Source organism: Sciurus carolinensis, chromosome 1 (genome assembly GCF_902686445.1).
Source record: "Sciurus carolinensis chromosome 1, mSciCar1.2, whole genome shotgun sequence".
Taxonomy (NCBI): domain Eukaryota; kingdom Metazoa; phylum Chordata; class Mammalia; order Rodentia; family Sciuridae; genus Sciurus; species Sciurus carolinensis.
The window spans coordinates 111375539-111446955 of record NC_062213.1 but is presented as its reverse complement, the minus strand read 5'-3'; the positions used below and the strand labels follow the sequence as shown (position 1 = coordinate 111446955).

The window sequence follows — 71417 nt, the reverse complement described above, 5'->3', positions numbered from 1 at the left end:
GAGCGCGGAGTGGGGCGGGGCAGGCGCACAGACAGCCTCTGTTGGCCCGGGAGGCAGGAGAACAGTGTCCAAGGCAAACACTGTTGTTTGCAAATAAACAACCTCAAGCTGAGGAAAAACAGCACATCTTTGTTTGTTCTGGTTGGTGCTGATGTGGCTTCTGCAGCCCCTCACCCTCTCACCCAGCTAGGGTCCTTTTTCTTTGTCCACTGCAGCCTTAAAGCTGGGAAAGAGGAAGTAAGATGGAGCTGAAACCCAGGCCTGAGGCACCTGGTCTATAAACAAGATGCAGTTCTGGCTTCAAGGCTTCCCAGGGAAGCCTCCCTCCCACCCAGAGGTCATGGGAAGCTGCACTTAGGATCACAGTCACCATGCCCATCCCTGCTGGCCTGGGCCTCTGCCACTGCCCAGCATATGCACAAAGGCTCCAGCAACTAACTGCAGTTTTGTGCCACACAGAATCCTAGAGGGAAACTTGATGTGTGGATAAAGATCTGAGTCCAGAGAGGTTAAGTGACTTGCCCAATGTTACACAGCTCACGGCTGGCTGAACTGGCTCCCTGTGCTCTTGGAATAATCCTCCTTCTATTCTTTCTGGGTTGCTCCCAGACCCCAGCCCACCCAGGCATACTCTGGGCTGAGCTCTGTCTCCACACATGTGGTGCTTATCACGCAAGCTTTGACTTACAGGGTTTCGCAATGAGCCTAGTGTTGTGGTCACCCCAATGGACTTGGAGCTACAGGAGAGCAGGGGTCTCCCTTGCTTTTCTCAAACTGCTGCCCAGGGAACCACCTCACTCCCAGAGTCAGAACCCAGCAAATCCCAGCTCAATGAGAGAGGAGAGGCGTGAAGAGGACTCGAGGAGAAAAAAATTCAGGACAAAAAACTGAGGACAGAAAGGCGGGGAGATGTTTGTAGTTTCCAGCTTAGAAATGGGACTTATAAAACAGGGAGGTGGCCAAAGCCATTCAGATTGGTCTTGGAGCAGGCCCTGCTAACAGAGCCAACTGAAGTACTCAGAACTTAAGGCCAGAGACATCTCTCCAGAGGCTGCAGGAGGAAGGCCCAGCCTAGAGCTGGCAGTGACAGGACCAGGCAAAGGACATCTTGGGCTGCTAGAGGGTGTCCTGGAAAGGTTTGCAGGTCCCAGGGGAGCAGGTGGCTGGGACTTTTCTGGGAGGCCCTCCTTCTAGGATTAATTCACCATTTTTCTTCTCCATTCAGCTGGTTAATCAGTCCAGACTTTCCGTGTGCCCAGGGTGACTTGAGGAACCTGAAGGGGAGGCAGACACCAGACGCATGAGCCAGTCTACCTCCAAAGGGCCTGCAAAATAATAGGAGAGAGAAAACAAGCCCACACAAGGCAGACGATGGCTAAGAATGGTTAAGTAGCAAGCCATGGGTGACAGGCCAAGGGCGTGGGGGGCTTTTTATTTCCTGTCTCTTCTGCAGCCATCCCCCTACTCCACAGAGTCCCATGCAGAACAAGGATCACAGCCAGCAGTAGTGGCAAAGGAATAACTCCTAGTAAATCAGGGACTCCGTGAAGCCTTGGCAGCATCTCAACTCCATTCCTGGATTTATAGCTCTCAGGGCGCTCACACTGCAGGTCACCAACCCCAAGACACCAACAACATCCTATTTGAATTGATTGACAGACCCATTGTCAGTGTGAGGGGCTGCCAGCACACAACATTTTGGGAAAGGTGGCACACAGCAGGAAAAAACTGAGAACAACTTGGAAAGAGTGAAGAGCTTCTCACAGAAGGAAGGGAAAGGATTTAAGCTTCCCAGAGTAGATTCTTTGGTTCCCACTTCTGAGCATTCACACCTTCCCCACTGCTGGAACTTCCCCACCTCTTCTCACCTGAGAAGTCCCACCCCTACTTTGAAACTGGCTTCTTGGGAGCTGGGTTTCTACATCTCACCTTCTAACTAAGCCCAGTCATCTGCCTTTTCCAGAGAATATTCAGGCCCTGCAGCTGAAGGTTGGTCTCTATGGTCCAACTTCAGACTCTTTGGTCTTGCTTGTGTACAAACAAGTTTTCACTCAGCAAACTTCTGAGTACTTGCTCCAGGCTCATTTCTGACATCAGCAGGAAACCAGGTGGCACTTTCCAGGCCTAGCTGCTGGAGCCCACAGCCTCATTAGAGAGAGAACACATGTCCACCAGGTTGAACTTAACTCCTCCAGGCAGCCGGGGATCCATGTTCAACGAGCATATTTGTTTTGTTCTATTTATTTGTCTTTTTGTTTGTAGCAGCTCTAGTCATAATCTCTAAAAACTAGAAATAAATAAATGTCCCTCAAAAGTCATTATCTGTAAAAAGTTTCAGGGAAGGATGAAGCTTTCTTCCTTAAAAATAAATTGCACTGTGTATATTTAAGTTACATAACTTAATGTCATAAGATACATATATAGAAAAATAGAACAAATTAATACATTCATCATCTCACAAAGTTACTCATTTCCACCCCCCTACACAAGAGCAGCTATACCTACTTATTTAGCAAAACTCCTGAATACAGTATACTCTTAGTAACCAAAATCTTCTGAGAAATGGATGGTACCCCAACTTCTTAAAGAATCTGGACCTTGGAAGAATCTGGACAGGTGGAGAAAAAGAAGGAATTTCAGAAAGAGAAAATTACTTCAGTCGAAGATGAAAGGCTAGGAAGTTTAGGCCGATACAAGGTGTGCCTGACACCTCTTTCATGTCTCTTGCCTGTGGCTGACACTGTTGATTGTAGCACCATGCCCACTGAGGCAGGATGCAGGCTCCTCGATGCCACCATCACAATTCAATTGAAGCTGATGGGTGGGAATATGTCCATTGGCCCTTCTGGTCTACAGCATTCAGAAGGCAAAAGAAAACAGATCAGGCTAGAGCAGATGTGTGCCATGGAGAAGAGAGGAAAGTCCAGCTCACAGAATTGTCAAATGGCTGAGCTGGAACAGACCATAGAATCTATAATCTTCATTTTCACTTAAGGAGTCTAAGGCTAGAGATAAAGGTTCTTGCTCAAGGTCTGTGGAAGCTGTTGGCACAGGTGTTGGAATCCGTACTTCCTAACCCCTTGGGCAATGGGTTGGGGCCAGATGTTCAGAAGCTGCTGTTAATACCTGCTCCTGTATGATCTGAGCTTGGCCACACCGGAACCAAGGCACATGTGAAGGTCTTCTAAGCTCTCTGAGTTCACTCCGTACTCCAGAACCTTCTCTCTCCTGCTTGTCCAAGCTCCCATTCCTTGTGTGCTGGAAGCCCACAGAGTGGTGGGTGGAGCTATTAGGGAAGGAGGTACACCTAGGTTCAGTGGGGACTGGGGCAGAGAATCCATCAACTCCCTCCCACCTCTATCCTCCTGGAGGGAGATAGTCTACCCCCGCCATATACACACTCTGGGCCTGCCCTGAAGGAGTGAAACACCAGCCAAGGATCCCTTCTCCCCCAGCTTCCAGGCCACAGGGAGCCACTAAAGGTTTCTGAGCATGAGAGTGTTATGACCAAAGTGATATTTATAAAATATTATTATAAAATATTAATATGCTCTGAGTCCTTTTGGGAGAAAGTACCTCTCATTAGGACATATCTGAATGAGTCTAAAGCTCTGGAGAGGGATCCCCAGGCCTGAGGGCTTCACTGGAGATGAGGAGGCCACATGGAGGGGGTCTCCATAACTGAATAGTAGAAGACAGGAGAAGGAGGCCTTACCACCAGGACAAATCCATGAAGTCTAATGCCCTGAGGCTTCCCAGAGGGGTCAGAAACAGAGACTAGGGAGCCACGGATAACTGGGAGATCTTTGGATGCTTGTCAGTCCTCCTAACTCCCCTTCTGAGGTAGGTTTGTTGCTTGTTCTGCTGTTTGTTTCTCTGAAGGAGATGTGAGTAAAGTATGTTATAGGCTTGTCCTGGGCGGTATAAAGAAGTGGAGTACTAAGAAGATGTGACCCTTTCTGTAGGCAGGTTCTGGGGATCAGAGCCAAGGGAGGCAGAAGGCAAACTTCAGGAAGAAGAACAGGTAGATAGCAAGATGGGTACAGAGAAGGACATAGCCTACAGCAACCTTCTCAGGATAAATGGGTCATCTAGGAAGCTCCCTGGTCTAAGAAGGGGCAGAGCTGAGTGGCAGAAATATGCTGGATACTCCCATCAGACCTAAAGTCCCCTGTAATGGGGACCACATCCCTGCCTTCCTCAGCACATAGTTCCAGTTCTGGAGACTCAGCATCTAATTCATGACCTTGCTTGCATGGAATTGACTTTCTCCCTCCTCCAGAAACAGTTCTCCCACTTGTAAAAATGGCCAGGAAGGGGCAGGATTCTTCCTGCTCATGGAAGACCCATCAGAGTGAAGGCAGAAGGAGCTGGAACCAGAGAGATGAGCTAATGTTCCTCTTCAGAGGCCACCAATGACGTCCTGTTTTCCAACCCCAGTAGCCACTTCTCAGAGCCCCACTCTCTGGGGCGGCTGACTGTTGCTCAACCTTTGCTTCTTTGAATGCTACTCCCTTGGTTTCCGGCCTTTGCACCTTCATGATTTTTCCTCTATGGCTCCAGTTCCTCTTTGTTCACTTCTTCTTTAATCTTCTTATGTCCCTTCAACCAGGTTCCCCCCAAGTTCTCATCGGTCACTTCTCTTTGGATGGCCATACTCTCCCTGGGGTGTCTTACCATTCACACAGTTGTGATGGTCAGTTGGTTATGGTGACTTCCCAATTTATTCCTTCAACCCTGATCATTCCTTCCCTTCTAGGACCTCATTTGCAACAACAATCTGATGGAAAGTTGTCCTAGACACCTTCCCCAACCCTCAAACTCGACACTCAAGGGATCCTCATGGGACTTGGGAGAGCCGTGCTAGAGACCATACTTCAGCAGCTGAGCCTAGAGACAAAGCGGCCCTGATTGCTGAATCCTCACTAGCATCAGGCCCACCATCATCCTGCCGGAGGCTGCCAGCCCTTTCTGTGTCTGTTTACTTGGCCTTTGTTCTGCCCTATGGACATACAGGGTTCAGATAACCTTGATGAGGGAAGAATCGAGTCAATGGTGTTGAACCTGGAGGACTAAGACATCCCACTTGGGCACATGATGGTGTGTAAATTCTAAGTCCATCTGGAAACCATTCCAATTCTGAGAAATGCTCTTTGCTGAGAGTTCATTGGAAGCTAAGAGGAACCCTCCAAAACTGAGTGGGGAGAAAGGTCATTCTCATTCATCCCTGAAATATGAATCGAGCTCCTTGTCTGTGCCAGGGATTGTGTTAGGGGCTCAGAATGCAATGGAGAAGACAGACAGGTTCTGCTCTCATGGAGCTCATAGTCTCACAGAAGACCAGGTGTTGACTATTTCATTAGAGTATGACAAGCACTCCAAGAAGGAAGTACAGGATTGAGGGGGTATGAAAGATGGCGGCTGAGACCTAAAGAATTATCACCAGCTGAGAGGAAATGAGAGGATTGTGCCTATGGGAAAGCCCAAGGCAAGAGCAGGCTAGGTACTTTTGAGGAACTGGAGGAAACTCAGCATGGTGTATGGAAATGTAAGAGGGAAGGAGGAGTGAGTGAAGGTTGCAACATGCAGGGCATTGGGGATGCAGGGAAAGATTTTGGATTCCAGAATGGAAACCAGTGACAACCATGAAAAACTATGAATTTAAATAAATCATTTGGCTGTTATGTGGCAATCACATTCTAAGGATCAGCAAGGACATTGTGGCAGGTAAAAGATAGGGATGACCTTGGCAGAACAAAGGCTATTTCTGGAAAGAATTGGTTAGATTTTAGGGATATTTAGGAGGACTTAAGAGTTAAAGAAGAACAGGGAAGTCAAGGACAATGTGACTTTGTTCACTTGGATAACGTAGGAGATGGTTGAGATTGTCCCATGGGAAGTTCAGTTGTGGATATATTGAGTGGAGCTTCCTGTGGAGCCTCAAATAAAGATGTCAAGTCACATAGGGCTGCCAGGTCAAATAAGGAGGTCCTGTTCATTTTTCATTTCAGATAAACAACAAATGAATTTTTAGTATAAATCTGTCTTAAATATCACATAGGGCATATTCATTTTTTTTTTTAAAGAAAATCATTCATTGTTTATGACAAATCTGATATCTCTGCAGGTGACCGAATACATGGATTTGAAGATGGGGAGAGAGTCCAGACAGAGGTGGACCTGCCACACCCATGGGCATGGAGCAGCACCTAAACTATAAAAAGTGCAGGGGGTGGTGTAGGAGACAAGGCCTAGGGCAACATCTTATTAATTCTGGTATTCAGGCTTTGAGAAAGGAGGCAAAGCAAGAAAGTGACTCAGAAGCTAAGGGTGGTTGGAAGAAATGGAAGAATCATGCATGCAATGCCTAAGAGGGTTCACTGAATGTACGGGGAAGGTCCTCAGTGGTCTTGATGACAGCTGTTTATTTATATTTTGTATTGAAGGAAAAGCAGATCACAGAGAGGTGAGGAGCCAATAAGAGGTATTGGAGATGTTTTCCTAGGAAGGAGGGGGTGGAAGTGGGAGGAAAAGGTAGGATCAAGGGAGGGTTCAATTCAATATTAGAGTTGTGAACTTGCTTAAATGTTGATAGGGAGAGGGAGTCATTGAAGAGGAAGGAAAAGAGGGGACAGGCAGGCTGGTGGAAGGATCAGCAAGACATTGAAGGATTTCCTGCCTCCAGGCTCCCGTTGTATTTTCAAGGAAGAAGTTTTATCATTTGCTGAGATTCTGATGGAAGTAAGTATGTTAAAGTTTGAGGACAAGGGGTAGGGTTTTCCAAGGTGATCGTACAAGCAGTGGAACACATGTGAACTAGGGAAGACAGAGTGGGCAGCGCTGTGCCTGTCAAGCTTGGTGACCATGGTGATGGGTCTGTTCTGTTTGCTGGTACAGACTCCTCTAGGAGAAACCACCTACCACGTGTGGTTCACAGGAAAAGGAGAGCTGGTCCACCCACAGCTGGGGCTTCACCAAGGGGGTGCAGCAAAGGGGAAATTATGTTATAAAGGAGAACGAATAAAATTTTGAGCTGTATAACCTATGTTATGAGAAAGGAGAGGGAGGAAGCAGAGGGGTCAGAGGACAGGTGTAGGCGAAGAGATGAGTGGAGAAGCTGAGAGGATCTAGAAAGATGTCAGAATTAGTAATTTCAGAGGTGGGGTAGTTCTGGATAGTGACTAAGTCTAGGGAGTGGTGATGGGAGTGGGTGGCCAAGACACAGTGGAACAGAGATGGGAATATCAAGTATCTAAAAGGCTAGGGTGTGGACTGGGCCACTCTCAGGGACACTGAAGTAATCCACTATGACCAAAGGACCTCCCTGTGTCCTCCACACAGTCTACCTCTCATGGCAGCATCTCCCTGTTGTCAGCACATGTTTTGCCACAGTGGTGGGTGGGAATAGGGAAGGTGGTGGCAATTAAAATTCAGATCTGTGAACTCTTTCCATAGTAGAAAGAGATTTTGTCACTTGAACAAAATGGAATCCTTTGAATCTTCTTGAGCTGGAGGCATCCACAGTTTGTTATCAAGATGCATCAGAACTAAGCACATCTTCTGAGATCTGCTCATCTTCCTCCACCTCAGAGTTTTCCGCCTCTCTGTGGTCCTTCAGCCTTCCTGGTTACAGCTTGAGTCTCACTTCCCATATCCAATTGGTTACTAATTCTGTCTCTTTCTCTTCCCACTGTCCCTGTTCTGATTCATATCTTTGTCATGTGTCTCCTAACATCACAATAGGTTCCTAGCTGGTTTCTCTGCTGACCGCCCCACTCCCCAACCTGGGTCTCACCAGCTCCCTCTTCCCATGAGGCAGAGGCTAAGGAGAGGACACTGCTATTAGTGGACTCCCCGAATATACCATTCACACAATCATCAAGAGAATCTTTCTAAAATGCAGATCAGTTTCCATGACTCCGTTCTTGCAATTTCAGAGGATATCTACGGAACAAAGTCCAGAGTCTGCGGCAAGAAATCAAGAGTCTTCTTGAGCCGATCCTGTGTTCCTTGCATCACCATCCCCAATCTCTTGCTTCTCCCCCTCTATGCCCATGTTCCAGTTCCTCTAGTCAGCCATCCAAGCCTTTGCCTTTGTTGTCCCCTCAGCCTGGGATGCCATCCCTCTCTGCCTGTCAAGAGCCTGTGTGTTCTGTAGGGTTTAGTGGTACTCACACCTCTCTGCTGGCTTTTTTGATCTTTGCCATTCAGAATTAGTCAGCCTTTCCTCTACAACAAAGCCAGCATGTTGCCAGTGTCTCTGCCCAGCATGTATAACAGTTAGCTGATTTGAAATCATCATATAACACTTTCTGAAAATGCATTCGTTGTGTGAGACACCAAGGACACAGACAGAAGGCCAGCCCTGCTGCCAGGGTACTCTGTTCTAGCAGGGGCAGGGGAGTGTTGACAGGCAACAAGGAAGCTTACTGGTGCACACTGTGATGAGTCAAGGACATCCATACAGAAAAGGGGTCAAGGAAGACCTCCCGGGGGCTGGCGGCCTCTAAGCTGAGACTGGAAGGAGGAAGACCTGCCATGTAGTGGAGTTACTGGTTTCTATCTCTCTCTTCCCTCCCCAGCCACAATGTAAATTTCCTGAGTTCAGGACCATGTTTACTTAGCTCTGAGTCCCCATGCTCCAGCCCAGTGCCTGGCCGGTCACAGAAGCACCATATGTCATTATTGCTAGATTGAGCCGTGGGCTCTGGGAGGGCAGGGGCTGTGTTTCCTCATTCTTTTGTTTCTCTTCCAGTGCCTTGTGCTGAGGCCTGGCAGAGACAGCATGCGCTGAAATGAATTAAGACAGAGTTCTTCAGAAGTAGCAGGTGCTCTGGGACCCATGAGTAAACAGCTGGCTTGGGACAAGTCTCAGACCAGACAAATACTCACGATTCATGTGGCTGCTGTCTAGACCCCAGACACCAGTGCGTCGATGCTCATCTCACCAGGCTTCTCGAGGCAGATGGACCCAGACCTCCCAGCCCAGCCCCGCCATCACTCTCTGCTGCACACAGCCACTTCCAGCAAACACAGGCAGGGTCAGGAACCTCAGGGACTGGACTGGAGTGACTCACTGTGACAGACAGCACTGCGGCACACTGAGATGCACCAGCAGAAGCCCCCACACCCCATCTGGGAACTGGTTCCCCTGGGGTTTGGGAGGCCATGTGCTTAATAGTTGTGGTGTCGTATCAGCCATTGAGACACTAACCTTAAAGACAGGACAGAGGAGGCTGTTTCCTAAGTGTGGCCCCTAAAACAACACAGCAGACAGCTTCTGATGAGATATGGGGGTGGCAGGATCGGGGGGAGCCTGCTCCTGAAGAGTGTGTGTGTGTGTGTGTGTGTGTGTGTGTGTGCATATGTGTCCAGTGGGATCCCCACGCCCCACTTGTATGTGGCTGGGCTTGGAATGTGGAGGGTGAAGACATTATGATAAAAGTTGGAAAGAGTCCTGAATTCCAGGGCTGAGGAAAATCCCCCCCAGTGCTCCACAGTTCCTACCAGGAAGTGGGGAATTCCCAGCAGCTCGGGGGTTGATACAGGAGAGAAGATTCTAAATGGTCAGGGTTTCATTAGCAAGGGCCCTGTCTTCCTGAGGCAAGTCCCTGTTTGTCCCCTGGACGTAGAAGTGGATTATTGTGACCCAAGGGACAACTTTAAGGCTCTGGGTGCAGAGTGCTCAGGTTCTATGCTTAGCCAGGTGCTCCTAGGGCCTCTGCAAAGAGCCCAGGCAGGCTTTCTGCCTCCCCGCCCACCTGGCTCCTCTCCCTGGCTCCTCAGGGTCCTCCTCCTCCCAACACTCCTTCCTGGCATGTTTTTATTCCCCTCACTGTCTTCTTCTCATCTCTTCACTTGGACTAGGAGAAGTGGGGGAAGGGCCCCAATTCGATCCTTTCCAAGGAGGTCCCCAGTGACTTCAAGGAGAGCTTGGGGTCTGGCCTATTCTCCCTTCCGCAGCCAACACTGGCTCTGGCTCTGTCCTTGGACAAGTTACCCAACTGCTCCAAGCCCAGGCTTGCTCCTTTGCAAAGTGGGGATGCCCCTCCACACAGCTCCTGTCTGCAAGTGCTCTCTGTGTGTTTGCTACAGAGATCTTTATTTGTTTATTCAAATATCCATTCAGCACATTTTAAAATTCTGGGCTCTGTTCTACATTCTGAGGATGTAGCGGTGAAAAAATCAGACAAAGCCCCTCTCCTTGAGCAGCCTCCACTTTGATAGGGAAGATGAATGAGAAACCAACAAAGAATTAAATAAGTAATATATAATAAATATAATTTTCTATCATGCAGAAAAATGAAGTGAGGAAAGATGGAGGGTGAGTGAGCTCTATCTTGGGACACTCAGGAAAAGCCTCTTTGAGAAGGTGACATTCAAGCAGAGACCTGAATTTGGTGAGGGAAAGGATGGGTGTCAGCCTGGGGAGAGCCTTCCAGATGGAGGGATGTCTGCAGCGGGGACGAGCTTGTCTCAAGGACCAGCGAAGCCTGTGAATCTGGAGAGGAGTGAGCAGGGGCAGCGTGGGGGAGCTGAGGTCAGAGAGAAGGCAAGGCTGGTCCCCTGGGGCCTTGTTTCTCATTCTGAGGAGTTTGGATTTTAATCTAAGTAATGGTTTTGAGCAGGGCAGTGACATGATCTGATTTACTCTTTTAAAAGATTGTTCCGTATGGAGAATTCCTTGCTAAAGTGGAGCCAGGAGAACAGTGAAGAAGCTGTGGTCTCATCACAACTGAATGCCCTCCCTCCACCATCCCAGAGCCTGGCACGACAGCTCAACCCCCACACCCCATCTCTCCTCTTCTCATCCAGTCACTGTGCAGTCTGTCCCCTCCCTCCAGGAAACTGCCCCTCGAGTTTTAGACTAGAACTCTCTGAGGCACATGATGCCCCGGGGCCCCTCCTCCTGCTGGAATCTTCACTCCCCGTCACCTTGGCACCGCCCCATACTACCTGAAGTGCCCCAACAAGGCACAAAATGCAAACACCTGTGCAAGGTACGGGTCCAAAAGGGCCATCTCCGAGCAGCGCCCCCCTCCTCCCGGGGCCCCTCTCCCTGCCTGAGGTGTGGGTGTTTTGCAGCTCCCAGGTTTTGCCCCAGGCCCCTTCTCCTCCCTATCTGACTGTGACTCTGCTGTCACCCCTTCTGCACTCCCCCTGCCACAGGAGCAACAGCATGCTCCCAGTCGAGTTTCGTTTGGTCACCAGCATTGAACAGAGGCTCATATGGGGCACTCCTCGGCACCTTCTAAGAGAAGATAAACCTGTAGGCTAAACCCTGCCCTGAGGGAGATCATATTCTAGTGGGGGGAGAGAAAATCCTATGAACAATTTCATGATATAAATGGGCAGTGATAAATTCTAAGATGAAAGTCAAAGGAGAGGAAGTAGCTAGAGAGTGAGGGGAGCAAGGGGCCAACTCCAGCTAGGACCCTGAGTTACTTGAATGTATCAGCCATGTGAATGGAGAGTGAGCATTTCTGGCAAAAGCAAGAGCAAGTGCAAAGGCCCTGAGGTGAGAAACGAGCCTGCCAAGAGGTTGATGGGGCCACAGTGCGGGAGGTTAGATAAGGTCATTCTAGTATAACTCCAGATGTTCCTGCTAGCCTCAGACCCCAATGTCTGGTGATTCACTGGACTCCTGCAGCTAGAGGGTCTTCAGGCATCAACCAAACTCAGCGGGTCCACAGTTGAACCACTGTTATCCTCCCCAAACCTGATCTTCTTGTCCTCTAGTCTAGACAGTGCTCTGTGCTGGTAAGCTGTGATGACTGCGGCTCCTCTCTCTGCAATCATCCACCACTCCCCCGCACGTGCAGACAGGCCATCACAGTCCCACCAGATCTCAGCTCTCAGTGGGTCAGGATCTCATCCCTGCCACATGTACCATTGGCAGGGTCTCTTAACTGTCTCGCCTCTGCTGATTCTCTAGTTGCAAAGACGATCATTCATAGAGAAAAGCTAAGTGACACAGGCAGCGTGTGATCCAGGCAGGGAACACGCATGCAGTAAGCTGGAGGGCTCCAGGAGGCTTCATGGAAGAAGGAAATATCCTCGCCCAGTTCAATGACCCCTGCCCATGCCTCCAGAGACCTGGCCTCCCCTCTCAGAACTCTCCCCAGAGGTCCATCCATTTGGACACATGTCCTCAGGGAGCTGGAACTGAACATGCCCAAGCTCGAACACGCCATCCTCCTATCTGAGAACCTGCTCCTCTCAGCAAATGACCCCTTTAATCAGACAACCGAGAGTCACACCAGGTCCCTCTCCACTCCACCCATGCCTCTGCCACCCCCAGTCCCCAGAAGGCACCCTCGACCTTTCCTCTTAGTCTCAGCTCCGGGGCCATCACTTCACTCAAGCCACCATCACCTCTGCCCAGAACTCGTAAATGCCCTGGATAGGGCCTCCCGGGTTACAGCTCGCCCTCCTCTAGTCTATGGTCTCACTCCAGCCCAAGGGGCAAATTTGTTCAATGTGAGCCTCTGCTACAAATCTTTCATTGGCTTCTCCTGGCTCTTAGGATAAGGTTCGAACTACGTAGGGTCATGGGGTAATTACAATCACTTCTTACCATGCCCTCACGCCTTCTCTTCCAAATTGTATCACCACGTTTCAGTTCCTAGAATTCTCTGTTTATTGCCCCAGTCTTCCTACTTTCTGTTTTCTCTGATTCAAACACCCTCACTGCCTTCTTCCTGTCCTGGTTCCCTTGCCTACCTAACTCCTATTCCCACCCCAAGAAATCAGCAGAGAGGTCCCATCTTCCAATCGCCTTCTCTGATCTTCTCCAGGAGGGGTGAGGTGTTCCTTTCAGGTGTTCCCATAGCACCACCGAGTCACTGGGCTACATTCAAGGGCCTTTGAATGTCTCTGGTCCCTCCTCAAGGCTGGCAGGTTCATGAGTGCTTGTCTAGCTTGTAGTGGGCAAAAGCCTAGCACATGGCACAGACTTGGCATACAGACCGTGCTCAATAGCTCTTTTTTTGAGTAGATGGGTGAGTGATATGAAAGTAGAAATGAAGTTTAAAGTCTGTGTACAACTGCAAAGGAAAAGGCATTCCAGCCTCGGGAACAATGCAGAAGGAACATGATAAAGCAAGGTGTGGAGATGGCCACGTGCACCATGTCACCTTGAGAGCACATGAGGCCAGCCTGATGGGCATGGAGGGCGTGAGGAGAGAGAGAGGATGATGAAGTCAGAATGGATGCTGGAGCCACACTAAGGCATCTGGACTTCATGGTAGGGGCACTACAGAGGACTATAATCAACTGTGACATGACCAGAGCCACGTTTAAGGACATCAACCTGGTATAGCCTTCAGGCTGAACTATGGGACATTAGAGGAGAGAGGAGGAACTTGGAGCCTACCCTGACCCTGGGGTCAGCAGGGAGCATGTCTGGAGCTCCTCCTTCAGCAGGAAGACCCTCAACCAGCCACAAGCCTCTGGTGGCCCCTCTCCAGTGCTTCCTCCTCCACTTGGCAGGGGCGGATTGCCCTTCCTGGTGACTCACCCCAGAGGGGTCAGCTCCCAGCAGAACGTCATTGTTAACAGGAAGAGGGGTCAGACTTTCCCTTCCCCAGCCAGCTTCCTGGGCACCAAGACAGCAGCACAGCACAACAGAGTGGGGAGGACGCCTCCTGAGTAGGCTGGGGAACACGCCCACTCCACCCCATGCTGCCACCTACCCGCTAGGGACCCTCCGTGCCACATGACAGCTGGCCTGACGGCGTCAGTTGTCAGTGAGTCAGGCAGGCCTGGAAACCCTCTCACGGCCCTCAATGGAGATGTGAAGGACATGAAGAAGAGAGGAGGTGCCATCCCAGGCTCTGCTCCCAGGCTGGGGCTGAAAGGTAGACATAGCCGATAGTCTGGTTCAGGGGCACACATTCATTCTAAGGGGGAGTATGCTAGAGACAGTGAGGGCAGCAGAGTTGGGGACAAGGTCTGGTGAGTCTTCTTAAGGAAGTAAGACTCAAAGGATGGGGCAGAGGGTTATAGACACCCCAGAAGGGTATGACTGATAACCAGGACAAGGTCAGGAAACCTGTTGTTGTGACATGGAAGCCAGCAAGAGTTAACCCACAGAGCTAGAAACTTTGGCAAGCTGGCACCAATGCCAAAAGTTGTTGGAGTTTAGAATTTGTTCTCTATAGAAAAGCAGTCACATGAGTGGTCTACCTGGGCTTGGTCATTCCATAGAACTGTGTCAGCCAGGATATCCAGCTAATGAAAGAAGACAGCAGACTTGCGGGTGGCGGGCAGGAAAGCAAGGGAGCATCTGCAGGGTACAGAATCCACATGCACATAGTGCAGGCATCTTCTCAATCAGCAGAGAGATGAGGAATCATTGAGCAAATGGAAGACAGAAGTGAACTTGCAATTCCAGAGTCTGTGTTTAGGAATGGCCCCAGCAAAGCCACCCCATTCCCTATGTATGAAGTTCAATCTCCCCAGTACAGAAGGCAGCAGAATCCACACCCTCCTTCTCACTAGCAGGTGGGTGGGAAGGGAAGTACCTCTGGTTGAAACGCAGGGAGCTGGCCTTGACAAGTCTGACACTTAGAGACAGATGTGAGGAGCAGGAAGTTGCCTGGACTGAGGATTTTGAGCCAGTCAATGGGAGAGAGAGAGAGAGAGAGAGAGAGAGAGAGAGAGAGAGAGATGAGAGGGGAGCAGAACTGAGGACAGAGACATTGAGAAAAGGTATACATACCGGGAGAGGGACTGGGATCAAGAAGAGGGGAGAAGCATTTCCTTTCTACAGTCACCTCTGCACTCTGAGGTACAAGAGTCCAGTGAACTGGGATTTTCCTCTTTATTCAATCTTTACTCCTCTTTCTCCATCCCCTCCCCTCCTCTAGCCCATCCAGCATTGCAGACTCTGCCGCTGGTTCAGAGCTGCACTTAGGCAGAAGTGGGAGCCAACAGGTTTGTCCTCTGCCTGGAATTCTCTTCTGGGAGTTGCCTCAGAGCTAGCTCTTTGTCATGCTGGCTTAAATGTTGCACCCTCTAAGAGACCTTCCCTGATATCCCCTTTGAAGTAGCCCACCCTGACATGGCAGTCCCTTTTTATTTTTCATACGGCACTTACCACTACCTGGTACTTTTTGGATTTGTTTCCTTTTCTATTTCTCTCTTCCATACAGAATACATGCTCTGCCTTTGCAAGAGCAGAGACTCATCTGTTACTCTCAGGTATCTCCCTGGCATGCCTGGTCCTCAGTAGGTGCTCACATATTTAGTTTATTTGTGAATGAAGGGTAGGTGCTAATGTTTGTTGAATGCTCGCTACAGGCCAAGGACCTTTTTCATGTATAAACTCAAGGCTCAACAAACTATGGTCTTCAAGGTAAATCTGGCTCCCTGCCAGTTTTTAGAAATAAATATCACTAGAATATATACCCATTTGAGTATTTTCTGTCTATGACTGCTTTCATGATCAATGGCAGAGCTGAATGGTTGTGACAAGGAAAGCCCAACCAGCAAGCTAAAAATGTTTACACTCTGGAACGTTACAGAAAAGGTCTGTTGGCTCTGTGTTAACTCATTTAATCCTCACTAGTGCCATGGAGGTCAGTGCTATTAGGGACATCATTTTGCAAATAAGGCAACTGAGACACAGAGCTTATCCAAGTTACACAGCTGATAAGTGCAGAAGCAGAATCTGAACCCAGATGGTCTTGCTCCAGGCCCATGATCTTAGTGAGCTACCCTGTCTATGACTTCATTACGAATGAAGGTTGGGGGAGTAACATGTCAGAAAGGATAGGGAAATGGAAAATAAAGAAACTTAGGGTAGCTGGGAGTCTAGCAAAGTCCTTAGGACTCTGGGTCATTGTTTCCCACTCCCTGACACTGCCCTGGGGATTGAACATGGGCACTCTACCACTGAGCTACATCCCCTGTTCTTTCCGTTTTTATTTTGAGACAAGGTCTAGCTAAGTTATTCATGCTGGCCTTAAATTTATAATCCTCTTGCCTCAACCTCCTGAGTCGCTGGTATTACTGATGTGTGTCACCATGCCTGGCTTGAACAAATTGTTTCTGAATCTTGGTCTGACTCCAAGACTCAGAAGTCTCAAATTGTTTCCTGGAGCAGGAGTCCTGCCCCTAAACATAAGAAGTCCCCCACTCCCAATGCCTTCCTTTAATCTGAAGATTGAACGTTAAATATTCTCCACTGAGGACTTGGGGGCCCCAACCTTTTTTTAAAGCTTTGACCCCTGCTATGGCCTATTTGCATGAGAATCAAGAATCCAGTGATCTTTGATTTAGTACCAATGTGAGGTTGAACATACTATTTTTTTTAAATTTGTTTTTGTAGTTCCACCAAAAAATGCCCTGGCTTCTAGGGGCTGCACCGTCTGAACATGTTTGAGAACTTTTCATTCTTCTGATGTTGAAATGTGGATGCAGTTCAACTCAGAGGTTAAAGAAACCAGGAATTAGATCCTCTAGACTCAGAGGATAAATTGCAGTCTTGGAAGTCACAGTCCCACACAGGAGGCCCCCTAGAAGTGGTGGAAGTTTCTCCCTGCTGACAATAAATGCAAAAAAGGGTTGGGGGAAGATGGGACAAGCTGGAGGGGGAGCTAAGCTGGGCCTAGCAGGGCAGCCATCCAGGTAGAGAGGCCTGGTCTGATGGACAGGTCCTGGAATGTGAGGTGCAGTACCAGCCAGAAGTGGCGAGAAAGCACTGAACCCCAGCTCTGGTCTTAGGGCCACTTTAAGGCTTACTGAGCACTTTCATGGGGGTTGTCACATGTACTCATGACAAGGAGTTACTTCTATCCCCATCAGAAAGGTTACACTTGTTTGCTGAAAGTCACACAGTCAACAGCATCAGATAGACCAGTCTTCCCTGTGGTGGGATTCCTGGCCCCTCTGGTGCAACTTCTTGAGGAATGTCCGGGGAGTCTGATAGAGGGACAGAGTGACCCAGGAGGAGATATTTCAGTTGAATTTATCCATCTCAGTCTCTGCTGAACCCCAGTATCTGAAACCTGGCCCAGAGTAGGTCCTCACCAAATATTTGCAGAGGCATTAAAATGCCAGGCCCCTGCTCTAGAGGCATTCCCAGCCTGGTGGAGATGGTCGTGTAGGTATAGACATAAGCCTAAAATGAGCTGGACTGTGAGAAGGGCCATGAGAGGTACATAAAATGACATCAGGCCCTAAGGAGGACAAGGCCACATGGGTTGGGGAAATGGAACTCTTCCTAGAAGAGGTGGCTGCCAAGATGGGCTTAGGGAGGGTTTATTTCCAAAGGTTGGGATGGAGGCAAGGTGACAGCTACATGGCCAGCTCTGCCCACCTTGCCACCTCCTTTCCCTCAACCCTCTGTCTCCCACTAGTCACACCGAGTCCATCTTTCTGTTGCCCCTTTGCCCTTGCTGCTTTCCCTCTGCCTGAGACACCCTTCCCTTTCCCTTCCCTTCCCTTCCCTTCCTTTCCTTCCCTTCCCTTCTCTTCCCTTCCCTTCTTTCCTTTGCCCATCCAGCACCTCCCCTGGGTGCTGTCCGTGACCCCCTCCTCTGTGGGGCTCCCACAGCAACTTGGGCTTCCTCCATTGTACCACCAGCTGTGGGGTGTGTGCATCAGCTCTAGCTTGCCTAACCCTCTTCAGCCCCATTGGACTGAGAGCAGCTTGGCAGTAGACTTTTATTTTGGAAATCTCAGCAATTAACCTTGAGCTGGGACATAGTAAACATCCAGTAAAGATTTACCCAATCAACAGCTGGGGTTGAGGCTCAATGGTAGAGTGCTTGCCTAGCATGTGTAAGGCACTGAGTTTGATACTCAGCACCACATAAAAATAAATAAAATAAAGGTATTGTGTCCATCTACAACTAATATACATATTAGTTGTATTTATTTATATATTTACCCAGTGAATAAGTATCCAATATGTGGGACCTAAAATGCAAGACAGAAGACGAGACTGTCATAGACAGTTGGGACCAAGCTGAGAAAAGCTCTGGCACCACACCAGGGTGCCAGCACTGACTCTGTGGGCACGTGGAGTTGCCAGCAGCACTATGCAAGACCACAGTGTGGCTGGCAGTGCCTATTCACAGGGGTGCTCTGCCAGATGAAGCCTAGAGCAGAGAAAGGGGAGATCAAAAGGGAGAAAGGTTGAGGTCTGTCCCAGCATCCTGGTACACACATGGATCTCCAGAGCTTTGGGGAGACTGACCAATACTTCAGAATCTGCTCACACCTGGGCTCACTGACAGTGAGTTCTGACCGGCAGCTTTGGCATCTGCCAGAATCCATGACCTCACCCAATTGCAGAGGGAGAGGGCCTGTGACAAGCATGTGACCCGGCAGCCAGCCTAGGACAGACCACAGTGGGATGGACAGACAGCAGGAGTTCCACTTAGAAACAAGAAGGGGAAAGGTCATGTCCAGCATTTGGGAATGGCCTGGGTTCTTGAAATTCTTTCATTTACTCATTCGTTCATTCAACAAACTTTTATTGAGTACCAAGTATATATGAGTTCTGTGGGAGATAAAAGCTGTCTCATAGATTAGTAGGAGAAAGAATAAGAAATGGACACAAAGAAAGGGGACACAGAGAGTCAAGGGACCAGAAGAGTGAGGAAGCATTCCCTATGAGAGCCATGGGGGGCTTCCTGAGGAGGGCCATTTGGAACATTCTAAGAGAAGACATGGGAGGCAGGGAGGGACAGCAGGCCAGGAGAAAGGGGCCATGATCCCTGAGCAGGGTTCACTCCTGAGTTCAATAATCATCTGTCATGCCTGTTGAACAAGGCAGCGAATGCTTCCCAACTCTGCCTTCTCTCCCCTACCTGGACTCACCACTGAGCACTTGAACTCTTGACCCTACCTGGTCTCCTGAGATCCTTTCTTTCTACCAAACTTGCTTCTGCTTACAAGCGAAATGTCCTTTCTCCTGACCCTAGAAATGCTCTCCTTGTATCCTTAGTCTTACCCTCACCTGTCCCCAGGACAACTCCTCCAGCAGCCTCTGCCCCTCCACCTGTTTAGCCTCTTCCTCTGTAGGTGCCTTCCCTTTAACTGACAAATGTGCTGATAAAAGTCCCCCCACTTCCTAAGAAGATGCTGCATTTCAATCCATGCAGTGCCACATATGCCTCTTCAGGAGCCCCACAAGATCTAAGGACAGTGCCCTATCCTAGACCATCTCTGAATAGATGGATCTGTTCCTGTTCTCTGACCCCCAACTTCCTCAGTGGTTCTTAAGGTAAAGTCAAATGTCACATGGTTGACCTACAGGCACCTGATGAATGGGGCTGGTCTGGCTTCTCTCCCATGTCCTCTAGTCTTCCTCCCCAGCTGCAATCACTCCAGAGTAATTAAACCATCCAGAGCCCACCATGCTGTCACCAACTCTTCAGAGTTCCATGCATGCTCTTCCTGTCTCTAGAATGTTCCTTCCCCACTTCTGTACCAGGCACATGTTTCACTCCATGCAGCTCTAAGGTCTCCTCCCCCCAGAAACCTTCCTGGCTCTCTTCCTGCCCAAGCACCCCATCGAGCACAGTTGAGTGGTGTGAGAACAGTGTGTTACAAGCCTGCCTCCTCCTTAGGGGTTAGGATGAGTCTGGGCCCGCGATTTTGGCCCTTAGTGTCTAGGGCCTTGTAATGGGTAGATGCTTAATAAATATTACCTCATTTAATGAATGAGGTAAGTAATGTATTTAGACTGCTAGTGATTCCAGAAGCTCATGTCCAACTTTCCTCTCAATTCTTGGCTCCCACCTGCGAAAGGGGTGAAGTGAAGCTCCTTAGGGACACAGAGTGTTCAAGATGACAAGGAGCCCACAGTCTAGGATTTCCCAAAATTCAGCTCAGGAAAGACCCCATATTTAAGTCGATTTTCAAAATTAGGCATGTGACCCATGATTTTATTTTTAAAATTCAAGGAAGAACTGGAATATGATTTCTATTGTTGTATTCTAAAAATACATTTTCTGTTTTTTCCACACACACACACAAAAAATAGCTTTGGCATGACTGTGTTCTTGCGAAAGTGAAAAAACAATTTAATGAATTAGCACTTTATGAGCTTTAAGGGAAGCACATATTCGATCTAAGCTGGGGTGAAAGGAAGGGAGCAGGGTTCCAGGCAAGGCTGTTCCATTTCTGTAGAGAAGGGCCAGGGCCAGGCAGGGCCTGGGGATCTGCAGGAGTTACCAGCATTCCAAGGAAATTGGCACTGGAGTCCAGGATCAATCATCCTCAATCAATCAGCAAATATTTATTGAGTGATTATAGCATGGGAAGCTACAGTTGAGTGGAACCAAGGCTTGTGTGTGAGTCTGGTCTGGTGTCTGTGACAGATTCCTTTGGGTATACATTACTATGATTGCAGTGAGAAACCGTAGCTTGAAGCAACTGGTTACCCACTCTGCAACAGAGCCCTAGTTATGCACTGTCTTGACTTTTTACAGACCTCTAAGATAGGTAGTGTGATTACCACTTAACAGATGAGAAAACTAAGGCTCAGAAGAATTCCTGCATAGCTCCAGGTCTCATTGCTACAGAGTAGCAGATCTGGAATCTGAATGTAGATGCTCTGATTTCAAATCCAAAGTCTGTGCTAATGATAGACATTGACATGTATCTTCTAAGGTTGAAGAGTATTTTCCAGTAAACTTCTTTTCTTGCTTTTAAAAAATTTACACGACTTAAAAGTATATTTTATTGATCATAGCAAGCAAAATACAATAGTACATTAGTACCCCATTATTCCTTTAACAAACTACCACCAATTTAGTGACATAAAAATGCAAATTTAGGACTGGGAATGTAGCTTAGTGGTACAGCACTTGCTAACGTGTGCATAGTCCTGGGTTCAATCCCCAGCACTGCAAAAAAAATCAAATCAAATCAAATCAAAAATGCAAATTTATTGTATTATAGTTCTGAAGTTTACAATCTAATATCAAGCTGTCAGTTAGGTTGTAATTTCCAGTAAATTTCTAATTTGATCCTATCACTAATCACATGAGATTCAAATTATGATGATCCTCATTTTATAGGTGAGGAAACTAAGGCCTGAAGGGCTCAAGGAACTTGTCAAATATCCCTGTGAGTAAATGATATACCCAAGATTTGAACTGAAGTCAAATCCTATATCCCTGCTACTACCCTAGGGGATGGATTGGGTTATTTAGTTTGGGCCATCAACTCCTTCTAGCACAGGGCTGGGTATTAATGTGTCATAGAAGGAACTTAGCTCCAGGAACACAATTATTACTTAAAAGCCCTAAAAAGCCCTTATGTCTGAACTCTGCCCCAGACTTCTGTTCTGGGAGGGGAGAAGACCAGGTTGCTCCAGGCCAAATGGCCAGTTACTCTATGAACCAACAGCCCAACATTGGGAACCAGCATAGGAGGAGTAGGGCTGAGAGCTGTGCTTGGACTCCAGTAATCAGAAGGTTTTCCAATGAATAGACTGACTGGTGGTTGTGGGTTTTGTGGGTAGGAAAAGTGGGGAGGCCTCCAAAGAACACTGCATTTCTGCTCTTGTCAGCTACTCTGAAGGTTCTGGACCAAGAAGGGAGCTGGGCTCTTTCCTGCCATAGGATCCAAAAGGGATTTTTCTGAATAGACCCAGCCTTGGTCATATACCACCCTTATTCCCAATATTCCCTGGCTAGGGCATAGCTAAGGCATTAGCATGGCCACTCTGAGTTCTCCTTTAAATAGATCTGGGGGCAGCACTGCCTGGTCAACAGATGCAGCCCCCTCTCGGCCTTATCAGCCCCTATGTAATGACAACTATACTCCTACGTCATATTCCAGGCAATACGGTAAATACTTCATACAAAATAACTACTCCTCACATCAACCTTATCAGGAAGGTGTCATGGTTATCTTCATTTTACAAATGAGGAAACAGAGGCACAGAAAGGGAAAGTATCTCCAGGTCATGGAGCTAGCAGGAGGCAGAGCGGGGATCTCAAACCCAGCAGTTTGGCTACAGAGATAAGATCTCACTTGTCACCTTTGTTCCAACCAGGAGGGCTGTGACGGTTTGTACTTCCTGGGGAGAAATGTCCAGCACCAGCCAATAGAAAGGAGCTTTATCAGCAAGCTGGAGAATGCAGGGATGACAGGAACCTGGCCTGGGGCTTAGGGCAGCCTGAGGGCTCATCTTGTTCCCTCCTGTGGGTTAACACTAGGAAGGCATCCTCTCCCCGCTCACTCCTGCTCTGAGCCTCCCCTAGCCCCACTGGGCCTGGCCCACATGAAGAAGCCTCCTCTTGGGCCTCCCAGTTGGTGCTGAGCAAACCATCAGAGAACGGAGGCAAGGAACAGCTTCAAATCACCTGAGGTGGAACAGAAGGCTCTGTCTCCTTCCATATCTTGACCTGAATTCTCCCAATTCCCAGTCTCTTCCCCATTTCAGGTTTCTGAGTACTTTCAGATAATTCTGGAAGCAAATCCATTCTGATCTCTGGGCCATTTTTTCCATCATCGCACTTACTGGCTCTTGTTAAATTGTCCCCTTGATGTGTCTGTTCTTGGGAGCCTGGGAGTAGGGAGAGCCCATAATTCAACAAGCATAGGCCAAGCATGCATCCGGCACTCAAAAATGTCTATTGCATTAACAGATGGAATTCTTATTTCCTATGCCCAGGTAATTCTATGCTTAATTTGCTCCGAAGCCACACATAGCCAAGGGTAGGAAGCTAGCTTGGTGCAGCACTTCAATACCATCAGACACACCATCCTCTTTGTGATTCTCTTTTTCCAATGAAGATTAGAAACTTTCATTCAAGAATGGTCCTCAGTTGAGGGTTTGTGATTTTAGAGGGCAGGGAGGGTATTCGAGGAAACCAAAATTCACTATGAATAAATTGTTTCTTACTTTCTAATATTTTTCATCCGAAAAATTCATGAGAGCAACCTAAGACAGCAGCCTTGCCCAGGGTAGGGAGACAGAGGCCCGACAGGCAGGGGTAGAAAGCTGGGACCAGGCAAAACAGCTGGACTGTTGAGGCAGACAGACCTCCCAGCAGTGCCTACAGGGCAAGATTCCTGCAAGGAGAGTCCTGAAGCCAGCAGGTGTTTCTGTAGCAATGGAGACAAAGGGGACAGCTAACTTTCTTTCAGTGAGGGACAGGGGTGATCTCAACAAATGTGGGTAGTTTCCCAAAGTATCAGCTATTGGCTCTCGGTAGCTTATAGACACAAAGTCTTCATAGTACACCTGGGAGGCAATAGGTTGGGAGCTACCATTCCCACGGAATTGATGGAGAAACTCAGTCCAAAGATCCCTCTGTTATGGCTGCTTTTTCCATCTTGGAGCTAACTTCACCCTATGAAAAGAAGAAGACATCACTAGAAGTCAGCCTGCAGGGTCAAAGGCTTGAAGAGGGCAGTTTGGGAGATGGCACATCTGGATCCTGGATCTGACTCCCGCTTCCTAGCCTGCCTCATCAGTCAGGCAGGGGTCTATTGTGCTCTGGCCCTCTCTGTGACACCTTGCTAGGAGTTCCAAAGCTGATGCTGCCTATTCTAGAACTCTTCTTAAAGAGACATGGGGCCACTCAGGTGGAAGAAAGAAAGAGAAATGGGGCTGAAGGAAGGGAGGGAAGGAAAAAGAAAAGAAGGGGAAAAGGGAGAAAGGAAGAGAGAGACAGAGTTTTGTGTGATAGAAGTCAATTCCCTACAAAAGACCTCAAGAGGAAATTGCCTGTCAAATAATTTCAAGGAAATGGCATTTCAACAACAAGCAAGTGAGGCTTTTCTCCCACTTCCTGCCATCCATCTCCATTTCTCTCTTTTCAGTCTTTTCTCCTTCCCTTAATTCATTCCTCTGGCAAGCGGGGTCTCTCTCCCATACTCCCTCCGCCTCCCCCAGGGTCAGCTGAGAGCTGATGGTGTTGCATCAGGAAACCATCGAAACCCCAAATCTCGGATGGTGCCAAATTCCTCTCTGCCTCCCCCAGGACCTTGGATCCGGACATGACTCTGCCAGTAGTCAGCAGGGAGGACAGGGAAGGATGCAGAGCCAGAGTCCTATCATTCCAGGTCTCACTCCTAAGGTCCTTATCCTACACAGTGCCAATTCCTTGTAACTCTGGAAGCTTAGTCTATCTGGGTCTCCATTTCCTCACTGGAGGCAAAGTGTTTGGTCCTGTGGTTCCATCAAGACCTGCCCATGGATGGGCTCAAATGGACTTGCGTGGAGACACATGTAAACCAATAGCATCCTGAAGCTTTGGCCCTGAGGTACAGGTAGGACTTGCCTGCGTGAGGTCCCCCACCAGCCAGGAAGAGGTGGAGGGCAAGAGAATCAGTCCCAGTGCAAGAGGAAACACTGCTCAGGGCAGCTACTTCTGCTACTCTTCCAACCTCAGTTTCCCTGATTCTGGGGGTAAGGCTGTCTGGCATCAAGCAGATTCACAAATCTCTCTTTTTAAGGTAACAGAGATGAGACAGCAAAAAGGCACAATTATCAAGGGCCTGATTCATCCCTCTGCAACTTCACACAGGCAGAACTTCCCACAATGCCACAGCCTACCCTTCCAAAGAACTCTGATAACTAAGCACCTATCTTGTGCAGTTTCTAGGACTAGACTCCCAGATGTCCATACCTTATAGCCCAGCCATTCCAGGGGCAGATCATATCATTACCATTGGACAAATAATAAAGAAATGTTCATAAAGATTAAGACATTTGTCCAAAGTCAAACAGCAAATGAGTGGCAGAGCTGAGAGTAAACTCTGGCATTGGGACTCCCAAATCCATCACACTACTGTTCTCATTGCTGGAAATCCACGTAAGACACATATTAATAATACCAGCCCTGTGCTAAATACTACACAGAGATCATCTTATTCAATTTCTGCAACATCTTGGTGAGAAAGAGAAATCAACATCTCCACTTTATAGACACTGAAGCTGACAGAGGTTTGTCCAAGGTGACACAGTAAATGACTGGGCAGAACTGTCCAGGTCAAATAACTGCTAAGCCGTGGGGTCAGATTCAAACCTGGGTATGTGAAGGACTTCGGAAGAGGGGGAATGAGGACCCCATGCCTAGCATTGTGGAGAATGGCTGGTCTCTCTTCCAGAGGCAGAGCTGGGTTCCAACTTCAGCCTCAGTGAGCCTGGGGCAAGGTTGGGTTGGTGAAGGAGGAAGCAAGCAAAATTTGCCTCACTTCAGTCTGCAAGCTTATCTTTCTCACACAACTTCCGCCAACCTCTTATCAGTCTTAAGGACTGTGGTGTCAACATGTTATCTTAAGTATTATTGTACAGGACTACTAGAAAGAATATTTCCCAGGAGGGAAGTAAACCCTCACCCTCCTTCCTCTGACTGGGCTTCTGCCTCTGTCTTCCTCTCTGAAGGCTCTGAGCACCCCAGTCACTGCCATACGTGCCTCAGCTTCTGACACCTCATAAGCCTGTGAATGCAGCATCCTTTTGGCAAGGTCATTGTTTACTCAGGGTCCAGCACAGTGCCTGGCCCATAGTAAGTACTTAGTGCACATTTGTCAAATAAATGAATTAGCCTCTTATTCAATTCAACCAACTTTAACTGAGTACCTATTATGTGCTAGCGCTGTTGATTCAGAGGTAAGCGAACATGGGTACCACCCAAACGAAATTTCAGTCCAGGTAAGAGCAGATTATAACCATCAGTACCACCTTAACACTTTTTAAAATAATGTAGGAAATGTATGGATAATAAGCAACTTATTGGGACCAAGTCCAGGGGAACACAGGAAAAAGGAACTATTGATCTGCCTGGGGAGTGACAGAAGGCTTTGCTGGAGTAGGATGAGATATGATTTGTCTTAAAGGATGAGTTTGCCTTAAGGACAGCCAGGAAAGAAAACTTTGGAAAAGAGAGACCAATCTGAGCAAAGGATGCTGGTGCAAACTTATAGCTTGGTGTTGGAGCAAGGGATGTGTAGGGCAACTGACAAGGATGCTTCTTCAAAACAAGGCCAGGCATCATATATTTCCCAAGGGATAGGGGTGGGCAGCCTCATAGAGGGATTGAAACATATTGTATCATAATGAATTGAAGAAAGAAAAAGTTCCTGATGTTGTCATTATAATTAATAGGCTTGGCTCATCCTAATAGATTCATTTAGATTCATTCCTATTTAAAGTCAGAATGAGGTTTATCATCTCAGTAGGTGCATTTCCACAAGGATCAAGGGCAAGTTAGGGAGGGTCCAAGTGCAGAGTCTTTCCCATTTGAGCTGGGTTTGGCAGCCAGGAAGGAGCACAGGTCTCAATCAGCATTGACAGCATCCATGGTCAAGTGCCTCAAGTGTCTCCTGGCACAGAGGGCAGAACCTCCCAGTTAGCTGTCACAGGATACGGGCCCCTCCTCTGCTGGCCAGGTAGCTGGCCTCCAGGCCTATACCCTGCCCAAGGAACGGAGGGAAGGGGAGAAGCTCAGCGGATTTATTGGGGGCTTCATAGGAAGAGAGGTGTTCAGGCTCCTTGAGGGGCTTGCTGCAAGGGAGAGGTCCCAGTCTTCGACGGGTTTGTCCTCCCTTTCCAGTGCCTGTCCTGCTCTCGGCCCATTTCCTGTTAAGATTTGGGGATTTTCAGGCCTAGAGGGAAAGTCCCTCGGGACCAGTATTAGAAAGAGGGTAATTGCCCCGATCGGAGGCCTGGAGAGCAAGGAAGGAAAGGCTGTGACTGGAGAGGGCTCGGGGAAGGGCGGGGTGGGCAGGGCAGTGGAACCCGTGTTACTTTCCGAAGGCTACAGGAGCACAGAAAACAGCGCGACTGGGAAGACCAGCCAGCCAGCGGGGACGACCAGCCTGCGGGTTGGGGGAGGGGAAGCGGTTCAGTGGGCCTGCGGAGTGTGTGTGTGTGTGTGTGTGTGTGTGAGAGAGAGTCCGTGTGTGTGTGTGTGTGTGTGTGTGTGTGTGTGTGTGTGTGTGTGAGTCCGTGTGTGTGTGTGTGTGCGCGCGCGCGCGTCTGGCGCCTGGCCAGGGTGATTTCCCATAAACCACATGCCCCACGAGCCCGCCTGCTTAAAAGGCTGTGCCGAGGGCTGGCCAGCGAAGCTCGACCGGCGGAAAGTGAAAGTTTGCCTGGGTCCTCTAGGCGCCGCAGCCACGCTCTCTGCACCCCGGGACTGCGGCGCGGCCTTCGGCCGGGGAGCGGACTTTGCATCAGCGAGCGAGCGACCGACTGAGAGCGGCCGACGCGCCCGGCCGGGACTCAGCTGCCCGTATGACCGCGCCGGGCGCCGCCGGGCGCTGCCCTCCCACGGTAAGAGGCTGCCGGCGCGGGACCGGGTCGGGCTTGGGCGGGTCTCGGCCGCAGACGGCTCGGCGCGGCCCCATGGAGCCCACGGCTGGGTCGCGCCGGCTGCCCAGGCTCCCCCGCCGCGGCCGCGGGCTCCGGTTTCCTAGCCGCCTTTGCGCACCGACTGCCCAGGGGTTCCTTGCGCTTTCGGGCAGAGGCTGATGGCAGCCCCCCTGGCAGCTTCTGGAGCTGCAGTGCTTTCCTGGGAAAGGGAAGGGTGCATATCCCATTGCTCAGAGGGGAACACTGAGCCACCCACGGCAGGGGATAGGGGTTTGCAGCCGAGGATGGAGGCCTGGTGTCAGCCAGGACGCCCTACCTCACTCCAAGCAGAGTGACCGTGCACTGAGTGGCGTGGTCCCCAGTGGGCATCTTCCCTCAGCATTACATGTGCTTCCAGGCCCTTCTGGAGGAGTGGGCACTTCTGGGTAGGGAAAGTTGAGGGATCATCCAACTTTAGAATGCCAGCGCCTATGCTGAGCAACCTGCTGGCAGAGGGAAGGAGATGGGCAAGTTACTACTTGTTCCACCCCACAGAGGAGCTGTTGGCGACTTGGGTGACTGTTTTGGGTAACCCCAGAGCTACTTGGGGTTAGCCCTGAATCTCTTTTTCTTGTTGAATCAGGCTCAAGGAGTTGGAGAGATCCTGGGATTTCTGTTAGTTGAGGAAGGAGGAAGGAGCGTCTGAAGCTGCAGAGCTGGGGATGGGCTGCTTAGAACTGCACAGGGGACATCCTGCTCAACAGTGGCAGTAGCTGCTGCAGCTCCTAGAAAGTGCAGGGTTGCATTGTAAATGAACACTAAGTGGTCACATAATGGGTTTGCTTCTGAGCAGTTCTGAAAGAGAATGAGAGGAGAAACCTGGGGGGAAAGGAGCAGAAACATACTTGAGGGATAGAGGAGAAGGTTGTAGGTGGGGTAAGAGAAGACTGAACACACAGTGGAGGGAGCTCCCAACTGAGAGGTGGAAGATGGGCTGGAGAGGGAAAAGGAGGGAAGCTTAGGCTATAGGCAGTAAGGCAAAGAGAAGGACTGGAGATAAGAGCAGGAGGAAAGAGGAGGCAAATGCAGGAAGAAAGAAAAGGGACCAGGTTTAGACAGGGTCAGTTGATGACCCAGTCATGCCAGGTCTCTCCAGAGACTGCAAGGAAAAGATGGAACAGGATGGTGGTAGTTGATGAGCATCTGTTCTGAGATGTCCTGCATCTCTCTAAGCCTGCAGCATAGATTCCTTCTGAGGGCTGTTCCCACAGGCAAAGGCTGAGATGGTGGGTGGGAAGAAGGAAACCGGGAAGAGCCTGCCCAGCTAGATGCAAGCTAGATCATTAACCCCTGGGTGCCTGTCCTGATCCTTTAGGGGTATCCTCCTTCAGCCATCTTCAAAGCCACACTCTCCCCACACTGATGCCTGAAATACTGCCCAAAGCCAGACAGCCCAGGGGGGTTAAACATTGCCTTCAGCTTTCTGTCCTTACATATCAATATCTTTAAGTGCCTGGGGTGAGGTTGTCTTTCTGAACATCCATCCCTTCCTCAGAGTCCCTTTCCCACATACCAGTTACACCAGGGGCTCAGAGCCTCAGCGGTAGCCAGCATGGGGCAGAGTCAGCCTCTGCATGGCCCAGTTTCCTCTAACAGGTCCTGTGCCTGAAGTTCTTGAAGGCCTGAGCAACAGTTCTCTTCCGGGGCTACCTCCCCAGCTGCCGGACAGAGCCTGAATCCCCCACAGACTATGGCTGTCCTACTTCCTCTCAGGACCCTCGCAGGCCCTGTGTTGAATGGCATTGAGCCACCCTGTGTCTCTTCTCTCCAGGCCTTCCTCCCTCTCCTGTCATCAACTTCTCCCTACCTTTAAAGGCCTCACTAAATTCCCTTCTCCCCGCAACCTCCCAGGTAGCACAGCCAGAGCTGCCTGTCCCCCCTGGTAAGAACTGGCAAGGCTTTGGGTTTTTAAATGTAAATTGCCATGTTGTTATGGGCTGTTTCATAGACTCCTGTGTTTTTCCAATGTGCTACTTATTTGCAGTATTTGTCTCATCATCTGGATTACTGGGGCAAAGCCCAGAGCCCAGGAAAGTGCCAGTCCTTACCCCAGCCTGTCAGCATTTCCCTGAATCTGGGGACATCAGCTGCCAGGAAGCTCAGGAGTTCTTAGGAGGCAATCTCAAACTGGGGAAAGAAAACAAAAGAGTCCCTCTATCTTTAGCTGGAGAAAGGGAACCTGGGACTAGGGATAGAGATGAGGGGATCTTGGGGAGGAAGATGGCGAGAGAAGAAGAAAGGGCAAAGACGGAATGTCAAGAGCCAGTCCCATCACCCTGGTGTGGAGCAGCTGTGGGGCCAGGTGGGTGCTGAAAGAGAGGAGAAGGCTTCTCTGCCATGATAAGAACTGGCTGGCTGGATGAAGAACGTGGTGGGAGTCTGATAGGCAGGTGCCAGCCAGGGATGGTGCAGAGCTGGCACTACCACCTCTGATTAATCAGTTGGGCTCCTTTTGAAATATACACCCTGGGCTCCAGGAGGTCTCTGGTGTAGGATGAGTTGCCAACGAAATTGTGTTTGGTCCCCTGGCCTTTTCTTGTGGCAAAGTCAGAACTGCATGAAACCAGGTGGGAGGAAGGCATAGACCCTAGGGGAAATGTCTTTAACTTGTCATCTAGAAGTTGGTGCATGAACATGAACTTGAGGGCAGTTCAGTTTGCTTGGCTCAGTGTTGATGTTGCAGGGATAGAATGATGGGTAGAAGCAAATCATGCCCTTGAGGAGTTTCCTGTGCTGTCAGAATTTAGATGACTGGGAACACCACCTTCATCATCATTAGAAGTGTGATGTGTAGTCAGGCTTGGCCTGGGTTAAATCTAGGAAGATTTCTTGGAGAGGATGACATCTAGGTTGTTATCAGAGAGAGCAAGGTTGTGCCATGGCTGATAAGAACTCCTGGGAAATCTGACTTGGGGAATGCTGCAACCTGGGGAGTGAAGCAGAGCCTACAGCATTGTGGGTATGAGACCTTTATTTTTCTGTCTCCAGCAGGGCCTGGGGGTAGCTGGGGGAAGGTGAGAGCTGGGGAGAAATGATACCCTCTCTGTCACAGACATGGCTGGGCCCCCGACTGCTGCTGGTGTGTCTCCTAGTGAGCAGGAGTATTGCCAAGGAGGTTTCAGAACACTGTAGCCACATGATTGGGAACGGACACCTACAGTTCTTGCAGCAGCTGGTAAGTATGTGGCCATGCTTTCTCCCCACTGGAGAAACTGAGGCAGGAGCCAGGGAGCTGGGTCAAGGAGATGTACTGCAGAGAATAGGGGGCTATCTAGGCCTTGGCTCTTCTGCTGCTCCTCCCATTGACTTTCCCCAGGTCAGAACCTCAGAAGTCCTGACCCTGAAGCCCTCTTTGACCCCCTTGCAAAAGTGAATTGGATGAGTTTCCAGCTGGTTGCCTGAGTTAATGATGGCCAGGAATGTCCACTGTGGATTCTAAAAGGGCTCCTAAATTCTAAAGGCCTGTTTTTCCTCAAGGATCGCCTCCTCAGGGAAGATAGCCCAGTCTTCTTGCTGAGTCCAGATGCTGCTTCCAGCTCTTGGACTCTCGATATGCTACCAGCCCGACACCACACCCAAATTTGAAGGGGAGGTTCCTGTCTTACTCCCAGCCCTCCACCCTTACTTCCCTGGCTCTTGTCTTTGACACTGGAATGGCCTGCTCATTTGTGTCATGAAGGAGTCCATGTCTCATTCTAATCTGAGCAACAATTCCAAACATGGTCCAGCCAGGCAAAGTCAGGTTGTTGTCATAGCTCCTGTCCTGCTCAAAAGAAATTTTACTATCCCTCTGGTTAGCCAGGCAGGGTGGGGCACCACTGGCTAAGACCAGCTGCCTATCCCTGAACTTGAAGCCTGTGGGTTGGACCTCCTCCCTCTTTTGCCCCTACACCCCTCTTCCTGCATGAAATCCAAGCAATCCAAGGTAGACCAAGGGCTATAGCATTTTATGAAGCTTGGAGCACAGAACCATGTTCTGAGGATAATGGGGGCTTTAAGGTCATCTAGCACCAGCCCCCACAAATCCTGAATCCCCAGAACTTGACCAGCCTCTGCTTAAATTTATTCCAGACAGGGTGCTTACTACCTCCAGGGAAGATTGTATCCTATATTATCCTGAAGATTGATTTCCCTTATAACAAACTGGCATCTGTGATTTTGTAGAGTAGGAGGTAGGAGGAGACTGTTTGGTCTTCTCTAACCCTCCTCTGGGCATTTGGAAGGCATAGGTCTTCCCCTAGGCTTGACTGTCTCTTTCCAGGTATAGCTGGGGGGAGGTAGATGAACTCTACTCTACCCAGAAACTCAGGTCCTTCCTCTGAGGTCAGCTCGGTTGAGCTATAGATATGCTGCAACCACTGGCTCATTTTCTCTTACAGATTGACAGTCAAATGGAGACCTCATGCCACATTACCTTTGAGTTTGTAGACCAGGAACAACTGGTGAGTGGTGACTATCTGCAAGACCCGGTGTGCTAGCCTGTGTGTTCCTTCCAGGGTTGGGTACAAGTGGGCACATGAAGGGATCAGAAATCCTAGAGCTGGACCCATGTGAGGATTCCTGGGTGCTGAGTTCTAAGGTGCCAGGATCAGGGGTGGGCAAGCTCCAGGGTTCAGGTTACCTACTTTTCCCTTCTGTCTGACACATAAAAGGGTTTATTATGTGCCAGGCACTTTTCCAAGTTAGTCCTAACAGTAACACTGTGTAGTTCACAGATGTTGCTTATCATTCACAGAGAGGTTATAGGAGCATGACCAGTTGTGGTAGAGGCATGAGTTGAAGGCCTGTAATCTCTAGAGCCTAAGGTAAACCAATGTACTACTTCTAAATCTCATATCTTGGAAAATGATGTCACCGGCATTCACCACACAACCAGTAACCAGGAAGGCAGGCCAGCCGGTCTTCCTACCCACACCCAACATGACACCAAGTGCTGCTGGTTGAACCTCCTAGCAGCTCCAGTTTCTGTCCCCACCCCCATCAATCCTTTCAGGACAATTTCAGGAGCCTTCTAACTGGCCTCCCTTAAGTCCAGTGCACACATCATCCCACTAGGGGGAGCTTTTTGAAACCCAAACCTGCTGCCTTCACTTCCCCTCCCCCAAAACCTGTCAGAGTCCCCATCTCTCCAGGTGAAAGGTCAGGCCATCTACCCTGGTATCTCCAGCACACAGCCCCATTGCTGACCCCCTTCCTTGTTCCTTCCTATCTTCAAATCTCTACACAAGCTCTTCCTGATATCTGTCACATATCTACAGGTGCCACCCTATACCGGCTATTCCACACACAGAACAGCCAGGCTGCCCAGAGGTTACTTCCATCTCTAAGTTCCTTCACTCCAGACCCATGTGCACTTTATTAATACTGGAGACCACTTCATGGTCTAAAAAATGACCTCAGTGTTTTATTCATTCACTCCCTCACTCAAGCCATAACACACATTTACCAGGAGCCTAGTGAACCAGGTGCTCAGGATACGGAGCCAAAGGAGAATTTCTATCTTCAAGGCAACCACCATCTAAGGGAGACATAACACAGGTTATTCTTTGGACCATGAGGCAGTCTTCAGTACCCCTATGTCCTGGAGGATTTGAAGAGACCACAAGGCAAAAGACTTTTGTGAATGCAAGCTGAGAGAGAGAGAATAGGGTCCCTGAAGCCCTCCCTCTGAATATCTCTCCTGATTAAGACCTTATATTCCAGAAATCCAAAGATCTCTCTCATCAGAATCCATGTTTCCTTTACTCTAACCCAGTCCCCAGTAGTGCTGAATTCCAAAGAGAGAAAAAGAAAGACAACCTGAGGGCAGATTTTTCCTTTTCACTGGAGTGGTTTGTTCCTCCCCAAGGGTAGGGAAGAACAAGCTACAGCCCTCCATCTACCTGGCGCGGCAGCATCTAATACAAAGCTGAGGTTCCTGGGTCTCATCAGTCGGGACATAAGCTTCTGGTTCCTGCTTTTCAGAAAGATCCTGTGTGCTATCTTAAGAAGGCATTTCTCCTGGTACAAGACATAATGGAGGACACCATGCGCTTCAAAGATCACACCCCCAATGCCAATGCCATATTACGGCTCCAGGAACTCTCTTTGAGGCTCAAGAGCTGCTTCACCAAGGATTATGAGGACAATGACAAGGTAGGAGGGTCCTGGAGCCCGGAGCATTGAGTAGGAGTGGAGGGCAGCTGTGGAGGTACCTCCCAAGCCCACATATGCCGAGTGCATCTGTCCATCTCGACTCATGCCATTGTCCACTCACTCTCCTGCTCATTACTCATTCCACAAACATCTACTAAGGACTTACCAGGCAGGAGGTGTAGCGCTGGACCTTGGTGGTGTACTTGGAGCAAGAAACAAATGGCTCTCACCCTCATGCAGCTTATGGTCAAGTGTAGTGGGCAGCTGTTCAAACAATGACACAAGTGAATATGATTACAAACCAGCTGGACTGTTTTTTCATTTGACAAATAGTGATCGAATGCCCATTGTGTACCAGGTGCTGTTCTTGATGCCAGGAAATAGCTGTGATCAGAACAGGCGAAAATCCCCACAATCATGGAGATGACATGGGGCGGGGGCAGATAAGGATGATGAGATAGTCAACAAAATACACAAGTCCAATATGTGGTACAGAGGATGGCAATAAAGGCACTGGAGAAGGTTAGGCCAGCAAGAGAAGACCTGAGGAGGTGAGAGAGTGTGGGTCTGAGTAAGAACCACAGGCCTCAGAGAGCAGCAGGGAACTCTACCGTAAATGGGAGTGCAAAAGGAGAGACAAAAAAGACTCCTGAGTAAGAAAATACTAATGAGAGTTCCAGAGATAATGTAAGAGTTAGAAAGCAATAAGACCAGAAGAACATTCCAGAGTCGGGAATGCCGAGCACAACCCTAAGGTGAACAGGAAATCTGCATTCAAGAACTCAAAGGGCAGTCAGCACGACCTACATGGGAGATAAAATGTAGAGAGGAGAAAAGGCAGGAACCAGACCATCTGGGGTGTCAAAAATGTGGGATTTTATCTGAAGTACACAGGGAGCCATTGTGATAGGTGAGTGAATTAATCTCATGTTGAGACCATTCTGGTTGCTGTGTGGAGAGCGGGCTATAGGGAGCACAAATGGAAGCCAGGAGGCCAGCAAGAGACTGAAGTCCAGCCCAGAAGTTATGGCGGGTTGGCTTAGGGTGGTGCAGGGAAGATGAAGGCAAGTGAACATGTCCCAGTGGGCGTGGGGCAGACGGGATTAGGCTCATACAGAGGATGTGAGGAGCTCTGGGAAGGGAAGAGTCAGGAGGGCTTCATCTTGGACACCTGGCTATTTTCAATAATGCTAAAATAGGGACATCAGTGAGTAGGAGCAAGTTTTGAGGAAAAAGCTATATTCAGTTTGGGGCATTTCAGATCAGAGATGCTTATGAAATGGCTGAGTGGAGATGCTGAGCTGGCAATTCAAGGCTTAGGTTCTGAGTATGATGAGGGATACACAGATTTAAGAGGTTTGGCCTGGAGGTCACCTGTGAAGGCATGGGACTGCATAGCATTGCCCACTGTAAGAAGAGGAACAGGCCCAGAAACTCCAGCACTTAAAAGTCAAGCAGAGGAGAGGGTACCTGGAAAAAGAGTTGTAACTGGAGGGAGTGTGTGATTGAGGGAGGAAAAATTCTTTAATAAGAGGCATTGAATCTGTGGTGTTTCAGCATCAAGGTTCTTGAGAGCCACTTGGGGAGCTTGTTTCAAATGCAGATTCCCAGTACCTGCCCCCCGCTCAGAGTCTGCTTCACTGAGTCCAAGTATGAGTCTGGGAATATGCATTCCCCACCCACCACTGAGACAGAAGTTTCTCTGGCCCATGTGGGTAGGCACCCATCTACCAGATAGGACAGCCAGTGTGTACTGAGGGTGGGTCCCAGGAGGGAGAGAGCCATAGGAGCCGGAGGAGCAGCCTCCAGAAAGAGTGTGCTAGAGGGATTTGGAGCTGGGGTGGCAGGACACACTCTGCTCAGACAGGTTGGGTATCAGGTCTTCTGGCTGCAGATTCTTGCTTTATGAAGTCTGAGGTGAGGTGTGTGGAGACAGATTTGTGAAGAGAGAGGAAACGAGAGCCAGCTTCTTTGCCTTCCTTTCAGCGGCCTGGGGACAGGCTGGTGGATTTCTGTTCTGATTTCACAGACAGGAAAGGAGCCCAAAATGGATAGTTGGTTTGGCTGCTGTCACCTATCTAGTGTGTGATGGAGCTGAGCCCAAATCTTCTCATTCATACTATATCTGGAAACATTTACGGCAGGCCTACTGTGCACAGACCAGGGGGATTCCAAGACATCCTCAAAGACTTTATAGGATACATGGTATTTGGGAGTCAAGTAGGTCACTGGTGAAAGCCAGGGGCTTGCGTGGCATGGCTTGGTGTAAAAGAAGCTGTGGGTCCAGTACTGAACCCTGAGGAATTCCAGCTTCTAGAAGTCAGGAATCTGATCAGGAGAGTGAAGGAGCAGCAGGAGGGCTGGGGGCAAGCCAGGAGGGTGAAGCTTCTAGAGCTCCAGTGGGATGGGAGCTTGGGCCCATGGGCAGAAGAGAAGAGAGCGGCTCAGCAGACAGGCCTGGGGAACCCTCTGTCCTCTCCCCAAAATCACACCAACACAAGCAGAGGACCCTCAACTCCCAAGGCTACCCCATTGCGTTCTCCACAACATAACGAGATGATTTTTCTGAAACCCAAGTCTTATACCACCACCCACCTCCCCAACAACTGCTCACAGTTCTTTTGCTCTATGAATAATATTAAAAGTTCTTGACATGGTCTAAAAGGCCTTGCAGGCCCTCACTGAACTCTCTCCAGTCTGTCTCTTGCCACTTTCCTCCTAGATGACAGTATTATAGCTACTCCAACCTTCTTTCAGGTTTTTGGCATTTCATGCTTTTTTCTGCTTCAGGAACTTTGCACAGACTGTTTTTTTTCTGCCCGGGTTGCTCTCCTCAACCCCATCTCCTTTCCTGGTTAGCTCTTGCTCATCTTTTAGTTGGTTCCCTGGGGAAGTTCTTCTTGAACCTTCATTTTGTTGCCTTTTATTACATCTTCAGATTGCTCAGAACTTCCTCCTAGGTCTCACTACACTTTTTGCAACTTGTGCAGTGCCAACGCCCCCACTGGACCCAGTATCCAGCTCAGCCACCTCCCTCTTTCTCATTATGTGATGCCCAGGTAATTACCATATACCTGGCACATAAGTATATATTGGATGAACCTGTGAATGAATGACATATTTCATAATGTCAGGACTGATTCTGCTGCAAACCAGAGTAGAGCCACAGGAGAAAACAAAAGGGGAAAAGAAGACTGATGTGAGAAAGGCCAAGGGAATTTAACAAACAAGAAAATGACAGGAGACCAGTGGTCTCAAAAGGCGGCCCTGTTCTCCTTCCCAGGCCTGTGTCCGAACTTTCTATGAGACTCCCCTCCAGTTGCTGGAGAAAATCAAGAACGTCTTTAATGAAACAAAGAATCTCCTTGAAGAGGACTGGAATGTTTTCAGCAAGAACTGCAACAATAGCTATGCTAAATGCTCCAGCCAAGGTAAGCACCAGATGGAACAGCAAGCGTGAGGGTGTGTAGAAGGTGGGACGTGGGGCTGGAAGGAGTCCGGCTGCTCTCTGTGTTTCTGTGTGCGTAGATGTGCTTTTTCATGTACATATGTGGCTTCATGTAACCTTGGGGTCCGAGGCACATGTCTTTTCTGACATGTGTGTGCATGCACACCATGTATATCTGCATGTGAAGGTGTTGTGAAGGCCTGTGCTGGTGCTGTGAGGTCAGGGAGTAGCAAAAGGGACCCCTCAGGAAAGCCCTGTTGGCATGGAGGCTTTTCCCTTAGGCTCTGCAGACTGACTGAACATATGGGGGTTCTATGGAGAGAGCTGACACCCCATCTGGGAGTCAGGGCCCTTGCTCCAGGAGCCCTGCTGCAAGTCACCAGGATACCCTGGATCCAGAAGTCCCCAGGATTCCTTGGGTGTCCCCTCAAGGGACAAGGCTGGATTCGAAGTCTGAACATCATTCCAACTCTCCCACTGTTGGCTCAGCTGTACAACTGTGTACCCTGCGTGTCCTCATCTCTGCGTCCTATACCACGTGTGCCCTCCTACACTCAACCTTGCTCCCCAAGGCAGGGGCTGAGGCCTCACAACCTGCCAATGGCCAAGTCCAGTCTCGTTGCTTCAATCCCAAGGCTTCAAGCTGATCACATTCCAGCCCCAGTCTGTTCCTGCCTGTGGCCATGGCTATGTGGCTCCTGGCTGTGCATGAAATTAGTGTCTTGGGGGCTTCAGAGTGTCTTTTGTTAGTCTGGGAGGCCACTGCTCCATTTCCTGGCCTGGCTGCTGCTCAACCCTGGCTTGGCCTGTGGTCTTCCTCACTCTGACCCTCAGTCTGGGCCTCTATTCTCTGCTCTTTGCTCTGCCTATGACACCCTGCACATTTTGTCTTCCCTGTCTGAGCCCTGTGTCATGAGCATTTGCTCCAGTCCTGTCCTCTCCTCAGCCCCAGGGCTGAGTTAGGAGATGAGGGACACCCCAGACCCATATCCCCTCTTGACCCCTCTGAGGGAGCTATGCCAGAGGCTGGTGACTCTATCTCCTCTCTGTCTGTCTCTCTCCCCTTTTCTGTGGTTCTTTCAGATGTGGTGACCAAGCCTGATTGCAACTGCCTGTACCCCAAAGCCACCCCTAGCAGTGACCTGGCCTCTGTCTCCCCTCAGCAGCCCCTTGCCCCCTCCAATGCCCAAATGGCTGGCTTGACCTGGGCTGATTCTGAGGGGACAGAGGGCAGCTCCCTCTTGCCCAGTGAGCAGCCCCTTCGCACAGTGGACCCAGGCAGTGCCAAGCAGCGACCACCCAGGAGCACCTGCGAGAGCCTCAAGTCACCAGAGACCCCAGGCCTTGAGGACAGGCCCACTGGGGGTCCACCACAGCCTCGCCCCTCTGATGGGGCCCCCATCCCCGGGGTGGAGGACATTCTGGACTCTGCACTGGTCACTAACTGGGCCCCAGAAGAGGCCTCTGGAGAGGCTAGTGAGAGTCCAGGAGACCAAAGGGCAGAGCTTTCCCCCTCCAGGCCAGGAGGGGGCAGTGTCCAGGCAGAGACAGTCAGATCCAGAAACCTCCTCTCAGCATCTTCTTCACTCCCTATGTCAACAGAGGACCAACAACCAGTGGATGTAACTGGCACTCCCTTGCTCAAGGTGGATCCCACTGTCCAAGCCCAGAATCACATCCCTGAGAAGACAGACGGCTCATCCACGCTGCCCAGAGACCCCCCGGAGCCAAGCTCTCCCCGGATCTCCTCACTGCGTCCCCAAGGCTTCAGCAACCCAGCCACTCTCTCTACTAAGACACGGCTTCCCAGAAGCCACTCCTGGGACATTGCACTGCCCCTTGGGGAGCTGGAGGGCAAGAGGAGCACCAGGGATCGGAGAAGCCCCACACAGCTGGAAGGAGGACGAGCAAATGAGGGGGCAGCTGGGCCCCTGGCCCGTTTTAACTCCATTCCTTTGACTGACACAGGCCATGAGAGTCAGCACATGGGATCCTCCAATGCCCAGATCCCTGGGTTTGTCTTCCATCTGTTGGTGCCCAGTATCATCCTGGTCTTGCTGGCTGTTGGCGGCCTCCTGTTCTACAGGTGGAGGCGGAGGGTAAGGAGGCCCTGGTGAGGAGAGAGGGCACCTCACAAGGGCAGGGCAGAGACTGGCTGTGGGTGCAGGTTGGAGGGCACTCTGAGTTCTGCCTCGGTGCTTCAGATACTGAGAGATAGGACCTGACTGAGCACAGAGGATGGGAGTGGAATCAGAGGGTTGCTTCAGGAAGGTTCCAACCATGAAGTCAGTGGGAAGGGACCAGAGCAGAAGGGAATGGGAGAAAATGTTCTTGGGCTGACAGCAGGATGACGACCAGGCAGGAGGGGGGGATAAGGAGCTCCATACTGTACATGGGAGCTCTGCAGAGCCTGGGGTGTGAGGATGATAGTGGGCAGGCTGCATAGAAGAGGAAGAAGAGGGGGGCCTGAGCAGTGAATAGGCCTCAGGAATCTCCCCTGACCCTCTGGATGATCCCATTTTGGAGCTTCTGGGGGGACTCTGACAACTCTCTCATTAATGTCTAGGGCACCCCCATCTAGAGTTGGGGACACCATCCCCTCACCCTTTCCCAGCTCCTCAGTGAGCCTGCTCTTTTCTGTCTCCAGAGCCATCGAGAGACTCAGACATTGGATTCTCCCACGAGGCAGCCAGAGGGCAGGTGAGTGGTTGGGGTGGGGCTCTGGAAGGCACTGGAGGTCCTGGATTTGATTTGTTTCCTCTCTAGATTGGAGGGGGTGATCTTTTTCCCACTTGTTCTAAGGAAATGGAACTGCAGCACAGGATGGCAGAGGAAGTGTCTCTCTTCCTTCCTTGATATCTGGGCCTTTTCCTGATTTCTTCCCATAGACATGCAGTTCTGGGTCTTCTAAATCTTTGAGGGTTGGAGCACATATGTGGGATTGGGGGTGAATCAGGGGGTCCCCTCACTCCTCTTCTCCTGTTCAAGTCTTATTCTAGTCCCATGTTCTTCCTGCAGCCTCCTGACCCAGGATGAGGACACACAGGTGGAACTGCCAGTGTAGAGGGAATTCCAAGGTAAGATTCTAAGTTTTATCTCTTTCCACCCTTAAAAGGAAGCACACCCTTCTTCAGTCACCCTCACCTGCTGACACCATGACTCCCCTGAGGCCCACACACTTGTTTCCCTGTCCTCTGTTCTATTCCCTTTTCCATCCATTCATCACCAGGTGGAGCCAACCCTCTCCCTTCCCAGCCCCAGGTCTCCCCTTGCTTCTCCATCTCCTCTGCTCCATCTGAGGGTGGATACTGCTACCTCTGCATTAGGCTTTCAAATCATCTTCGCTCCCAAAGCAACCCAATTCCTTGTCCTCTAATGTGACTTTTATAAGGTCTTTACCCTCCCGGAGAATTTTCAGTAGCTCTGCATGGTTAACCACCTCAAATCCAACCTTCTCAGCTTGGCTTCCAAACCCTTCCAGCAGCCACCCTCTGCACCTCTTGCCAGACCACTCTCCAGCTAGTGCTCCTCCCCAGACAAGGCCATTCCTACCTCCTTGCTTTTAGAATCATAGCACCAGAGAGCCTTAGTCTTGGGAGGGCTCTCAGAGATCATTTGGCCCAGTGTCCCATTCCCAAAGAGGCCACCCTTCTCTGCATCCCCAGCAGGTAATCAGTCAGCCAACTTTCCCTCACACACTCCCAGTTCTAGACAAGCTCCATGCCTAGTCCATGCTGTCTTCAAAGAGCACCGGGAGAAGCCTTCCTTGTGTGGGGCAAAATTGCCTTCCCTGCCCACTCCTCACTGTTCTCCTCCTCTTTTCATAGAACCCTCAGATATTTAAAGTCAGCTATCTATGTCCCCTTTAAAAATTCTCTATACTAAGTGTGGCCAAGTCCCTCAAACATTCCTTATATGATATGGTTTTCAGACCCCTCACCATCCTGGACACTCGTTTGTCAATGTCCCTCTGAAAATGTCGCGCCCAGCCCTGGACACAGTACTCCAGATGTTGTCTGACCAGCTCAGAGTACAGTGGGACTGTTACCTTCCTTGATCTGGACAGTATTCTTCTATTTGTGCAGATTAAGATTGCATTAGTTTTAAACAACCGCATCATACTGTTGTTATATGTTGAGCTTGTGGTATTAAAAACCCCTAGTTCCATTTCCCATGAACCTGTGTCCAACAGACCTGTTCCATCCCATCCTTGGACAGTTTAACTTTTTAAATCAAAGCACAAGCATTTATTCTCCCCCTTGGTAAAACCACCTTGTTGCTTTCTCTCCATCTCCCAAGTCTACTAAAAGTGTTTTAATTCCTGATTCTGTCATCTGCATAGCCCTCTCAGTTGTGTCCCCAACACATTGATGAGTGCCTTCTGTTTCCCTTGCCCATGTTGCTGGTAAAGATGTGACCTGAATTACTTCCCCCTGAAATTGCACCCATAATCAGTAGGCCCATCAGAAACTCTTCCCAGGTGTCTCTATGCCCCTCTGGTTGCTCTTTTAATTCACACCCCTTCTGGTCTTTTGTATCTGGTTAATACTATATCAATTTGCACATATTTGGATGTTGTTTTATACATTTTTAAATCTTACTTTATATGTATTTGTATGTTCTGCCCTGCTCAGAAGATTGTAAGCCCCTTGAGGGCAGGAACTGTCTTCCACTTTTTTTTTTTTTTTTTTTTTTTTTTTGCATTTCTTTTTCCATTCCAGGTTCTAGTACAAAGAGGGCCCCGTCATACTTGCCAAAAATTCAATAAATGTTGACTGGCCAGCTTCAGGACTGACTCACCAACTGACCCTGGCCAACTGTCTGACTGACCCACCTCTGACTGACCAATTAACCAGTTAACTAATTGACTCTGACAAACCAGCTAATTGGGTAACTCTGACTAACCAACCTACTACTGGTGACTGCCTAACTGGCTGTTTATTGATTGTGGAGCTCACTGGTTGCTGACTGATTCGCTGACTGGTTGGCTGGCTGACTAGCTGGGTGACCTACTCAAATTTCCCATCACACCCCTTGTCAGACCCAAGGGAATGCTTTAGGGCTTTCTCACATATAGGATAACAGGTCTGGGCCCCTCTTTCAGAAATCAGGGATCTGGAAAATGCCCCAAACCAGGGAAACTCATTTGGAAAGAGGCAGGCAGTAAAAGCATATCTGGAATCCCGGAGTCCCTCTTGTTAGCAGCATGGGCTGAGATGGGTAAATGGGTCTGGGCTGTGAGTAGGACCCAGGCCCCCTCAGGACTGGTAAGCAGAGAATGGAGTCCTGGAGATTTGTGGCTCAGTGTTGTATGGGTGACCTATTCCCCAGGGTGTTGGCCCTCTGCCCTGACTCCTGTGCACCCCTGTTCTCCTTTCCCTGCCTGCCTACTCTCAGGCCTGTCGGAGCTTTCCTCTTCCTCCCCTCAAGATTTCACTCAGAGAGGGAACCGAGGACAGGGACCACACTGAGACCCATGTGGCCCAGTGGGTCCAGCCCTAAGGTGGTCTCCATGCCAGGCACCAGGAGCCTCTGGGAAACCGAGTACCAGTGCCCAGACCAGCTGCTGCTCTCATGAGGGCAGTGGAAGTGGGAAACAGAGGCACCTATGAGGGGCACAAAGATATAGATACCAGCATCTTAGCCCAGGGAACTAGGAGATGGAGCCCTGGGATGGAGCATGCCCTTTGTCCTTTTTCCCTCCTAGACCCTACAGGGCCTGTGGCCTGGCTGTACCAGTATGGCTCATGTCCAATATAGTTCCCCCTTCTCTCTCCTCTAGAGCATGGGAATGGGCTGGGAGCCAGAGGCTGTGGGTCCCATCTTCCCTCCTTACCCATCACGGGCTTGGCCAGTAGGGCCATGGACATTAGGGAGGGAGGCGCCACCCAGGGTCCAAAGTCAAACTGTTGGATGGAGTCCAGGGGATTTCTGCTCTGGGAACAAAGCGTTCTGAGGATGCTGGGCAAGGGGACAAGGATGGGGGTGGGGTGGGGACAGGGCCCTGGCTCCCATGGATGATGGAGGAGGCAAATCTCTCGGCCATGGGGGAGGAGGCTGGTTGCTCAGGAATTCATATGCATAAGGACAGGGTGGGAGTTTACTCCTCCTGGAACTGCCTCTAGACTTCTCTCCTCCTGCCCAAGTCCTTCCTCTTCGTTACCTTTGTACGAATACCATCTGTGAGGACCCTCTCTGATGAATGTTATGGAAGTAGAAGAAGAGTTCTTTGCTAGAGTTAGTGGGCAACCACGGTTCATTGAACCGAGGCCACTGAGGCAGTCTTGCCTGAGGAGGAGTCTAAGGACACTCAAGAGCCCCCTCCCTGACACTGTAGGGCCCTCTGCTTGAGCAGTGACCCCTCCCCCATCCTTGCCGAGACTCCAACCAGGCTCTGTACCTCCCTGTGGTCCCTGGTTGCCCAGGACGAGGTAGGAGGTGAGGCCTGTCTGGCCAGAGGCCTGGGCTGCTGCCAGAGAAAACCGCCTTGTCCCTCTGCGGTGTCTGGGATGGCTGGGAGGGTGAGGGAAGGGATGGGAAGTCCTGTCCACAGGAATGCCACACCTCCCCCAGCCACATCCTCAGCGACCCTCCCCACACTCGCACCCAGCTGACCAGCCTTCCCTTCTCTTCCCTACAGCTGGGCGCACATGACTATCTCTCCATGGGAGGAGACATCGTGGAGCGTCCACCATCACCCTCCCCAGCCATCCCCCTGGGAATGTGGCCTGCCTACCACCAGAGCTCCTGCCTGCCAGGACTGGACCAGAGCAGCCAGGCTGGGGTTCCTCTGCCTTGACCCTCAGACCCTCAACTGACTGAAAGAGGGGCTGGAGGACGCCCCACACTGCCGCTATTTATTGTGGGCCCTGGAGGCTCCATGCGCTTGAGGAAGGCTGGCAAGCCCATCTCAGGACCCTTTCCCTCAGGGGCTACACCCTCCTCTTACTCCCCTCCCAGCCAGCACCTGGGCCAGGGACCCAGTCACCTGTGGCATACGGGAGACCAGGGTTGCCACTGAGGGGTGGAAGAGCCCTGTGCCCAGAGGACCCATCTGGTGCCAAGGGAACCCAACATCTACAGGTGTGGACCTGTCTCCAGAGAGAGAAGCCTGAGATTTGCAGGGCGGGACAGCGTGGCCTGATTTCCCGTAAAGGTGTGCAGCCCAGAAGACGGGAAGAGGAGGCCTCTAGCTGTTTGCACTGACAGCTGGAAGGGGTCTACACCCTCTACTTGCCTGATTGCCCTCTGCCGGTTGCCAGGTGGTGAGGGGAGGCCAGCCCTGCCCTCAGGACCTACCTGACCTGGCTCATGATGCCAAGAGGGGGACTAGGCTCCGGCCTGTGCTCCTCCTTCCCTCCAGCTCCTGCCAGAGCTCTGGGAGGCCAGACAGAGGGTCCCCTCATGAAGGAAGCCATTGCACTGTGAATACGGAACCTGCCTGCTGAACTGCCTACCCTGTCCATCCTCACGAGTGAGCATTCATCCGTCCGGACCTCTTCCCCTCCAGCCTCTCCCCAGCTTCCAGTACTGAGCTGGTCTCACCTGTCGACTGAGGGAGTCCCTAAGCCCTGACCCTCTCCTGACCCGGCCTTCGACTCCCCAGGGTGGAGCGGGGTGGGAGAACTGCCTGGGCCACCAGCCAGAGCCGGTCTTTGGGCTGTGTTGTTCGTCCAGGTTTCTGCATCTTGCACTTTGACATTCCCAAGGGGGAAGTGACTAGTAGGAGGGAGAAAAGAAGGGGAGGCAGAGACAGAGAGGCCACAGAGAGAGCTCTGACTGAAAATGGGTCTTGGAAACATGGGTAAACCCCTGAGGTTGGGGGAGCTGTCTGTACCCCAACCCCTCAGCCCAGTCTTCTCCCCCTGCTGCCAGCAGGTACCTGTGGCTGGGCTGCACTCCAGACCCACCTGCATGGCTCCTAGCTCCCATCCTCCTCTGGCCCTTCTTTCTCCTGACCCCAGTGATACCCTCCAGCTCTCACCCCACCATCTCTAGCCAGGCAAGCCAGGGCTGGAGAGGGACTAGGAGGCCCAAGTATCTGCTTCCACCCTGAGGACCTCCACTTCCTGGGCCAGCCCCTGGCCATGGCTCTGAGACCTGGGCAATGGGTGACAGGGCTATCAATTGTCCCTTGATCCCTTTATGCTGCTGTGTCCCTCTTTTCCTAACTCTCCAGGCCCTCTCCTGGTCTGGCAGCTGGGCCCACGACCTTCCCTTCCTGCCAGAGAGAATGAGGGTCTGCAGCCCCTGCTATCCCTGTCCTGATGCCAACAGCTGAAGGAAGGGCAGCAGAGAACTTTCTCGTGGGGCTCATCCTTCTAGTCACAGACTCCATATTCCATGCTAGAAAACACGTTTAAAAATGGAAAGAGAAATACAGAAAAAAAGGCATTCCCCCTACTACCACCTCAGACATACAGTGTTTTTAAGGTCAAAAAAACAAACCCAACCCATTGCAGAAGCTCTTTGTGGGCACTTGGTGACACCAGACTGGGAGGAACCCCAGAGCCACCTCTGGGTGTCTGCTCCCCCAGCTACCTGCACAGGAACCCCTACTGTCCTCTGAGAAAGCCCAGAGGGGACATTGGCTCACGAACTGTGAGATTGCGTTTTTATACTTGGAAGTGGTGAATTATTTTATATAAGGTCATTTAAATATCTATTTAAAAAATAGGAAGCTGCTTATATATTTAATAATAAAAGAAGTGCACAAGCTGCCATGTGTGAGTCATGGGAAAAGTTTTTGGGGTGTGGGTGGCAAAAGTAGGGGTGGGCGGGCAGCAGCTACTGGATGAGCCCCGGCTCAGAAAGCTTTTTCTGAGGTACATGCGGAAGGAGGGCTGTCTCCAAGTTTGTGTTGTTACTGAAACCTCCTGTACTATTGCTGTCCCAAACACATTCATGTGCATATCTGTTTAATAGGAAAATGGGCAGAAAGCAGCCAAACCTCAGGCCTGGCCACAGCCCGTGCTCCAGCCCAGCCTGGGAAAATGGCTGGTGGGGCTCTGTCCAAGGGCCCCAGGGCCCTGCAGGAGGCTCCTTGACCATTGAACCCTGCTGTCCAGGGGAGAAGGAACTGGCCAGGTCCTACCAGGGTGCTGAGGTGAATGAGTGCTATCTCTGGACTGGGAAGTGGGTGAGACTAGCAGAAGAAGCCTGCCCTCTGTATCCATGTGAAGATCTTCCTACGGGCCTGATCTTCATACAGGAAGTTGAGGGGAGACCAAGGATGAGGCCTTCCAAGAAGAAAGGTGTACCAGGAGGGCCAAGCAACTAAAGGCCCAGCATGGCCCAAACACGTACCCCAGGCAAGGCTAAGACAAGAGAGGCCTTCCCGTCTCTGAGAGTGTGGCAGACAAAGTTTGGGATCCTGGGTTCTCAACCCTGCCTGGCTCACCGGGGATGCCTCTGGGTTGTTTCCAAAAATCCTGATACCCAAGCCTCACCATAGATTAACAAAATCAGGATCTCAAGGGTGAGCCTCAGATACCAGGCATCAGAATTTTTTAAAAATATCTTAAGTGATTCAAAGGTGATCCAGGGTGAGATGCATTCAAAACTACACTGTCAGATATGGTGGCTATTTAAGCTTAAATTTATTAAAAAGAAATGAGTAAGCATTCACTTCCTCAGTTGTACTAACCACATTTCAAGGGCTTGACAGTCACATGTGATTACCATGTTGGGCAGTCAAAACGCAACATTTGTATCACTACAGAAATTGATGGGACACCCAGCTGCTCTGGAGGCTAAGGAAGAAGGCTCTCAAGTTCAAAGCCCCCTTGAGCAACTTAGTGAGGCCCTAAGCAACTTAGTTAGATCCTGTCTCTAAATAAAAAATAAAAAGGACTGGGGATGTGGTTCAGTGGTTGAGTACCCCTGGGTTCAATCCCTGGTACCAAGAGAAAAGAAAGAAAAAAAGAAATTGATGGGACTGTGCTGCCCAAATGACTAAGTCCCCTAAGTCTAGGGACCTAGGGAATCTCAGTTACAGAACTAGGACTGGCACCAATCAAACATGGCCCGGATCTAAGTATTCAGGAGCCTCTGTCACCCCTTTCTATTGCCTTCCCTACCCTGTCCCTCATCATTTCCCTTAAGTTAGCTCTTCTCTTTCTATCCAAAACTCCTCAGAAAGAATTTTGAAGAACCTTACTCACACTCTGCCCTTCAAAACCCAACTCAAAAAAGTTTCCTCTAAGAAGACTCCCTAGCCTGACTCAGGCTCCTATGACACCCCCAGGCTTAGTTCCTTCCTCCTCTGTGCTCCCAAAGACTTAGGACCTGTTTATTTGTCCAACTGTTCCACCAGATCATGAGTGGATTATATCAGAAACTGCTGCGTCCCTCCTCATAAGCCAGCACCTGAGAGTAGCTGGCACACAGTAGGTGTGCAATAAATTTGGGTCAAATGGTTAATACTAAATACAAGAATAAAGGTATGGCAATGCAAATTCTGACCAGATTTAATTGGTGGCCTTTTCTAGGGGCCTTACTGGCATTTTCCAACAGAATTAATATCTAATAACGACAGTTCAATGAGCAGGCAGAGGAAGTATTTTCAGCAGCGATGGCTCGTTGGCTTCTGATGGAGACAGGGCTTAACAGGTTAGAACCCTGCTTGAATTATAGGGCTGTGGTGGATGGAAAGCCTTTCAGCAAGGATTAGGGGAAAATAAGTAAACAAACAAAAATACAGAACAAAAAAACCCTGCGCCTTGCCTGCCTTTCCAGAAGCCTCAGAAGACCAGAGACTGGTAGCAGGCCTTTTCCTGGGTTTGACCTGCTGCAGGGGCTGCCTGGGAAGCCTCCTACTTACAGAGCACTAACCACATTGCATTCAGAACAAGAGGACTCAGGTACTTGACTTGGATGTCTTATTGCCTATTTGTACAAACTTGGGTAAGCATTTAACCTCTCTGAGCCTCAGGTTTCTCCTCATTATAGAATTACTTAAGAGTTCAAACCAGGTATACCAGCATAGAATTTCAAACAAAGTGACAAACCCAGAAGTACCTTGTGGACTCCAAAGGGCTGCCCCTAAATAAAGTATATTCTGATGCCACCTTTGCCAGCTGGTTCTACAGTACCTAAGTCAAATAGCTCCCTCCAGGCAAGCACTGCAGAAACAGGATGGTGCCAGGGCCTGGCCCCTCTCCGACGAAGATGGCAGAGCTGGGTGCTGCAGTGGGAATGAAGATTACCACACCATGTGGCTAAGGGTTTCTGACTGGAGAGAGGGAACTGTAGGAGGCCGGAGGGGAGAGGCCCTAGGTTGTGGTGGGTGCTGGTTAGCAGGCAGGGTCAGGAACTCTGGTTTGGAGTATATAAGCAGAAGGGCCCAGCCAAACCTCTAAACCCCTATCCGGCCAAAGGCAGGAAAATGAATCAGAGGCAACCAGGAAGAAGCCTGAGGTTAACCTCGTGCAGACTGTGGACCATAGTAAGGAAGGGGTCAATGGGGGCACTGGAATCTGGGCAGGGTCTGGTGGGTGTTCCAGGACCCTATGAACAAGGAGATAAATTCATTTGGCGGGGGGATGGACAGTGACTAGGCTGCCCTGGGAAGTGCCCCTCCCCTGCCCCACTGCCAGAGCAGCACTTTTGTCCCCTGAATTTTCTCTTTAATTTCTCAGAGTGAGAGGGAGTGACCAGGCTCTGCTGCCTGGATGCTGGCACTGCTGAGGGAGCAGGGTAGCCCTGCCAGCCTGGGAAGCCCCCTGGTAGAGAGGCTGAATGCAGAGACTGGCTGTCTCTCCCTGCAGAGGCTAGAGTCACTGTGGTGTGGTCTCTAGCCTGGGACCATAGGAAAGTCCACAGGCTGATCCCATAGCCCGATCTACAGTCCACACCGACTCAGATCCACAGCAGGGTGACTGGAGTCAGGAGGGGTTATGGGTGACAGACACTGCAGTCATCTGAGCTCCACAGAGACAATGCCCAGGCAAGCAAGGGCCTGATGGTCACTGGGTGACTCTGTGCCTCACTGAGGAAAAACAACTAAACTTGGCAAAGAAATTCTACAAGACGGAGGGCAAAATGTCTCCACATGCATTCTTTGTGCAAACTTGCTAGAAGGAGCCCAAGAAGCAGCATAGGATATTTCCATCGGCTTCCCACAGTTTCCTAAGAAGCGCTCAGAGAGGTGAATAACCACATCTACTAAAGAGAAGGGAACATTCGAAGACATGACAAAGGCAGACGAGGCCCATTGTGAAAGAGAAATGAAAACCTATATCCCTTCTAAAGGGGAATCAAAAAGGAAGCTCAAGGATCCCATGCACCCAGGAAACCTCCCTTTGGCTTTCTTGTTCTGTTCTGAGTATTGCCCCAAAATCAAAGGAGAACATTCAGCCCACCCATTAGCAATGCTACAAAGAAGCTGGGAGAGATGTGGCACAGCAGTGCCACAGATGAACAAGCAGCCTCCAGGAAAGAAGTCTGCTGAGCTGAAAGAAAGGTGTGAAAAGGACATTGCTGCCTGCTGAGCTAAGAGAAAGCCTGGCACAGCAAAAAAAAAAAAAAAAAGGGAGTCAACAAGGTCGAAAAATGGTAAGAAAAAGAAGGAAGAGGAAGATGATCAGACACATGATGACAAATAAGTTAGTTCTAGTGCATGGTTTGCCTTGCCTATAAAGTATTTAACCCCCTGTACCCAACAAAATTGAGATGATGGGATTTGTAGGATTTGATTTTAAACTGTGCAGTGTAATTTTTATTGTTGTTGTTTTGTTTGGTACTGGGGATTGAACTCAGGGACATTTGTGTAGTTAACACACTAATGAATGTGTTTTTAGAAAGCCCTGTCAAGGGTATTTTCAATAGCTACTAATCTTGCCTGTACAGTATAAGGGTTGTACATTGGCATGGAAATTTAAAGCAGATTCTTGTCACAACATTATATATTATATATAGGATGGTAATTTTTCATCTTCAGTTGTCTCTGGTATAACTTATACAAAATTGTTGTTCCATTAACTGAATTCCACTCTACGATTGAAAAAAGACAATTGCATCTGCTTTGTTGACATTGTGAACATGTCTAAGTAAATGCAGTATTTTTTTTTTTAATTGAAGAGAAAAAGAAGAGGTTTTGGATTGGGATAATGGAGGAAGCTGGGACAGGGGAGTTGCCAGGTGAATTCAAGGCAGAAATTTGGGTGATAGCCCTACATTGGACTTTAACTGCCCTGATCTACAAGTCCAGCCCAAGGTCCCTGTGCTCAGTAGTCCTTTGGTGTATGTGGACCTAGAGAGGTCTGTGAAGGCAGAAGCCTCATCCTCATTCATTCATTCATTTCCCCATTTATTGATAGACTCTAAGGACAAAATGCTAACTAAAAGAATCAGTGGAGATGGGTATGGTGGTGTGCACCTATAAAGTAAGCCTGTGCAACTTTGTGAAGCCCTGTTCGAAATTTTTTTAAATATAAAAAGGGTTGGGGATGTACTTCAGTGGCAAAGCGCTTCTGGATTCAATCCCTGTACAACAACAAAAACGAGTCAGTGAAAGAAACAGGTAGTCAAGCAACCACACAAATAAGTATGTAGTCATAAAATGTGAATGGAGCTAGTAAAATGCAGGTGTTATGAGAGCTCATAGTGGGGCCTGAGCCAGGAATATAGAGCAGTGCAGGCCTTCAGGAGGATGAAGCTAAAGGAAGCCATAGAAGGATCATAAGCAATGAGAAATGGTCTGTTCCCCCTCCTTTTTCAAGGCTACCAACAAGATGGAATGGGAAATTATTGACTAATTATCTGGCATGTGTGAGGTACTCTATAAAAATGCAATTTCATTCCATCCTACTATCAGCCCTGCAAACTTAGTGCTAATATCCTCTTTGACAAATATAGGCACTAAGGTTTAGAGAAATTTAATAAATTGGCCAAGCTCTCAGCATCTAGTAAATGATGAAGCCTGAATTCAAACCCAGGTCTGCCTGTATTCCAGTCCCACACTCTTGTCACAACATTACACTCTAGTGGGCATTTAACAAGTGCTTCTTGCATCAATGAACTGCTTAGGTTAGCCTGCTGGGATTGAAGAGTCCTCAGACTTAGCATTGCCTTTTTTACCCTTGGAAGGGTTGCATAGCCTGGAGTGGCAGGAGGTGCCTTTGACAGACACCTGCTCTCTTGGCCCTGTTGTTAACTCTAAATTCACCATGAAATGCCAGGTGGTGGGCACACTGCCTAAACCTCTGGGAAAACTCTTTTGACCATCAGCCCCTCCCTCTTACTTCCTTTGGCTTAGATCCTTGGCAACCTATGTCTTTTCTTTCTACACATTATTTGGGTACCACTGAAGCCCCTGGCTAATTACTAGCCCAGGTAATACCTGGGCACTCATCACTCTAGCTGGCAACTGACTGTGGCATCATTCTTATTTTGCCTGATCATAATCTTTTAGGATAAAGAGGATAGAAATTTGCTCCCTCACTCAGTTAGAGTTCCAAGGGAGGTTGTCCAGGCCTCCGCTGAGAATGCATGTACAAGCGTAGGCAAGGATCATTGAATGTGACATCTGCAGGCTCAATATGCTAGTCATTCTGAGGGACAGGCTGAAGGCTGGAGGCTGGAAGATCTTAGGGGTAGAAGCAGAGCCCTGCCTTTGCCTGGGCCTCAACGAAGCATTGTTTGCCAGAGTGCACTATGCATGCTGAAGACATGTTGGTTTTCCTGAAATGAGTTTCATGCCCACATGCAGGAAGTCCTCTTGGCCTGTCTATTCTCCAAAAGAAGAGCTTCTGATTTAAAAATAATTCTGTTCAAGGCCTGTGCTGTGCTCTGAGTATTTTTCAATATTAGCAACAATAATAAACCCTAGGGATGGAGTAAAAACCTGATTTCCAGAGGTACCACATTATATTATATTAACTGTATTTTTCAACAACAAAAAATCACAAGGCATGTAAAGAGGTAAGAAAGTATGCCCCAAACACAGGAATCAAAGCAATCAATAGAAACTGTCCCCCAAGAAGCCCAGACATTGACTTTACTAGACAAAGACTTTGAAATCAGATAGATTGAATGTATTTAAAGAGTAGAGGAAAATCTGTCTAAAAACTAAAGGAAAATATGAGTATATCATCAAATAGAGATTGTCAATAAAATGAGAAATGATATTTTAAAGAACCAAAGAAAAATTATGGAATTGAAAAGTACAATATGTAAAACAAGAATTACCAGAGGGACTCAACAGCAGATTTGAACGGTTATTAGAAAGAATCAGTGAATGGAAGGCAAGTTAATTGAGATTATCCAGTCTAGGAACAAAAATGAACAACCATGAAAAACAATGAAAGAGCCACAGAAACCTTTGCTATCTCATCAAGTGTACCAACATATGTGTAATGGGAGTCCAAGAAGAGGAGGAGAGAAAGGACCAAAAAGAATAGCAAAAGAAATAATGTTTGAACTTTCCAGATTTGATGGAAAATGTTAATCTACACATCCAAGAAGCTCAATGTAGGATAAACTTTAAAATATCTGGAAACATAATAATCAAAAAACAAAGAAACTTGAAAGCAGCAAGAGAGAACTGATTCACTTAATACAAAGATTTCTCTATAAGATTAACCACTGATGTTCCATAAGAAATCACAGAGGCTAGAAGACAATGAGACATCATATACAAAGTGCTGAAAGAATTTTATATCCAGCAAAACTAGCCTTCAAAAATGAAGAGGAATTAAGATGTTCTGAGATATATAAAATTGAGACTGTCACAAAGCAGATACAACCTGTAAGAAATACAAGAAGTCCCTCAAGCTAAAATGAAAATATACTAAATAATAACTTGAATTCACATGGAAAAAAATAAGGAGCCAACAAAGGTTATAAGTATATATTTCACCCATTGATTTAAAAATAAAATTCACAAAATAATAATCATAAATCTACATCAAAGGGAAAAATGATTCAATATGTAATTTATGATAACAACTTAAGAGAGAGGGAGGAGAGCTGGGTTCGCAGCACAGTGGTAGAGCACCTTCTTAGCATAGGTGAGGCTTTGGGTTCATCCCCAGCACCATGGAAAAGAAAAAGAAAAAAAAAAAAAGTGGGGGAGGAACACAATGATATGAGAGCTAAGTTTTTGTGTACTATCAAAATTAATTTGGAATCAATTTGAATTGAATTGTTATAAATAAAGGTACTCTCCATAGCAATCACTAGAAAAACTACTCAAAAATATATAATAAAAGAAACAACAAGGGAATTAAAATGGTACACCAGGGACTGGGGTTGTAACTCAGTGGTAGAACACTTGTCTAGCACTTGTAAAGCACTGGTTTCGACTCTCAGCACCACATAAAAAAATAAATAAATAAAATAAAGTTATAAAAAATATTTTTTAAAAAAGAGTCCATTGTGTAGATGAACCACATTTTTTAAAAAAGGTACATCAGAGTATTTTTTCTATGAAAGTCTCACTATCCACTAGTGAAAAATGGGGACCTTAACTCCCTGAGGAGGGGAGAGGCATGTCCTCCTTGCCCTTCCAGCCTGTGTTCTTCTCATACCTTAAAATAAAATGTCCAGTGTGCCTTATTTTTTCAGATAGCATCCCCAAAACAACCCCATGAGATAGGCTTTATAATATCAGTGTTATAATATCAGTGTTCCAAGTAAGGACTCTGAGACAGGTTAGGTAAGCAGCCCAAGATGCACAGCCACTAAGTGTGAGAACTGGGACCAACATGAAGTCTGTCTTATTTAGGGTTCTTTCTTCCACAGCTCAGTTCAGCACTTGGCTACCAGAGAAGGTAGTTTCCTTTCCCTTTGTTCCTTTTTCTATCTTTTAATTATGGAAAATATCAAACATGTATCAAAACAAAGAAATAATAAAACAAACCCCCATGTACGCATCATTAGCTTCAACAATGATGGTCAATCTTGACCCCTCCACATCCCCACAAGCTAGCCTCTACTTCTTCCCTATTATTTTAAGGAAAGCCCTAAATATACCCTTTCAAATGAAAAAAAATTTAGTATGTGTGCTTAAAAGATAATAAATTATTTTTAAAAACATAGCCACAATACTCTTACCACTTCTGAAAAAATAATTCCTTAATGCCTTCTAACATCTAAGTTAATGTTTTGATTTCTCTAATAGTCTTGATTTTTTTTAAAGTTTGAGCACGGACGGATGCATATATCATTGCTACATTGTACTTGTATCAATGATGTCTCTTTCATCTCTTAAATCTCTTGTTACCCATAGCATTTCTTTGCCTACAGCAATTTTATTGCTGAAAAGCAGGTTCATTTGTCCCATAGAATGTCCCAAAATCTGATTTTGGTGCCTGTAACGCCATAGGTTAACTAACAAGTCCTTGTGTCATCTGTGTGTCCTACTAATTGGACATTAGATTTACAGACTTGACCAGATTCAGGTACAATTTTTTTGACAAGAATATTTCATAGGTGCCATTGTACACTCTGATCAGGAAGAACATAGGACTGGTTGTCTCCTTTTTTCCCTCCTGCATTTTTATCTTTAAAATTTGGAGAAAAACAAATGTCTGAAATTGAGAGAATAGTTATATAATGATGGGTCATCATTGTAGTGGAATTTTATGCAGTCATTTCTGATCAGAATATTTAAGAATATTGAGTGATATGGGGAAATGTGTCTCTAATGTCAAGAACATAGAAATAAAAATACATACAGGGTACTACATAGAAAAAAAGATTAGAAGGAACAAGTAATTACAAGGAAAAACAATTGTGTTAGTAGAAACTAAGTTTAAGTGTTAGAATTATGGATGATTTTCCTTTATTCTTTCTACATTGTCCAATTTTTAATAATACACTTATATTACCTTTATAGCCAGCAAAAATATTTTGTAAAACTTTCAGTTCTGCAATGTGAAGTTGTGATTTTTCTGAAGTTATCCACAGGACCACAAAATGTTACTGTGAGATGATATTTAAACACACCAAGTAGTGTAACCATAGAACAAATTTCGAATTGGTTGTTGGTTGGTCACTGGTTATTCCATCATGTCTCTAAGGGGTTATTTTGGTCACACACACACACAGGGGCTGCCTGTCACAGGGACCTAGCAGGAGTGGACAGTTCATCAGAAAGACCAGGAGAACAGACCCTGTGGCTCAGTGGCCTGGTTCAAAGGCTTAAGTCTTCAGAAGCTCAGTCCAGCTGCCCTGGAGAGCTCACGCACACAGCCACAGAGGCAACGTTCCTCCACCAGCAAGCACATTGAGAATCACAAATACCTCTAGCAGGGTTAGCCCAGAGAAGCATTCGCCCCACTGGAAGCATGCTGGAGGGTCTCTCCACCAGGACAGCAAGGCCAGATTGCAGGTTTGACATGAACAGAAGGAGAAATGAGATGTCTGCCTTTTTTTTTTTCTTCCTGTCTTGGTTACCATAGATTAATATCCTGAACACACTAGGCATCAGATATTGATCTATAAGAAAAGATTAGACTTTAAGATCTCAGAGGCCCCTTTCCAACTCTGACACTCTCATCTTTTCTGGGACTGGTCTCCTCCAAAGTCCAAAGACCAGTTGAATTATACCAAGGAGAAATATTTTTTGCTTCCTCACTCATAAGTAATGTTTTAAACATATGTCCCCACATATACACCATCTGATTGCAGCAACAATATCACTTACACAAATTCCACTCACACAGCCCAACCCTGAGGGAGAACACAAATCACTAGGGCAACCCTTCAATCAACCAATCTCCCATGGTGTCTTGTTTTCCTTTAAGTGGATGATTTATTATAAAACTTTTATTTTTCTGTTTATAAAGTTAATACGAATTAGTTATAGGTAAATAGGAAAACACAGAAAGATATAAGTAAACAAATTAAAATTAATCTCACCATTCAGATATAAACACTGCCAACTTTCTGTTGGCTACCCCTGCATAAAACTTCAGTAGTATGTTTTATATTTATGTACATTGCTATCATAATGCATACATAGTGTTATATCAATTTTTTTTATTTAGTGTCATCATTCTAAATATTTTCCTTACATTATAATTTTTATAAATATCTTTATTCTTTAACTTTCTATGTTTTTTTGAGATAATTAACCAATTCACTACTATATACTGAGCTTCTACAATAAACAAGGCAGATTGGAACATTCAAAGGCCGGTGACCAGGACAACGTTCCTATCCACAAGAGAATGAAAGATAAACATGTACAAAGCTCTTAGATACAACTGGGCATGTGTGTCTGAGTGGAAGACAAATGATGGACAATTCTGAGGACCATATTTATGAGCCAAAAATTGAACCAAAGTGATACTGCGTAAGTCACTTAACCTCTTTGGGCTTCAGTTTCCTCATCTGTAAATTGGGGTGACACTAGGCAAGTGTTCACTGTTTTTATTATTTGGGGAAACAATACTTCAAAAGCTGTTGCTTTGCGTCAAGATATTGCATTTCTAGTACATTCTAACATGGAGATTGTGGGGCTAAATATTTGAAATTTGAACAGTCCTCAGAGATACAGAATAAAAGACCACCCCTGTGTAGGGAAAAAGGGATGCAGAGGAAAGGAGGGAGAGAAAGAGAAAGAGAAAGACCTTCCAGCTAATGGGAAAACTACACAGAAGGGAGATCTGAAACAGACTATAGAATGTTCCTTAAAGTCATAACTCTTTATTTCCAAGTTCAAACACAGAGGTAAAGGAATTCATCTGACACCTCCCTGCCCCCATCAGACCACACTGGGTGCCCCGGGCTGCTCAGCACCCAGCACAGAGCCAACACTACAAAGGTACTCAGTTGACCTCTATGGACTTGAAAGAGAAGACAGATACAACTTCCAAACCAATTATTTCCTTCTTTATTTTTCAACCAGGAACTAAACTCCGAACTGAGCCTTTTGTTCCAGAGCAAACATTCTCCACCAACTTTTCAGCACAATGTAATTTGATATGGCAATATCAGCTGAGGTCCAAATAGAACATACTTTAAACAGCATTTGGCTTTTGGCTCACAATGATAGACCATCTCTCTCAGAGACTATTCTCTTCATCCTTTGCATGGTTTGACAATGAGCAATTTTTTCATTAAAAAAATTTTTTTTTCAACTTGAGCAGCAGCATTTTTTAAAGACAACCAAAAAAAAAAAAAAAAAAAAAAAAAAACAACAAAAAAAACATTAGGGACACTAGAGAAGTCCAACCCTAACTTCAGCTTGGTGATGAAATCGCATTGCTGGAGAAAGGAGCATTGATTGGAGTCCCACAACCTTGGTTCCCCTCAGTGCCACCTTAAGGAGGAGCTGGGGAGCCACTCTCAGGAGGAGGATGCAAAGAAACCAAGGAAAAATCTGAAGATTCAAAAGGTTTATGGAAAGACTGGGTTCATCCCTACGAAGTTGTCAACTTCCACACCATAGTCATTCCTCACCTCCTAGAGGCTCAAGGTCACCTACAAAGGACACAGGTAATCCCTTCACAATCAGGGCCCAATCTACCATTCATCCTCATCTCCAGCCACTGCATCAACAGCTTGAATGTTTGTCTTCTGAGACCTTCCTAAGGCTCTCTCCACTTGAGATGTCTACTTCCTGTCTCACTGCAGTCTCCTAAACTATCACCTGGAAAGCTTTCCTGATCCCCCTGGCTGAAAATTTATCTTTTCCATCACTCCACCTGAATCTCTTAATGCCATTTATCTGTTTCTCACATGCCCTGAAGTCATTAAGGTGTTCATCTTATTTTTCTTATGCCTCATTATAATAATATCTTTTAATCCTATAATGCTTTACAGGTTACTAAGCAATTTTGCACATTTTATTACTTTGTCCTCACAACATCTGTGCATGTCTGTGATTTACATAGAAGGACTTGACTCAAAGCCTTTTAATAAAGTGATGACAACCCTGGGCTTTTATGCCAAGTCTCCCCTGCTGCACCATCAGCTCCCTGAGGACAGGAACTCAGCCTTAATCATTATCATAGCCCCATCAAACATGACACAGGACCTGGTTCAGAACAGATGTTTGACAAATGCTTTTTCAGTGAGAGAATGTATATGACCTTGGACAATCTCTCCACCTCAGAGTGCTAGGTAAGATTTCTTTGACAGTTCTTCCCACCTACATTCATTGAAAGAGTTAATGGAATCACATCTCTAAATTCCCTTCTGATGCAAGCATGCCCTGTGCATCCACAGGACATCTTGCCAGTTGTCAGAGCATCCATTCCTTTCTATGTCCCTTATTTCACTAAATGCTCATGTATTAGTTCCCTGTTGCTGCTCTAACAAATCACCACAAACACAGTGGCTCAAAACACCATAGATTTATTCTCTTATCATTCTGGAGGTCAGAAATCTAAAATCAGTTCTACTGCACTGAAGCCCAGGTACAGACAGGGCTCGTTCCTCCTGGAGGCTCTGAGGGGAGAATCTGTTTCCTCTCTAACTTCTAGAGTACTCCTTCATTCCTTGGAGTATGGTCCCTTCCTCCATCTTCAAAGCACATTGTTCCAGACGCTGCTTCTGCCATCACGTCACCTTCTCTTCTGTGGTCAACTTTCCCCCTACCTTCTTCCTATAAGAACTCCTAGTGTTCTGGGGCACAACTTAAGAACAGACCGATCACCACGAGAAGTCCAAATTTGAGAGTCTTCATTAAGCCGGCCGGCTATCTCACACAACGCCCCCAAAAAATGGCTATTGGGAGAACAACCCCGACCACAGGGTTGTAGGGGTTCTTATACCAAAAATTGCATTAATCGTAAGTATCTATTGCTATGATTCGAAATTACAAACTAACATCATGAGATCATCAACAGAGGGGGAAGTGGGTCACCTAGGTACAAACTAAAGAATGGTTACTAACATCTACACAATTACCGTTTACATGGTACTTTGGTTAGGAGCAATAGGGATCAAAAGAGAGCAATTTTTCATTACATAAGAATTGTCATTTTGTATTGCTAAACATGTCATGCTAAGTAACTGCTGATGGGGACAGAGGTGGGTGTTCCCATGGGAGAAGCTAAGCAATTGTTGATGGGGACAGAGGTGGGTGTTCCCATGGGAGAAGCTAAGCAATTGTTGATGGGTATAGAGGTGGGGTGTTCCCATGGGAGAAGCTTATTTCCTACATAACATGGAGTCTCAGAGCAAAATGAAGTCTGTCTGGCCTATAACATTCTCATGGAGCCAGATCTGTCAAGCCCATCACACTAGGATTACATTTAGGGCCCTCCTGAATAGGATAGCATCCAGAGGTTCCAGGGATTAAGATCTGGACATCTTTGGAAGGCATTATTCAGTCTACTTCAGTGATGGTTGCACTCACAGTTTATCTTTTATTTGTACATTTGCCCATATCTCCAGTACACTGTGAGCAACATGAGGCTAAGGCCGTACACTATTTATCTTTATATGCCCATCTCCAAAAGTGGCTCCACACATACAGTAGGTGCTTACTAAATAATTATATTATTAAACAATCCTGTATCAATGGATTCCTGTTGTTTCTGCCTTAAGGATCATCTCAGCACAACATTCCAAAGAAATCTGAATCTAACTTCAAAAAACAGCCTTAAAATAAATGTTAGTCTGTAATGAAATTCTCTCAGGGACATAGAGGAGGAGGTTACACAGTACATTACCCAGCAAAGCTTCCAAAAAATGCCTTGGAGACACTTCTTCTTCTCCTGCAGTCCCTTCACTCAGTTTCTCCACTTGCCCACCCACCTCTCTGACAGCCAAATTCATAATTGTTCCCAGGGAAAATGCAAGAGCATCGGGACTTAATTTTTGACACCACCCATCCTCAGCCAATGGGCTGGCTATTACCAAGAAGGAAAAAAAGCACTAGCCATTTCCTAAATTTTTGGGCTTGTTCCTAGATCTGCCTCCCACACAGTGGGTTCTGCAAGGCACCCGTGGTCTAATGCCCAATGGTCTCATGACTCTATTTGGGACCAGCCCTGCATCAGCAGAAGCAATTTAAGGGGAACTGCCTCCATCCAAGGCCCTGAGGCTGACTGTGAGACAGCCTCTGGCAAGGGGAGATACCTGTTTGGCAGCCCATCTGAGATCGGAAGGCTCGTGACATCTAACCTCCCAGCAGCCCACCATCTTCAGTGTGAATGGCTCCATGGTCTCTTCTCCCTCCTCCCAAATTAAGAGTCCAAGCAAAATCTCAGTAACCCTTGGCTGCAAATTCCTGATGCTCTGACTTAATCCAACCCTTTCTGAACTCCAAGTTGTGCTCCTAGGCATCTTGTCACACAGGCAAGACAGCCTGAGAGTATAATTATGATGAGCTAACATTTAGCAAGAGTTCCAGCGGAGTTTTCCCTGGTTTGTTACATTAGTTTTCCCTGGTTTGTTACATTCTCACAGCAACACTGTAAGGCAGGTACTATTATTATCCCACATTTTCCTAGGGGGATACTGAGTCCAAGCAAGCCTAACTGATTTATCCAAGGTCACACAGCTCATAAGTAGTAGTCAGAATTCAAATGTAGGCAGTCGGGCATGCAGGAGGGCAAAACATCTTACTTCCTGCTGACCTGGAGGATGAGTGGGAGAAATGAATCCCAGCAGTTCTCCATCTTGCCAGGTGCTTTAATTAAGGCTTTCAGGCATCCTACATCATTTTCTGGGTCCACACAGAGTTCCCCCACATTGGATCCATCTTCAGTGTCTGTCACTTCTGTGGCCTCAGGGCACTTACCTGGCCCAGAGCTCCTTAGTTCTCCAGTTTCCAGGAGCATAAGGCCTCTGAGGTGGCCTATTACTTCCTCCGTAGTGGACACCCTGTCTGATGAGGCTGAACTCAGCCTCCGATCCTTTCAGGCTGCATGCCTGGCCCTCCTCCTTCCCTTCTCTTCTTGCAGGTCAAGGGAGTCCATGAGGCTAATTCAATCCTAATTTCAATCTTCAAGCCTCACCAGGGAATTTCTTAGACTTTCAGTCTGGTGAGTGGCATGACCCTGTATAAGGTGGTTTTTCATCTTATACCATAAGTTCCGGACAGCACACTGTTTCAGAGATTAGAATGCTTATTTGGCTTTGTTACAGAGAGATCACATTTCAAATTCAATATCTACGATGGTAGCTTGGCTGTGTTGACATTTACATTCTCCCATGTTAAGAAAGTCCTCACATTGTCATTTTTAATGTTCCAACATGTTCTTAAAAGAAAGTTTGTTTAGAAATTCCTCTATTATTTGACACTTGGATCATTTCCAAATTTTCACTTTTCTGTCCAGTATAAAACAGACTGATTATTCATTTGTTTAATTTCTGGTTTATTTACTTCCTTGTAGATAAGTTTCCCAAAGTGGAATAAATAGTCCAGAAGATAGGCAGTCTTACAACTTTTGATATATATCTTTTTATTGTTTGTTTAAGAAATTACAAAGAGTCATTATCATCAGCAACATTTAAGTTCCTGTTTCCTCACAGTCCTGTTAACACAGTTTTTTATTTTTATTTGCTTTTTAATAGTTTAATAGTTTTAGATGATACCTTAAAGTTGTTTTAATGTTTCTCTTTATTATTTTCAAGCTGTATATTTTTCAATGCAATGATTGTTCTTTTTTTTAATTTGGAAATAAAGTATTCATCTCCTTTGGTAACTTACAGAACAGAATCCAGATCAAACTACATATTTATATCAAATCTTTCCTATTTTGAAATAAGCTACTAATAATCATATTTTTGCATATCTTTTATTTCTACAGCTTTTACACTGAATATAAATTTCATAATAATCTCTTTATACTTTTCTATCTTGTCCTTAATGTTGTTCATTTCTTTACTAGTCAGACATTTATGACAACTTCAGACCTGAGATGACCATGTTATTCATTTTCCATTTTAAAAAATATTAAGTTTTTATTTCAATCTATCTAAAATGTATTATTAAATATGATGTGATGTATTACTCTAAGGTATTACATTTCTTTCTATTATCTTATAGCTCAGACCATAATTAGCAAGCAGGGAAATCTTCCTGCATTGCTGTTTTACTTCTGCTTTGTTGTAAATTAAGTTTATAAAATAGGGCAGCTGTGCTGCAGGAATTGCTGTCCTGTTTCATTCATGTATTTAGTCAACAAATATGTATTAAGCACCTACTATGTGCCAGACACTCTTCTAGGTCCTAAGGATAGGTATAAACAAAACAAACATCCCACCTTCATTTGGGGAATGGTGGGAAGATAATTTTTAAAAATAGGTGATAGATAGATAAATAACTGTAAGATAGGAAAGAGTGATGAGGAGACTGGCATGGAAGTGAAAAATTGAACTTTTCAACTGGAGCTTAGAGAAAATGACACTTGAGCAAAGAAGGAGGGGAGGGAACATGCATGTACATATCTGGGGGAAGAGGGCTCCTGCAGAGAGAATGCTAAGTGCACAGCAAAGTCAGGTTCCAGGAGCAGGAAGGCACCTAATGTGTTTGAGGCACAGGGAAAGGTCAGGGTGCCACAGCAGAGTGCGTGAGGGATGAAAGAGGAGAGGCAGTCAGGAAAGGGAGGGAGTAGATCTTCTAGGGTCAAGTCATGCATTGTACTTTAGTAAACACTAAAGTACAGAGGGAAGATGGGAAGCTGTTAAATGGTTTTGCCCAAAAGAAAGGCAGAGGTTGGCTTAACAGTTTGCCAGAGTCACTCCGGCTATGGCACTGAGAAAGGCTATCAGGAGAGCAACAGTGGAAGAGGGTAGATGTAGGAGGAGCCTGACTATAGTATGGGCATGAGGTAATGGTGTGTTAGGCCAGGGTGGTGGAGGTGAGATGGTGAGAAGGGATAGATTCTAAGATCTGTTTTTGACCTCTCAGATGTGGACAGTAAAAGAAAGTTCAGATGACTCCATAAATTTTAGCCAAGTTATTGGAAGGGTGGTTGTATCAATCAGCTCTTTGACACTATAATGAAATACCTGAGGAAGCTTAACTTTATAAACAGGTCTATTTAGCTCACAGTTCTAGAGATTCAAGGGCATGGGACCTGCATCATCTCAGTTCTGTGGAGGGTTCCCTCAGTTGCATTACATCATGGTGGATGGCAACAGCAGAAGTTCTTATGGGAACAAGCAATTGCATCAACAAACAGAAAGCCAGAGAACTGATTGGGGCCATCCACAGGCTTTTTTATAACTGCCGTATCTCTTGAGAACTACCAAGGGGTCACAGGACCCCTACTTTACCAAGGCAGCATGCTCAATGACTTAAGCACCACCTCTTGAAGGTCCCATCAACTCAACACCACCACACTGAAGACCAAGTTGCCAGTCAACAAGTGGAACATTGAGGAATGAACCAAATCCAACCATTCCAACCACAGTAGTGGTTTTGCATTTAATGAGGTAGAACTAGTCTGTAAGAAGACTTGTTTAGAAATTGGAGTTGGTCCTGTTAAGCTTAAAATGCTATACCAAATGGAAATGTTATGCTAACTTTTTTTGTTTGTTTGTTTAGAAACCTAAAGTTCTGATAATGTGTTTTTTGTACTATATTTTAAGTCCTATGGTAGGGTCCCACTTTCTTTTCCCCTATTCTCCAAGATTGATATCAATTACTCAGCTTCTGTAATCATTTCATATGGCCTTAAATTAATATTTCACTTAATCTATTAACTTTGAAACACTGTCACATTTATTGGATTTTGTTTTCCAATGACAAACTGGTATATCTCTCCATCTGTTTAGATTCTTCTTTACTTTTCCTGTTATGGTTTAATAGTTTTCTTGGACTAAATCTTGTGGCTCAAGAAAAATCCTCAAATTTATTTTTGGTTCGTGGTTATGAATAGAATCTTTCTATGATTTTTATTAATAAGCAGCTCTATTTCACTGACCAAAATGCAATTGTTCTATGTGGGTTTCCTTTGGCTCACATTCCTGCTGAATTCATTTATTATTTATAGCAATTTAGGGGATGCTTTTCTTGGACTATTTAGGTATATAATCATGTCCACTGGAGCACTATTTTTTATCCTTATATTTTTATATCCTTCCAAATAGTTATTGCCAGCATTTCTAATATGGTGTTGAGAAGAATAAACCATGAGAGAACCTTGTTCAGGCTTTGAGGAGAGGATGCTCCTGCATCTCCAGTACAAAAGATACCAGTACTTCAGATTAACTACATTGCTCTTCTCATTTGAGAATAAAAATCTCTTATTAGATCTAATTATGACTATCTAATGATACATAAACATGAAACTCCATTGACTGTCTTTACAACTATTAAAAATGTGACTGTTGGCTTAAAACTTGCCTTTTTTTCATTCATGATGTAATTTTCCCCATTTTCTCTCCTTTGAAAATGAAAATTAGCTAGTAAATGAAGTGTCAAGGAATCTAAATGTAATTACATTTTTATTTTTCTCTTTAATTTTCATCAACTTTTTCAATGCCCTTCTTTATTACAGTATTATATGGAACTTCAAACTTGAAGTTATTAATTATTCATTGCTCAATGTATGCTATCAGTTTTTCTATCTGTGATTGCAAAATCTACTTTATTTGATCCCATGTTTTTCATATACTCATTAGAGTATTTATAAGATTCCCATTATTTTAGTCTTCTTTAAAAATCTGGTTTTAATTACTTTTCTTATAGGTAATGAATAATTCTATTTCTTTTTAACTCAGTCTTTAAACTTATTTTCTCTTCTTTAGGAAGTTCAGCTCCATGACATGTGATATAAGTGATCTATTGATAAGATCTTCCAGTGCTCCTTAGTTTATCTTTTGTGCATTTGAGTTGATTCTCCTATTTCCTCTAACTGGTCTATGTTGAGGAATAAAAGCACCAAACTCTTGTGGTTATATTTTGACGTTCTGGAATCCTTTTTGATATTCTAGATTTTAGATAGGATTTGACAGATATTTGCATGCCTAGTATATTTTGTGCCTACATTGCCTCATTTATGTGGGGTAACAAATGTAGGAAGTAGGTATTATTATCCTCATTTTGCAGACTTGGAGGCTCAGAGAGGTTAAATGTCTTGACAATGTTTTACAGCTACTAAATGGTAGACCCATAACTTAAATTTCATTAAGTTTCATATTATTTTGCTTTTATTCACTGACCTTGCCTTTTGTTTAATCCTAGCAGGTTACTTTCTTTAAAGGGTTCATTTTGCTTTTATTCACTGACCTTGCCTTTTGTTTAATCCTAGCAGGTTACTTTCTTTAAAGGGTTTTCCTTTTCCTTAGACTTCTTGATCCCTGGCTGTGGTCTTTGCCTCTACAGTATTCTGCAATATCCAGCCCTCTCTTTTCAACTTCAAGAAGCAAAGATGGTTAGTCAATCTCACTTACTCACTGGCAAAGGGGAAGCTCAGATCCAAGTGTGCCCCTCTCCAAAACCCTGAAATAACCTCTACCACAATGTTTCTGTAGATGTGGGCCTCTTGATGACCAGCCTCAGGTGCATTGGAGAAATTTACTGCTCACCAACAAAACAGCTCTGGGTCCCACCTAGACTTTCTGAGTTGGAACTTCTGGGGATCTTAACTATCAACAGGCTTCCCAGGTGATTCTAATGCATACTCAGATTTGAAAACCACTGCCCAGGTTTGATACAGTAAGCCTCATCTGTCAGACACATGGATGACCCCTCTTATTCCCTCCAAGTATGGGCAGAATCTGTGACTTTCATCTGACCTATAGAAAATAGCAATGAGGGGCTGGGGAGATGGCTCAGTCGGTAGAGTGCTTGCCTTGTAAGCATAAGGCTCTGGGTTTGATCCCCAGCACCTACTACAAAAAAAAACAGAAAATAGCAGTGATACACACTCATGTGATCCCTCAATAGAAGACTCCACGTTATGTTATGCTATGCTACGTTATGTTATATTATGTTATGTTAATTTAGACTGTCTTGGACAACAAGAAAGGGAGGTGCTCTTGCTGGCCTTGAAGAAGTAAACTTCCATGATATGACACCTGTGAAAGGGTGACTTGTCAGGAAATATGGGTGACCTCAGGAAGCTGAGAACAGACCCCAGATGACAGACACAGAAAACAGGGGCCTCAGTCCTACAACCACAGGAACTTAATTCTGCTACCAGCCATGCGAGGCTGAAGAGGACCCCAAGCTCCATAAAAGAATGTAACGCCAGCAAAATCCCTGATTGTCACCTCGTGAAACCCTGAAAAGAGCAAACACCCAAGCAAAGTCATGCCCAACCCCTGATCCACAGATAGGACAAGATAATAAATGAGTGTTGTTTTAAATTATAATTTGATACATGACAATAGAAAACTAATACATCTCCAGCTACAACTTGGATCTGAAATGTCCACCAAAGGTCCAGGTGGTAAAGGTTTGGTACTGTTAGAAGGTAGTAGAAACGTTTGAGAGTAGGACCTAGTGGGAATTTTAAGGTCATTGGGGTTTGCTCTTGAAGGAGATTGTGGGACGCCAGTCTTTCCCTCTATCTCTTATGTTTCCACTCTATCTCTTGTGTTTCCACTGTCATGAAGTAAGTAGTTTGCTTTAGTACACATGCGCTCACTCCATGATGGACTGCCTTGCCACAGGCCCAAAAGAAATAGGGCCAACCAACCATGGACTTAAATCTCCAAAACTGAGATTTTTTTTTTTTTTTGAGATTATTTTCTTGGGCATTTTGCTAGAGTAAGAGAAAGCTGACTAATAACACTCACTTCTCAAATTTTCAACAACTTTTTCATAGCATTATTTATAGACTTGTGGGAAGAGATTACAAGTAATTATCTATTTATTTTTTACTTTAAATATATCTTTTAAAGTAGTTAATACATCTTTATTGTAAAATTAAAATGACAAGGATGTAGAGCAATTGGGATTCTCATGTTGGGAATGAAAAATAGTACAATTACTTTAGAAAACTGACTTTTATTTTTTTCAGTGTTAACCTACCATACTAGCAGTGGTACTCCTAAATATTTACCCCAAAGAAATCCTATTTCCATTCAAACACTTGTACACAAATATTCACAGCAGCTTTATTCACATAGTCCAAATCTGTAAACAACCCAAATGTTCATCAACAGTTGGCTAGATAAACAAAATGTGATAAGTTCATATAACAGAACATTATTGGGGAATGAAATATTGAATCACATAACAATACAAATAAATCTTGAAATTGTTATGGGAAGTACAGAAGCCAGATACAAAAGAGTACAAATTGTATAATTCCATATATAAAATTAAAACTAATCTCTCATGACAGAAGCAGATTAGGGGTTGCAGGGGGCCAGGACTAAGAGGAATGGAGGGAAAAGGGCAAGAGGAATCTTTTGGATATGAAGCAAAAATTCTGTATCTTGATTATAGTGGTTGTTGCATAAGTGAATGATTTTCAAAATGCATCGCATTGTGCATTTTAAATGGGTGGGGCTTAACTGTATACGAATTATTCCTCAATAAAGTTGAAAGAATAGATAATATTTCCACATGATATACAATTCAAAAGACACAAAAAATAAAAAGTAAGTCTGTCCAACTCCACAGATAGACATTGTTACGTTTTTTGAGTATGTTTCTAGAGATATCTTTACTTAATATAAATTGCAGATGTTTATGTATTATTATTATTATATATTTAAAAAGAAACCTCCTCCTTTTGTTTAAAATAGCTACATAATTGTCCATTTATGATTATACCATAGCTTATTTAAGCCAGTCTCTAATTGATGGGCACTCAATTACTTTATTGTTTTACAAACATCAATGAGATACTCAGTTAAGTGAATGGGAAGGGTGGGGGATAGTAGTGAAGAAGTTGAGAACAATCCACACCAAAATAAGACAAATTGGTATAAAATTTCTGGGGTAAAGTATAAAATTTCTGCATTTTTTTTTACCTTTTAAGATATTGCCAAATTACCCTCCATAGAAGTTATATTGATGTATATTTCCATCAGCCATGAAAGTGCCTTTTTTTCCTATACACCTTTGCTGACACAACACATTATAAAACTATTCAGAAAGTACATATTGCTATAATTTTATTTCATGTTTCTTATTTTGAGTGATATTTAACACCTTTTCAGACTTTTAAGAATGGCACACACCTGTAATCCCAGCAACTCAGAAGGCCAGGGCAGGAGGATAATAAGTTCAAGGGCAGCCTCATTAACTTAGTGAGACCCTGTTTCAAAATAAAAAAATAAGAAAGTCTTGGGATGCAGTTCAGTGATAGAGCATCCCTGGGTTCAAACCCCATTATCAAAAAAAAAAAAAGTCATTTACATTCATAGTTGTTTTAGTAGTTGTTTCTTGTGAACTATTCCTATCCACCCACTTTTCTATAGGGTTGTTGGTTTTTTCATATTGTGTTATGATAGTTCTTTATTTATGGTCTTGGCTCAGATTCCTCAGGAAACAGCCTGAAGCAAAGCTTACATACTAATGTTTTATTGAGGGAATGTGATTCCAGGGCAACAAGAGTGAATGGAAATAAGACCAAAAAAGAAGAGAATAAAATACAAGATGGTTTGTTATCAAGCTGACCATAGCTTCATGAGCAGACAGATGCTCAGTTAGGTGAATGTCAGGTGGGGCGGAATGGCGACAAAGGAGTTGAGAACAATCCACACCAAAATAAGCTGAATTGGTACACTGATTATTTCAGACTGAAAACATTGTTTAAACTGTACTTGCAGAATAAGTAACTCACCTGCCTTTTCCTACCTGAGCAGACTGCAAAGATTCCCCTGGGTAAGCTGCCTTCCCTGAGAGCCAAGAGAATAGACTTTATCATTGGAGATTGGGAATTGGTGCTGCAATGGACCCAAATAAATAAACTCATTAAAGTAACTCTTATCTCCCACTAGCTTTACACATCCCCATATGTCTCTCAGTGATCACCCTGGAATTGATTACGCCTACCCCAGATTCTTCAGTTCTGTAATTTCTTCACAAATGTTTTTTTTTTTTTTTTCAAAAAGAATAAGAGCTTTCTGCTTTGGCCATTTCTTTGGATGTTCACTTTCTTATGACAGTCCCCACGTACATGCAAAATTAATAAAATGTGTATGCTTTTCTCCTGTTAATCTGTCTTGGAATAATTTGGTTTTAGATGTAGATTCCACCTAAGGTCTAAGATGAGTAGAGGCAATGATTAGTGGAAATAGGAAAAGATTTGCTCTGAAGTCTCTTGTCAACAGCTGTCCTACAGGGCACAAAGTGCCCTACCCTTCTGGGTTGTATCACCTCGCACAGTTGATGGGGAAGCCATATTTCATACCAGGTGGCATGATGTTCAGAAGAGGGAACCATCATAACTTCCAGGTCTGATTATTAGTGCAATTGTAGCCCTAGCCTGCCCTATATCCTGGTAGAGGACAAGATAGGCATTGTTGTTAGGGATAAGGCAACAGGGGCAGTGGGGCAGGGCAGGCCACACTGAGTCAGCCACTAGGTCCTGGAGAAGCAGGAAAAGAAAGCAAGTCTGGAAGGAATGATAAATACAGATATCATAATATACAGAATTATAATAATATAAAATCATCCTTTTGGCTATATTTTAAGTTTTAAATACTTGTTCTCCCTACATTCTGGTTTATTTGACTTGAATCACTTGTGATTTTTTTTGCCATTCAGAAATATTTTATTTCTATGTGACTGAATAACAATGCTTTCTTTTATGGTTTCAACCATTTCTTCCTCTGAGATTATAAAAATGCAAATAAAAACAAAACCCCTCCATGCTTTCTTCTGATGTTTATGGGACTTTATTTTTCTAAGTTTAAATATCTCTGATCTAGCTGGCTTTTATTTTGGTATAAAGACAAACTATGAGTCTAACTCTACTTTTTTTTCAAATGGCCACATAATTGTCCCAAATATAAAAGGATATGTTTATTCTTAAATTTAGTTACTTTTGAAGACTTCTTACTAAACCTGCTTTCAACTACTGGGTCTGAGATTTACTAGGCCTAAGAAATCATTTATAAGAAAGGACTCATGCAATTGTAAATCTGGACTTTGTCCTGCACTATTGTCCAATCTATAGAGGGCAATAGTGGTCAAATAACATGCAGCTAGTAGTGAAATATGATTAATAATACATTTTGTAATACTATGTCCAAAATTTCATCTCCCTAATTTCACCAAGATGTTGCTAGTTATGGAGACACCGCCCCATCTTGACATATTGTGGTTTGAATTATAGCTTCTTTCCCTGGAGAAGGTTGTAAAATACAATGTAGTTTTATATGCTATTTTTTACTTGGCAAGGTCTGTGGGATATCCTCAAAGGTATTTAAAGTGCAAAAAAAAATTTTTTTTTCAGTAAGACAGGAATGAATAGGAAGAAGAAAAACATGTTTAAGAGAAACTAGACTTCCAGAAAACCTTTGCCCTACTGAATTAACCATTTCCTTAATGGTTGTACATCCACCCAACCACCTCACCACCCATGTAGCTTGCACAGCCTTCCAGTTCACAGTTTTAATGGCACTTCACTAATTATGGTCTATTCCTCCTGGCTAGACTGTACATTTTTCAGGGGCAGAGACTGAAGGAGACAAGGCTTAAGTTTAACCCTGGGGCTTAGCCTAGAGACTGAAACAGAGAAGTTGCTGAAAACACATTTCTGGAATGAATGAAATAAAGAACAAGAAAACGAATCCACTCAAATCTTCCTTGAAAACCTCTGACACCACCATTCATCCCTCCAACCACACTAGAACTCTGGGGTCCCACTATTCACTGACTTCTCCACCTATCCATTTATGTGTCTGTCTTCCCCATGACAGTGTGAACTCTTTGAAGACATAAATTGTCTTAATGATTTTTAGATCCCTAATGCTTAATATATACCCAGGAAACACTGCAAAATGAATGTGCACATGCACGAATGAAGTAGAGTTACAGAGGCAGACTGTGAAAAGTCTGAACATTGTTAAGAGGTGGCTAGTGTGTCTGGTCTTTGTATCCAGAAAAAGAGACTTCTCTTAGAGGGAAAAATGTGGTTAAGTAGAAAGTGGGTGTACTTCAGAGAGAGGAGATCTGATTTCTAGTTCCAACTCTGCCCTTTAGTTTGGACAAATCACTTGTCTTCTTGAGCTTCAGTTTTCTTCACTGTAATCTGAAAATGGTTAGGACTGCAGACAACATTTTGAAAGTTCCACCAAAGGGCAGGTAGGCTGCAACTGTGCTACTGCTATTATTATTAGTATTTACAGTTATTGTTATTAAGAAGTAGAGGGAATACAAAGGACGTAGCACTGTTAAATTCAGAGCTTAGGTAGCTTTTGAGGAGATGGTTTAGGTCTGGAATGGAATGGGGCGGGGACCTCCAGTAACCATCATGGTGACAGTAGCCATAAATCCTGAGCACCTATTCTGTCAGGTACTCCACACACATCATTTCATTAAATCTTTACAACAAACCTTAACAATAGTAGTATCACTCCAATTGTTAAAACGAGGAAACAACCTCAGAGAACATCTCTGAATTTCAAGGTCACAGAGCTAGTAAATGGTTAAACTGAGTTTAAACCCAAATCCATCTGATT

General features: G+C 46.4%; 1 protein-coding gene across 5 annotated transcripts; it reads left to right on the top strand.

Moving 5' to 3' along the window:
• Window positions 1–26972: 26972 nt before the first annotated feature.
• On the top strand, window positions 26973–45640 carry Csf1 (colony stimulating factor 1). 5 transcript variants are annotated; one of them, XM_047533071.1, is made up of 9 exons: window positions 26973–27256; window positions 30387–30509; window positions 31714–31776; window positions 33299–33469; window positions 36753–36900; window positions 38001–39016; window positions 39565–39617; window positions 39936–39994; window positions 40849–41579. In XM_047533071.1, exons 1-8 carry the CDS (start codon window positions 27218–27220, stop codon window positions 39979–39981), a joined length of 1659 nt encoding a protein of 552 aa, XP_047389027.1. In that variant the 5' UTR covers window positions 26973–27217; the 3' UTR covers window positions 39982–39994; window positions 40849–41579. The 5 variants fall into 5 exon arrangements, with proteins under 5 accessions (XP_047389027.1, XP_047391185.1, XP_047389813.1 ...); XM_047535229.1 differs by lacking the exon at window positions 40849–41579 and adding an exon at window positions 43558–45640 and having other exon boundaries at window positions 26974–27256; window positions 38886–39016; XM_047533857.1 differs by lacking the exon at window positions 40849–41579 and adding an exon at window positions 43558–45640 and having other exon boundaries at window positions 26976–27256; window positions 30323–30509.
• The last annotated feature ends 25777 nt before the right edge of the window (window positions 45641–71417 follow it).

Bases quoted from the DNA above. Each gene is read 5' to 3' on its own strand.
- Csf1 (XM_047532434.1), top strand. From the start codon at position 27,218: ATGACCGCGCCGGGCGCCGCCGGGCGCTGCCCTCCCACG. The intron at 30,510-31,713 runs GTAAGTATGTGG...TTTCTCTTACAG, and splicing joins TACAGTTCTTGCAGCAGCTG to ATTGACAGTCAAATGGAGAC. The intron at 39,618-39,935 runs GTGAGTGGTTGG...TTCTTCCTGCAG, and splicing joins ACGAGGCAGCCAGAGGGCAG to CCTCCTGACCCAGGATGAGG.